The 71,530-nt window shown below is 47.3% G+C and overlaps 9 protein-coding genes across 9 annotated transcripts; 5 read left to right on the top strand and 4 right to left on the bottom strand.

The window, feature by feature from the left end:
- The first annotated feature begins 9,255 nt into the window (after positions 1 to 9,255).
- On the top strand, positions 9,256 to 10,308 carry LOC145389459 (uncharacterized). The gene has a single exon (XM_080264755.1). It carries the CDS (start codon positions 9,256 to 9,258, stop codon positions 10,306 to 10,308), a length of 1,053 nt encoding a protein of 350 aa, XP_080120881.1.
- Positions 10,309 to 24,691: 14,383 nt separating this feature from the next.
- LOC145418998 (histone H2A) lies at positions 24,692 to 25,063 on the top strand. The gene has a single exon (XM_080287249.1). It carries the CDS (start codon positions 24,692 to 24,694, stop codon positions 25,061 to 25,063), a length of 372 nt encoding a protein of 123 aa, XP_080143375.1.
- Positions 25,064 to 26,965: 1,902 nt separating this feature from the next.
- On the bottom strand, positions 26,966 to 27,277 carry LOC145418991 (histone H4). The gene has a single exon (XM_080287241.1). It carries the CDS (start codon positions 27,275 to 27,277, stop codon positions 26,966 to 26,968), a length of 312 nt encoding a protein of 103 aa, XP_080143367.1.
- A 4,282-nt stretch (positions 27,278 to 31,559) lies between these two features.
- LOC145419105 (histone H3) lies at positions 31,560 to 31,970 on the top strand. Its single transcript, XM_080287346.1, has one exon. It carries the CDS (start codon positions 31,560 to 31,562, stop codon positions 31,968 to 31,970), a length of 411 nt encoding a protein of 136 aa, XP_080143472.1.
- A 3,403-nt stretch (positions 31,971 to 35,373) lies between these two features.
- Positions 35,374 to 35,745, bottom strand: LOC145418900 (histone H2B). The gene has a single exon (XM_080287158.1). The coding sequence runs from the start codon at positions 35,743 to 35,745 to the stop codon at positions 35,374 to 35,376; it is 372 nt and encodes a 123-aa protein (XP_080143284.1).
- Positions 35,746 to 54,201: 18,456 nt separating this feature from the next.
- On the top strand, positions 54,202 to 54,573 carry LOC145418967 (histone H2A). The gene has a single exon (XM_080287218.1). The coding sequence runs from the start codon at positions 54,202 to 54,204 to the stop codon at positions 54,571 to 54,573; it is 372 nt and encodes a 123-aa protein (XP_080143344.1).
- Positions 54,574 to 56,439: 1,866 nt separating this feature from the next.
- LOC145418997 (histone H4) lies at positions 56,440 to 56,751 on the bottom strand. Its single transcript, XM_080287248.1, has one exon. It carries the CDS (start codon positions 56,749 to 56,751, stop codon positions 56,440 to 56,442), a length of 312 nt encoding a protein of 103 aa, XP_080143374.1.
- A 4,286-nt stretch (positions 56,752 to 61,037) lies between these two features.
- On the top strand, positions 61,038 to 61,448 carry LOC145419104 (histone H3). Its single transcript, XM_080287345.1, has one exon. It carries the CDS (start codon positions 61,038 to 61,040, stop codon positions 61,446 to 61,448), a length of 411 nt encoding a protein of 136 aa, XP_080143471.1.
- Positions 61,449 to 64,877: 3,429 nt separating this feature from the next.
- LOC145389491 (histone H2B) lies at positions 64,878 to 65,249 on the bottom strand. The gene has a single exon (XM_080264784.1). It carries the CDS (start codon positions 65,247 to 65,249, stop codon positions 64,878 to 64,880), a length of 372 nt encoding a protein of 123 aa, XP_080120910.1.
- Between the last annotated feature and the right edge of the window lie 6,281 nt (positions 65,250 to 71,530).

Genomic DNA, 71,530 nt, shown 5'->3' with positions numbered 1-71,530 from the left:
TTTCCTCACAGACAACACACACACACACAAGCACTCCACATTTTACAGTGGAACGTCTATGGGATTACTCCCAAACGCCTCCTACTAGAAGAGGCAGCCCATAGAGACCATTTAGACGTCCTCCTCCTCCAAGAAACACTCCTAAAACCAAACAGGCAACTCCGATTGCGAGGCTTCACCACCTTCCTCCTCCCCAGCACTCCAGGCGGCCCCAGAGGCTGTGCCATACTCGTTCGGAGCCATATTCCTGCCACAGCTATTGATCCGCCACCAGACTGTGGCGAAGGTGTTGAGGTACAAGGAGTTGACATAACCCTGGCAGATGGTCACCTACAATTATACAATATTTACCGTCACCCTACAGCTGACATTAACCTTGGGGAGGTTGCCACTCTCTCCACCACCAACCAGCTCTTCATTGGTGGCGATCTAAATGCCCATCATCCCAGCTTAGGCTCTAGATCCCCCACGAATGCTGCTGGATGCCATGTCTCTGCACTACTGGAGGAGGTGCCAGAGCTCATACTCCTTAATGACCCAGCCACCCCAACACACGTCCGTGGAGGCAGACTAGACCTCTCTTTGTGTCTTCCGGCCTAGCCCCCTCACTACCTGGAGGCTCCATCCCACCCTTACGTCAGACCACCATGCTATCCTAACCACCATCAAGGTTGCCCCACTCCCCACGCCTACTGGGCCGCCACCACGATGGAATACTAAGAGGGCAGACTGGCCTAAATTCACTACCACACTGGAAGAGACAGCAGCATTTAACGCTCCAGTTAATCTGGAGGAACATGCCACCCTCCTCACAGATGCCTTCAGTGCAGCAGCAGGCTCCACCATCCCAAAAACCGCTCCCCCAAAGGCTTACCATACCGACCATTGGTTTTACTGTGATAGGGTAAAGGAACTAAACAGACGCCTTAATAGAGCTAAAAAGATCCATCGAGCCAACCCCACAGCTAACAGCCTCGCCTACCTCCAGGCTGTCATCAGGCATTCTACAGGGGAAAAATCCGACATTAAGGAGCGAAAGTGGCTGGAGTGGTGTCAGTCCCTTGGGGCTCAATCACGACTGGGGAGTATTTGGAAAAAATTAAGAGCCATTTCCAATCCTCAGCCACCTCGTCCCCCGTCTCACCCCGACCCACAGGGAGAGGCTGAAAGGCTGGCAGCAACATTCGCCCAGAGGACCTCACCCACACAGCTTCCCGAAGACACCAGAAGCAAACAAGAAGCCCTACACCAAACCAGGACGGATCTGATCAACATCTGCAAGGCCACCCCATCTGACTCTGATCATATATTCACTACACACGAGCTTGATCAAGCCTTGAAAACAAGCACCGACACTGCCCCGGGCCCAGATGGTATCACCTATTCCATGCTCAACCATGCTGGGCCCACAGCAAGATCCGCCTTTCTTGATCTACTAAACCACTCCTGGTCCATGGGGAAACTCCCTGAGCAATGGAAGACTGCCACCATTCACCCCATCCCCAAACCGCCTGTTCCCAGATCCTTTAGACCTATCTCCCTTCTCAGTTGCTTGAGTAAAACTGCCGAGAGGATGGTGCTCAGGCGCCTCAGCTGGATTCTGCCCTCACCCCACAGCCACATCTTTGCTTACACCAGAGGTAGGGGGACGGCTGAGTGCCTGAGCTCCTTCCTCTCGGAGTTACGTGGAGGAAAAGGCCTGGCCATTTTCATTGACTTAGAAAAGGCTTTCGAGCTGGCATGCCCGGAGGCCATCCTGGCAACCCTGGCAAGCAGGGGAGTCAAGGGACGCCTCCTGTGCTGGCTCGAGAATTTCTTTCAGGGCCGACGGGCAGCGGTACAATTTCAGGGACACACCTCATCAGAGCACTGTCACATAAACGGAACCCCGCAGGGCAGCATTCTCAGCCCCACGCTTTTCAACGCCCTCATCAACTGCCTCCTACAGGTGGACCTAGGCCCTGGAGCCCGCCTCCTTTGTTATGCTGATGATATAACACTGGTTGTCCATGGAGGCCCATACCATGCAAAGGCCCAAAGGGCTCTAACAAAACTCCACCTCAAGTGTACTGAGCTGGGACTCAAAATCAACCCGACTAAGACCAAGGCTCTTCCCTTCCTCATAAACCCCCCTAAAGATACTCTTCACCTCGGCCACACAGCCATTGACTATGTTACCACCCACAAGTACTTGGGAGTCATCTTCGACTCCAAACTTTCATTCCGGTCGGAGGTTAACCACCTCCGAGAACGAACTAAACTCCGCCTTAATGCCCTGCGATCCTTGGCAGGAAAGGGAAAGGGAGCCTCGTACAGAGTCCTCCGTTTATTTTACATCCAAGCCATACGAGCAATAGTGGACTATGCGGCGCCAGTACTTCCATCCCTCAATGAACCTCAATTAGCCAAACTGGAAGTTATCCAGAACAATGCCATGCGTATCATGACTGGTTCACCCATGTGGACTAGACTGTGCAATCTCCGCATAGAATGCGATCTTGAATCCCTACACCTTCGCATACAAGCAAGGGTGGCGGGCCTGGCAGCCAAACTAATTCACAATGCTTCCTCCCTCCCCCTCCTGCCACGGCTTACAGCGGCAGCCAGCCTTCATCCAGACCTCCTAACAGACAGCTGGGTTCATAATATAGCTCAAGCAATCCACACCTATGAGCTAGATGACTTCATGTCACAGGCCCACGACACGACTGTCATCAATTACAGCCCGCAGCCTCCATGGAGTCCGCCTCTACTCAAGCTCATTCTCAGACATACACTACCCAAAAGTCAAACACCAACCTCATTGTTGCGCCAAGAGGGCCTCCAACAAATTGCTGCCCTCACAGCCCCAGAGTCCATCACCTACTACACTGACGGTTCGGTTGCATCAATCAAAGCCGGAGCAGCCTTCGTGTGCGGGAGCCGATCAGTCGGCTTTCGAGTCACAGACGGTGCCTCCACCCTTCAGGCTGAACTGGCAGCTATCTCAGCTGCCCTCTATGACGCACTGGAACACAGTCCACCAGCTCCCACTATCATCCATACAGACTCGGCTTCGGCCATTCACACCCTTCGCCAAAACGATCATAAAGACAACATTCACCTATTAAACAACATTCTCTCCACCACCCAAGCTATCCGCAATGCTGGGGGATCTGTTACCATCAATTGGATCCCTAGTCATGTAGGCATTGCAGGCAACGAAAAGGCGGACCGCATAGCAAATCAAGCCCTAGAAAACCCCAACATTGACTTTGCAATCTCAACGAGCCTACGCCAAGTCAAGCATGCCATTAAGACCAGGGCAGCCATATTAAATAAAGTAGACCACCGCCTATACGTTGAACTGGGTTCCCCCTCGGCTAGATGGTACTCACTTGCCACTCGCTATAAATCACTGCCCATCACCGCTAGATCCAACCTTACAATGCTTAATCGTATACGCCGCCTTCGTCTGGGCTATAAGTGTTACAGTGAAATGGTTCAAGATGTCAACGCCCCCGAATCTGAATGTGAACACTGCCACGAGGCTCCACTCTACCCCCTCCTGCACTATCTGCTCAGATGCCCAGCCACATCCCACATCAGGAAACGACCTCTTCCTAATCCAGACACTCCCAGAAATCACGAAGCAGCCAGACCCATCAACTCTCTACGTCATGCTGCAGCATACGTTGTAGCCACGGCCCCACTCTCAGCCCTGACTGAGGCGGTGCGCTCTGCACCTCCTCCCACCTAACGAGCATATCGATGATATGCAAGAGTGTCTGTGTGTGTGTGTGTCCCTGTACGAGTGTGTTGTGAGTGCGTGTGCATATGCATATATATATATACACATGTGTGTATATATGTGCATATATAGTTTTTTTATAGTCAAGAGACTGCTCCCGCAGTCTTCATCACTTCCTTATCTATGCTTACATCACTGACTGGGCTAACATATGGCCCGGCCCCTTCCATTTAAACGAAGGGGAAATCTTAAACAACAACAACAACAAGCGGGTGACCCATCCTGCTCTTCAGTTCTGGCCCAGCTCTCGTAGCGTGAACATCTCTTCCCCAGATCCTGAACAGTGGCTAGAACTCTCCCTAGACTTTTACAGTCTGTTTTTCTCTCTCGTTTACGAGATCCGGTGCTTTTCACCAGTCTTGTGTGCTCTTGTGTTTTTTGTGTTATCAGCTGTTTTTCCGGCTGCCACTTAGAGTCCCTGCCGTAGTACGACGCCGAACCCTGAAGGGATACCGTAGGGTATTTCCATGAAGGGGGGCCTTAGAGGCCTGGTTATAGGAGGCGGCAAGGGTAGGCTTTCTGTTAGGGCTAGGGTTAGGTAAGTCCCTCACGGGGCAGTGTTGGGGTACTCTCGCGGCGCCCTTTAGAGGGCGGGGAGTTTAGGCCCCCGGCACTGTAGGGAACCGCCGGATTAGCAGCTGATAATTTATTTATTTTCTTGTTTCTTTCGTTGCTCTTTTAAGGTATATACATTGGTTCATGCTCATATATTCGTGTATATTTTAGGTATACATGTGTGTATGAGTATGTACATGTGTGTATGCTAGGAAGAGGAATGGAATAACATTTAAATAAATAAATACTCCAGTACATATATATATATATCTTACAGATACATATATATATATAAGAGCCTTTTTTTTTTTTTTTTTTTTTTTTACCATGAGTGCGCCGGATCCTGCACTTGATCCTGACCCAAGTGGTGACTCGAGTTCACCTCCAGCACCTACAGGCACCAAGCCTAAGTCCCACTGCAAAAGGCCACGACTAACAGGGCCAGAATATGGTGCTGACGATCTCTTCCTGCATATGGATACTGAAGATGACTCTCCCACTGACTCAGACCTCTCCAGCAAGGACGCCAAGTCAACTCCTCCTGACACCTTAACTTCCAAAACAGATGCTACCCAGGCCCCTGCCACCACGACCACAGATACGATGACTGATGATGACGGCTTCACAGTGGTACAGAGAAAGAAAAATAGTAAAAGACTTACCAACCTTGCTGATGAGCCAGCCACATCCTCCTGCAATACAGACCGCCACTCCACACCCACGAACACACGTTCATCTTCCCAGCACATTCCTCAGCCTCCTAACACTACCAGTACACCCCCTCTTCCCCCCTCCAAGCCTCCTGCGTTCCTAATCACCAACAATGATGCCTTCCCCACCCCTTATGACACTGTGATCGCCTTGGAGACAGAGATGCCTCATCTCAAATTTAAATTGGAGGCAACACGGAACCAAAACACGATTCTGGTTCCTCTCGATAAAGACACCTTTTGTGCCTTAGACTCTCTCACCTCTGTGGCAGGCAAACCCATCAGCCTGAAAAAACTTGACCCTAACCTGTCCACCAGAAAAGTTATCCTCCAAAATTACCCGACAAATTTTCCCCTGCAAGCCATAAAAAACAATATCCAAGTGGAGGAAGCCACGAGATGCGAGGTAGGGGGAGCCCCCACCAGGCAGGTGCTAGTCACCCTCAGAGGCCCCATCCCAACAGCACTCGACCTACAGTCATGGGGCACCTACACTATCCGCCCATACACCCCAGAACCTCTCAGGTGCTTCAATTGCCAGCGCTACGGGCACCACCAGTCACGATGCACTCGCCCCCCAACATGCGCTGTGTGCAGCGGTCGTCATGCCACAGAGGAGTGCATCACCAAGTTAAAGGCCAAGCAGCCGGTTCAGCCAAAATGCCCCAACTGCCAGCTCCCTCACCATGCCTGGAACAAACTATGCCCAGCTCGCAAAGACCTAGTGCAGAAGGGCATAGTGAGAGAGCACCGTTGGCTCCAGGCAAGGACCACAGTGACACCAGCACCACCAGGGACCTTCACATGGGGACAACAACGCACACCACAGTCCACAATACGGCAACCACCGGCCCCAGAAGAGTTCCCCCCTCTACCTCCAAGCAAACAGACACCTCCAGCAGTTCCACCACCTCCATCCAGACCCACTCCCACTGCCACATCACACACCACAGCACAACCGCCTCCACCAACACGTCCGACAGTCAACACCATCTCGACTCAAACAGTGCCAGATGCCGCCACGCAAACTCCACCAGCTCCCATACTACCTCCAGGATATGTCATTCTGAACAGGGACCAACTGGCCTGCTTTGCTCAGCAAATAGCCGACCATATCACCACATGGATGGGAAAGGAGCTAGGCATGCCTATCCCCAGCCCAGAGGGAATTCACTCGTTCGTACACAAATCCCTGGACCGGTTTGCACACAGCCCACAGCCAACACAAACAGAGATGCCACCGCCACCCACAACCCCTCCCACAGCTCCTACTCACACACAACACAGCAAACAGAAGGGAAAAGAGGAACGTCAGAGCCGCTCACGTTCACGCAAACAGTCTCAAGACCGCCTACGAACCCCTCACCAACAGTCACGCAGCCATGCCAACACCACAGACATACAGCAAGACACAGCACACCAGCTGTCACCAGCACCACCACACACGGACACCAACACACACAGGAGGAGATCACGATCCCCCATCCCAACGCACACAGACATGGACGACTAACACACACATTTCCTCACAGACAACACACACACACACAAGCACTCCACATTTTACAGTGGAACGTCTATGGGATTACTCCCAAACGCCTCCCTACTAGAAGAGGCAGCCCATAGAGACCATTTAGACGTCCTCCTCCTCCAAGAAACACTCCTAAAACCAAACAGGCAACTCCAATTGCGAGGCTTCACCACCTTCCTCCTCCCCAGCACTCCAGGCGGCCCCAGAGGCTGTGCCATACTCGTTCGGAGCCATATTCCTGCCACAGCTATTGATCCGCCACCAGACTGTGGCGAAGGTGTTGAGGTACAAGGAGTTGACATAACCCTGGCAGATGGTCACCTACAATTATACAATATTTACCGTCACCCTACAGCTGACATTAACCTTGGGGAGGTTGCCACTCTCTCCACCACCAACCAGCTCTTCATTGGTGGCGATCTAAATGCCCATCATCCCAGCTTAGGCTCTAGATCCCCCACGAATGCTGCTGGATGCCATGTCTCTGCACTACTGGAGGAGGTGCCAGAGCTCATACTCCTTAATGACCCAGCCACCCCAACACACGTCCGTGGAGGCAGACTAGACCTCTCTTTTGTGTCTTCCGGCCTAGCCCCCCTCACTACCTGGAGGCTCCATCCCACCCTTACGTCAGACCACCATGCTATCCTAACCACCATCAAGGTTGCCCCACTCCCCACGCCTACTGGGCCGCCACCACGATGGAATACTAAGAGGGCAGACTGGCCTAAATTCACTACCACACTGGAAGAGACAGCAGCATTTAACGCTCCAGTTAATCTGGAGGAACATGCCACCCTCCTCACAGATGCCTTCAGTGCAGCAGCAGGCTCCACCATCCCAAAAACCGCTCCCCCAAAGGCTTACCATACCGACCATTGGTTTTACTGTGATAGGGTAAAGGAACTAAACAGACGCCTTAATAGAGCTAAAAAGATCCATCGAGCCAACCCCACAGCTAACAGCCTCGCCTACCTCCAGGCTGTCATCAGGCATTCTACAGGGGAAAAATCCGACATTAAGGAGCGAAAGTGGCTGGAGTGGTGTCAGTCCCTTGGGGCTCAATCACGACTGGGGAGTATTTGGACAAAATTAAGAGCCATTTCCAATCCTCAGCCACCTCGTCCCCCGTCTCACCCCGACCCACAGGGAGAGGCTGAAAGGCTGGCAGCAACATTCGCCCAGAGGACCTCACCCACACAGCTTCCCGAAGACACCAGAAGCAAACAAGAAGCCCTACACCAAACCAGGACGGATCTGATCAACATCTGCAAGGCCACCCCATCTGCCTCTGATCATATATTCACTACACACGAGCTTGATCAAGCCTTGAAAACAAGCACCGACACTGCCCCGGGCCCAGATGGTATCACCTATTCCATGCTCAACCATGCTGGGCCCACAGCAAGATCCGCCTTTCTTGATCTACTAAACCACTCCTGGTCCATGGGGAAACTCCCTGAGCAATGGAAGACTGCCACCATTCACCCCATCCCCAAACCGCCTGTTCCCAGATCCTTTAGACCTATCTCCCTTCTCAGTTGCTTGAGTAAAACTGCCGAGAGGATGGTGCTCAGGCGCCTCAGCTGGATTCTGCCCTCACCCCACAGCCACATCTTTGCTTACACCAGAGGTAGGGGGACGGCTGAGTGCCTGAGCTCCTTCCTCTCGGAGTTACGTGGAGGAAAAGGCCTGGCCATTTTCATTGACTTAGAAAAGGCTTTCGAGCTGGCATGCCCGGAGGCCATCCTGGCAAGCAGGGGAGTCAAGGGACGCCTCCTGTGCTGGCTCGAGAATTTCTTTCAGGGCCGACGGGCAGCGGTACAATTTCAGGGACACACCTCATCAGAGCACTGTCACATAAACGGAACCCCGCAGGGCAGCATTCTCAGCCCCACGCTTTTCAACGCCCTCATCAACTGCCTCCTACAGGTGGACCTCGGCCCTGGAGCCCGCCTCCTCTGTTATGCTGATGATATAACACTGGTTGTCCATGGAGGCCCATACCATGCAAAAGCCCAAAGGGCTCTAACAAAACTCCACCTCAAGTGTACTGAGCTGGGACTCAAAATCAACCCGACTAAGACCAAGGCTCTTCCCTTCCTCATAAACCCCCCTAAAGATACTCTTCACCTCGGCCACACAGCCATTGACTATGTTACCACCCACAAGTACTTGGGAGTCATCTTCGACTCCAAACTTTCATTCCGGTCGGAGGTTAACCACCTCCGAGAACGAACTAAACTCCGCCTTAATGCCCTGCGATCCTTGGCAGGAAAGGGAAAGGGAGCCTCGTACAGAGTCCTCCGTTTATTTTACATCCAAGCCATACGAGCAATAGTGGACTATGCGGCGCCAGTACTTCCATCCCTCAATGAACCTCAATTAGCCAAACTGGAAGTTATCCAGAACAATGCCATGCGTATCATGACTGGTTCACCCATGTGGACTAGACTGTGCAATCTCCGCATAGAATGCGATCTTGAATCCCTACACCTTCGCATACAAGCAAGGGTGGCGGGCCTGGCAGCCAAACTAATTCACAATGCTTCCTCCCTCCCCTCCTGCCACGGCTTACAGCGGCAGCCAGCCTTCATCCAGACCTCCTAACAGACAGCTGGGTTCATAATATAGCTCAAGCAATCCACACCTATGAGCTAGATGACTTCATGTCACAGGCCCACGACACGACTGTCATCAATTACAGCCCGCAGCCTCCATGGAGTCCGCCTCTACTCAAGCTCATTCTCAGACATACACTACCCAAAAGTCAAACACCAACCTCATTGTTGCGCCAAGAGGGCCTCCAACAAATTGCTGCCCTCACAGCCCCAGAGTCCATCACCTACTACACTGACGGTTCGGTTGCATCAATCAAAGCCGGAGCAGCCTTCGTGTGCGGGAGCCGATCAGTCGGCTTTCGAGTCACAGACGGTGCCTCCACCCTTCAGGCTGAACTGGCAGCTATCTCAGCTGCCCTCTATGACGCACTGGAACACAGTCCAACAGCTCCCACTATCATCCATACAGACTCGGCTTCGGCCATTCACACCCTTCGCCAAAACGATCATAAAGACAACATTCACCTATTAAACAACATTCTCTCCACCACCCAAGCTATCCGCAATGCTGGGGGATCTGTTACCATCAATTGGATCCCTAGTCATGTAGGCATTGCAGGCAACGAAAAGGCGGACCGCATAGCAAATCAAGCCCTAGAAAACCCCAACATTGACTTTGCAATCTCAACGAGCCTACGCCAAGTCAAGCATGCCATTAAGACCAGGGCAGCCATATTAAATAAAGCAGACCACCGCCTATACGTTGAACTGGGTTCCCCCTCGGCTAGATGGTACTCACTTGCCACTCGCTATAAATCACTGCCCATCACTGCTAGATCCAACCTTACAATGCTTAATCGTATACACCGCCTTCGTCTGGGCTATAAGTGTTACAGTGAAATGGTTCAAGATGTCAACGCCCCCGAATCTGAATGTGAACACTGCCACGAGGCTCCACTCTACCCCCTCCTGCACTATCTGCTCAGATGCCCAGCCACATCCCACATCAGGAAACGACCTCTTCCTAATCCAGACACTCCCAGAAATCACGAAGCAGCCAGACCCATCAACTCTCTACGTCATGCTGCAGCATACGTTGTAGCCACGGCCCCACTCTCAGCCCTGACTGAGGCGGTGCGCTCTGCACCTCCTCCCACCTAACGAGCATATCGATGATATGCAAGAGTGTCTGTGTGTGTGAGTGTCCCTGTACGAGTGTGTTGTGAGTGCGTGTGCATATGCATATATATATATACACATGTGTGTATATATGTGCATATATAGTTTTTTTTATAGTCAAGAGACTGCTCCCGCAGTCTTCATCACTTCCTTATCTATGCTTACATCACTGACTGGGCTAACATATGGCCCGGCCCCTTCCATTTAAACGAAGGGGAAATCTTAAACAACAACAACAACAGCGGGTGACCCATCCTGCTCTTCAGTTCTGGCCCAGCTCTCGTAGCGTGAACATCTCTTCCCCAGATCCTGAACAGTGGCTAGAACTCTCCCTAGACTTTTACAGTCTGTTTTTCTCTCTCGTTTACGAGATCCGGTGCTTTTCACCAGTCTTGTGTGCTCTTGTGTTTTTTTTGTGTTATCAGCTGTTTTTCCGGCTGCCACTTAGAGTCCCTGCCGTAGTACGACGCCGAACCCTGAAGGGATACCGTAGGGTATTTCCATGAAGGGGGGCCTTAGAGGCCTGGTTATAGGAGGCGGCAAGGGTAGGCTTTCTGTTAGGGCTAGGGTTAGGTAAGTCCCTCACGGGGCAGTGTTGGGGTACTCTCGCGGCGCCCTTTAGAGGGCGGGGAGTTTAGGCCCCCGGCACTGTAGGGAACCGCCGGATTAGCAGCTGATAATTTATTTATTTTCTTGTTTCTTTCGTTGCTCTTTTAAGGTATATACATTGGTTCATGCTCATATATTCGTGTATATTTTAGGTATACATGTGTGTATGAGTATGTACATGTGTGTATGCTAGGAAGAGGAATGGAATAACATTTAAATAAATAAATACTCCAGTACATATATATATATATCTTACAGATACATATATATATATGAGCCATTTTTTTTTTTTTTTTTTTTTTTTTTTTTTTTTTTTTTTTACCATGAGTGCGCCGGATCCTGCACTTGATCCTGACCCAAGTGGTGACTCGAGTTCACCTCCAGCACCTACAGGCACCAAGCCTAAGTCCCACTGCAAAAGGCCACGACTAACAGGGCCAGAATATGGTGCTGACGATCTCTTCCTGCATATGGATACTGAAGATGACTCTCCCACTGACTCAGACCTCTCCAGCAAGGACGCCAAGTCAACTCCTCCTGACACCTTAACTTCCAAAACAGATGCTACCCAGGCCCCTGCCACCACGACCACAGATACGATGACTGATGATGACGGCTTCACAGTGGTACAGAGAAAGAAAAATAGTAAAAGACTTACCAACCTTGCTGATGAGCCAGCCACATCCTCCTGCAATACAGACCGCCACTCCACACCCACGAACACACGTTCATCTTCCCAGCACATTCCTCAGCCTCCTAACACTACCAGTACACCCCCTCTTCCCCCCTCCAAGCCTCCTGCGTTCCTAATCACCAACAATGATGCCTTCCCCACCCCTTATGACACTGTGATCGCCTTGGAGACAGAGATGCCTCATCTCAAATTTAAATTGGAGGCAACACGGAACCAAAACACGATTCTGGTTCCTCTCGATAAAGACACCTTTTGTGCCTTAGACTCTCTCACCTCTGTGGCAGGCAAACCCATCAGCCTGAAAAAACTTGACCCTAACCTGTCCACCAGAAAAGTTATCCTCCAAAATTACCCGACAAATTTTCCCCTGCAAGCCATAAAAAACAATATCCAAGTGGAGGAAGCCACGAGATGCGAGGTAGGGGGAGCCCCCACCAGGCAGGTGCTAGTCACCCTCAGAGGCCCCATCCCAACAGCACTCGACCTACAGTCATGGGGCACCTACACTATCCGCCCATACACCCCAGAACCTCTCAGGTGCTTCAATTGCCAGCGCTACGGGCACCACCAGTCACGATGCACTCGCCCCCAACCTGCGCTGTGTGCAGCGGTCGTCATGCCACAGAGGAGTGCATCACCAAGTTAAAGGCCAAGCAGCCGGTTCAGCCAAAATGCCCCAACTGCCAGCTCCCTCACCATGCCTGGAACAAACTATGCCCAGCTCGCAAAGACCTAGTGCAGAAGGGCATAGTGAGAGAGCACCGTTGGCTCCAGGCAAGGACCACAGTGACACCAGCACCACCAGGGACCTTCACATGGGGACAACAACGCACACCACAGTCCACAATACGGCAACCACCGGCCCCAGAAGAGTTCCCCCTCTACCTCCAAGCAAACAGACACCTCCAGCAGTTCCACCACCTCCATCCAGACCCACTCCCACTGCCACATCACACACCACAGCACAACCGCCTCCACCAACACGTCCGACAGTCAACACCATCTCGACTCAAACAGTGCCAGATGCCGCCACGCAAACTCCACCAGCTCCCATACTACCTCCAGGATATGTCATTCTGAACAGGGACCAACTGGCCTGCTTTGCTCAGCAAATAGCCGACCATATCACCACATGGATGGGAAAGGAGCTAGGCATGCCTATCCCCAGCCCAGAGGGAATTCACTCGTTCGTACACAAATCCCTGGACCGGTTTGCACACAGCCCACAGCCAACACAAACAGAGATGCCACCGCCACCCACAACCCCTCCCACAGCTCCTACTCACACACAACACAGCAAACAGAAGGGAAAAGAGGAACGTCAGAGCCGCTCACGTTCACGCAAACAGTCTCAAGACCGCCTACGAACCCCTCACCAACAGTCACGCAGCCATGCCAACACCACAGACATACAGCAAGACACAGCACACCAGCTGTCACCAGCACCACCACACACGGACACCAACACACACAGGAGGAGATCACGATCCCCCATCCCAACGCACACAGACATGGACGACTAACACACACATTTCCTCACAGACAACACACACACACACAAGCACTCCACATTTTACAGTGGAACGTCTATGGGATTACTCCCAAACGCCTCCTACTAGAAGAGGCAGCCCATAGAGACCATTTAGACGTCCTCCTCCTCCAAGAAACACTCCTAAAACCAAACAGGCAACTCCAATTGCGAGGCTTCACCACCTTCCTCCTCCCCAGCACTCCAGGCGGCCCCAGAGGCTGTGCCATACTCGTTCGGAGCCATATTCCTGCCACAGCTATTGATCCGCCACCAGACTGTGGCGAAGGTGTTGAGGTACAAGGAGTTGACATAACCCTGGCAGATGGTCACCTACAATTATACAATATTTACCGTCACCCTACAGCTGACATTAACCTTGGGGAGGTTGCCACTCTCTCCACCACCAACCAGCTCTTCATTGGTGGTGATCTAAATGCCCATCATCCCAGCTTAGGCTCTAGATCCCCCACGAATGCTGCTGGATGCCATGTCTCTGCACTACTGGAGGAGGTGCCAGAGCTCATACTCCTTAATGACCCAGCCACCCCAACACACGTCCGTGGAGGCAGACTAGACCTCTCTTTTGTGTCTTCCGGCCTAGCCCCCCTCACTACCTGGAGGCTCCATCCCACCCTTACGTCAGACCACCATGCTATCCTAACCACCATCAAGGTTGCCCCACTCCCCACGCCTACTGGGCCGCCACCACGATGGAATACTAAGAGGGCAGACTGGCCTAAATTCACTACCACACTGGAAGAGACAGCAGCATTTAACGCTCCAGTTAATCTGGAGGAACATGCCACCCTCCTCACAGATGCCTTCAGTGCAGCAGCAGGCTCCACCATCCCAAAAACCGCTCCCCCAAAGGCTTACCATACCGACCATTGGTTTTACTGTGATAGGGTAAAGGAACTAAACAGACGCCTTAATAGAGCTAAAAAGATCCATCGAGCCAACCCCACAGCTAACAGCCTCGCCTACCTCCAGGCTGTCATCAGGCATTCTACAGGGGAAAAATCCGACATTAAGGAGCGAAAGTGGCTGGAGTGGTGTCAGTCCCTTGGGGCTCAATCACGACTGGGGAGTATTTGGAAAAAATTAAGAGCCATTTCCAATCCTCAGCCACCTCGTCCCCCGTCTCACCCCGACCCACAGGGAGAGGCTGAAAGGCTGGCAGCAACATTCGCCCAGAGGACCTCACCCACACAGCTTCCCGAAGACACCAGAAGCAAACAAGAAGCCCTACACCAAACCAGGACGGATCTGATCAACATCTGCAAGGCCACCCCATCTGCCTCTGATCATATATTCACTACACACGAGCTTGATCAAGCCTTGAAAACAAGCACCGACACTGCCCCGGGCCCAGATGGTATCACCTATTCCATGCTCAACCATGCTGGGCCCACAGCAAGATCCGCCTTTCTTGATCTACTAAACCACTCCTGGTCCATGGGGAAACTCCCTGAGCAATGGAAGACTGCCACCATTCACCCCATCCCCAAACCGCCTGTTCCCAGATCCTTTAGACCTATCTCCCTTCTCAGTTGCTTGAGTAAAACTGCCGAGAGGATGGTGCTCAGGCGCCTCAGCTGGATTCTGCCCTCACCCCACAGCCACATCTTTGCTTACACCAGAGGTAGGGGGACGGCTGAGTGCCTGAGCTCCTTCCTCTCGGAGTTACGTGGAGGAAAAGGCCTGGCCATTTTCATTGACTTAGAAAAGGCTTTCGAGCTGGCATGCCCGGAGGCCATCCTGGCAAGCAGGGGAGTCAAGGGACGCCTCCTGTGCTGGCTCGAGAATTTCTTTCAGGGCCGACGGGCAGCGGTACAATTTCAGGGACACACCTCATCAGAGCACTGTCACATAAACGGAACCCGCAGGGCAGCATTCTCAGCCCCACGCTTTTCAACGCCCTCATCAACTGCCTCCTACAGGTGGACCTCGGCCCTGGAGCCCGCCTCCTCTGTTATGCTGATGATATAACACTGGTTGTCCATGGAGGCCCATACCATGCAAAAGCCCAAAGGGCTCTAACAAAACTCCACCTCAAGTGTACTGAGCTGGGACTCAAAATCAACCCGACTAAGACCAAGGCTCTTCCCTTCCTCATAAACCCCCCTAAAGATACTCTTCACCTCGGCCACACAGCCATTGACTATGTTACCACCCACAAGTACTTGGGAGTCATCTTCGACTCCAAACTTTCATTCCGGTCGGAGGTTAACCACCTCCGAGAACGAACTAAACTCCGCCTTAATGCCCTGCGATCCTTGGCAGGAAAGGGAAAGGGAGCCTCGTACAGAGTCCTCCGTTTATTTTACATCCAAGCCATACGAGCAATAGTGGACTATGCGGCGCCAGTACTTCCATCCCTCAATGAACCTCAATTAGCCAAACTGGAAGTTATCCAGAACAATGCCATGCGTATCATGACTGGTTCACCCATGTGGACTAGACTGTGCAATCTCCGCATAGAATGCGATCTTGAATCCCTACACCTTCGCATACAAGCAAGGGTGGCGGGCCTGGCAGCCAAACTAATTCACAATGCTTCCTCCCTCCCCCTCCTGCCACGGCTTACAGCGGCAGCCAGCCTTCATCCAGACCTCCTAACAGACAGCTGGGTTCATAATATAGCTCAAGCAATCCACACCTATGAGCTAGATGACTTCATGTCACAGGCCCACGACACGACTGTCATCAATTACAGCCCGCAGCCTCCATGGAGTCCGCCTCTACTCAAGCTCATTCTCAGACATACACTACCCAAAAGTCAAACACCAACCTCATTGTTGCGCCAAGAGGGCCTCCAACAAATTGCTGCCCTCACAGCCCCAGAGTCCATCACCTACTACACTGACGGTTCGGTTGCATCAATCAAAGCCGGAGCAGCCTTCGTGTGCGGGAGCCGATCAGTCGGCTTTCGAGTCACAGACGGTGCCTCCACCCTTCAGGGCTGAACTGGCAGCTATCTCAGCTGCCCTCTATGACGCACTGGAACACAGTCCAACAGCTCCCACTATCATCCATACAGACTCGGCTTCGGCCATTCACACCCTTCGCCAAAACGATCATAAAGACAACATTCACCTATTAAACAACATTCTCTCCACCACCCAAGCTATCCGCAATGCTGGGGGATCTGTTACCATCAATTGGATCCCTAGTCATGTAGGCATTGCAGGCAACGAAAAGGCGGACCGCATAGCAAATCAAGCCCTAGAAAACCCCAACATTGACTTTGCAATCTCAACGAGCCTACGCCAAGTCAAGCATGCCATTAAGACCAGGGCAGCCATATTAAATAAAGCAGACCACCGCCTATACGTTGAACTGGGTTCCCCCTCGGCTAGATGGTACTCACTTGCCACTCGCTATAAATCACTGCCCATCACTGCTAGATCCAACCTTACAATGCTTAATCGTATACACCGCCTTCGTCTGGGCTATAAGTGTTACAGTGAAATGGTTCAAGATGTCAACGCCCGAATCTGAATGTGAACACTGCCACGAGGCTCCACTCTACCCCCTCCTGCACTATCTGCTCAGATGCCCAGCCACATCCCACATCAGGAAACGACCTCTTCCTAATCCAGACACTCCCAGAAATCACGAAGCAGCCAGACCCATCAACTCTCTACGTCATGCTGCAGCATACGTTGTAGCCACGGCCCCACTCTCAGCCCTGACTGAGGCGGTGCGCTCTGCACCTCCTCCCACCTAACGAGCATATCGATGATATGCAAGAGTGTCTGTGTGTGTGAGTGTCCCTGTACGAGTGTGTTGTGAGTGCGTGTGCATATGCATATATATATATACACATGTGTGTATATATGTGCATATATAGTTTTTTTTATAGTCAAGAGACTGCTCCCGCAGTCTTCATCACTTCCTTATCTATGCTTACATCACTGACTGGGCTAACATATGGCCCGGCCCCTTCCATTTAAACGAAGGGGAAATCTTAAACAACAACAACAACAACAGCGGGTGACCCATCCTGCTCTTCAGTTCTGGCCCAGTTCTCGTAGCGTGAACATCTCTTCCCCAGATCCTGAACAGTGGCTAGAAATCTCCCTAGACTTTTACAGTCTGTTTTTCTCTCGTTTACGAGATCCGGTGCTTTTCACCAGTCTTGTGTGCTCTTGTGTTTTTTTTGTGTTATCAGCTGTTTTTCCGGCTGCCACTTAGAGTCCCTGCCGTAGTACGACGCCGAACCCTGAAGGGATACCGTAGGGTATTTCCATGAAGGGGGGCCTTAGAGGCCTGGTTATAGGAGGCGGCAAGGGTAGGCTTTCTGTTAGGGCTAGGGTTAGGTAAGTCCCTCACGGGGCAGTGTTGGGGTACTCTCGCGGCGCCCTTTAGAGGGCGGGGAGTTTAGGCCCCCGGCACTGTAGGGAACCGCCGGATTAGCAGCTGATAATTTATTTATTTTCTTGTTTCTTTCGTTGCTCTTTTAAGGTATATACATTGGTTCATGCTCATATATTCGTGTATATTTTAGGTATACATGTGTGTATGAGTATGTACATGTGTGTATGCTAGGAAGAGGAATGGAATAACATTTAAATAAATAAATACTCCAGTACATATATATATATATCTTACAGATACATATATATATATGAGCCTTTTTTTTTTTTTTTTTTTTTTTTTTTTTTTTTTACCATGAGTGCGCCGGATCCTGCACTTGATCCTGACCCAAGTGGTGACTCGAGTTCACCTCCAGCACCTACAGGCACCAAGCCTAAGTCCCACTGCAAAAGGCCACGACTAACAGGGCCAGAATATGGTGCTGACGATCTCTTCCTGCATATGGATACTGAAGATGACTCTCCCACTGACTCAGACCTCTCCAGCAAGGACGCCAAGTCAACTCCTCCTGACACCTTAACTTCCAAAACAGATGCTACCCAGGCCCCTGCCACCACGACCACAGATACGATGACTGATGATGACGGCTTCACAGTGGTACAGAGAAAGAAAAATAGTAAAAGACTTACCAACCTTGCTGATGAGCCAGCCACATCCTCCTGCAATACAGACCGCCACTCCACACCCACGAACACACGTTCATCTTCCCAGCACATTCCTCAGCCTCCTAACACTACCAGTACACCCCCTCTTCCCCCTCCAAGCCTCCTGCGTTCCTAATCACCAACAATGATGCCTTCCCCACCCCTTATGACACTGTGATCGCCTTGGAGACAGAGATGCCTCATCTCAAATTTAAATTGGAGGCAACACGGAACCAAAACACGATTCTGGTTCCTCTCGATAAAGACACCTTTTGTGCCTTAGACTCTCTCACCTCTGTGGCAGGCAAACCCATCAGCCTGAAAAACTTGACCCTAACCTGTCCACCAGAAAAGTTATCCTCCAAAATTACCCGACAAATTTTCCCCTGCAAGCCATAAAAAACAATATCCAAGTGGAGGAAGCCACGAGATGCGAGGTAGGGGAGCCCCCACCAGGCAGGTGCTAGTCACCCTCAGAGGCCCCATCCCAACAGCACTCGACCTACAGTCATGGGGCACCTACACTATCCGCCCATACACCCCAGAACCTCTCAGGTGCTTCAATTGCCAGCGCTACGGGCACCACCAGTCACGATGCACTCGCCCCCCAACATGCGCTGTGTGCAGCGGTCGTCATGCCACAGAGGAGTGCATCACCAAGTTAAAGGCCAAGCAGCCGGTTCAGCCAAAATGCCCCAACTGCCAGCTCCCTCACCATGCCTGGAACAAACTATGCCCAGCTCGCAAAGACCTAGTGCAGAAGGGCATAGTGAGAGAGCACCGTTGGCTCCAGGCAAGGACCACAGTGACACCAGCACCACCAGGGACCTTCACATGGGGACAACAACGCACACCACAGTCCACAATACGGCAACCACCGGCCCCAGAAGAGTTCCCCCCTCTACCTCCAAGCAAACAGACACCTCCAGCAGTTCCACCACCTCCATCCAGACCCACTCCCACTGCCACATCACACACCACAGCACAACCGCCTCCACCAACACGTCCGACAGTCAACACCATCTCGACTCAAACAGTGCCAGATGCCGCCACGCAAACTCCACCAGCTCCCATACTACCTCCAGGATATGTCATTCTGAACAGGGACCAACTGGCCTGCTTTGCTCAGCAAATAGCCGACCATATCACCACATGGATGGGAAAGGAGCTAGGCATGCCTATCCCCAGCCCAGAGGGAATTCACTCGTTCGTACACAAATCCCTGGACCGGTTTGCACACAGCCCACAGCCAACACAAACAGAGATGCCACCGCCACCCACAACCCCTCCCACAGCTCCTACTCACACACAACACAGCAAACAGAAGGGAAAAGAGGAACGTCAGAGCCGCTCACGTTCACGCAAACAGTCTCAAGACCGCCTACGAACCCCTCACCAACAGTCACGCAGCCATGCCAACACCACAGACATACAGCAAGACACAGCACACCAGCTGTCACCAGCACCACCACACACGGACACCAACACACACAGGAGGAGATCACGATCCCCCATCCCAACGCACACAGACATGGACGACTAACACACACATTTCCTCACAGACAACACACACACACACAAGCACTCCACATTTTACAGTGGAACGTCTATGGGATTACTCCCAAACGCCTCCTACTAGAAGAGGCAGCCCATAGAGACCATTTAGACGTCCTCCTCCTCCAAGAAACACTCCTAAAACCAAACAGGCAACTCCAATTGCGAGGCTTCACCACCTTCCTCCTCCCCAGCACTCCAGGCGGCCCCAGAGGCTGTGCCATACTCGTTCGGAGCCATATTCCTGCCACAGCTATTGATCCGCCACCAGACTGTGGCGAAGGTGTTGAGGTACAAGGAGTTGACATAACCCTGGCAGATGGTCACCTACAATTATACAATATTTACCGTCACCCTACAGCTGACATTAACCTTGGGGAGGTTGCCACTCTCTCCACCACCAACCAGCTCTTCATTGGTGGCGATCTAAATGCCCATCATCCCAGCTTAGGCTCTAGATCCCCCACGAATGCTGCTGGATGCCATGTCTCTGCACTACTGGAGGAGGTGCCAGAGCTCATACTCCTTAATGACCCAGCCACCCCAACACACGTCCGTGGAGGCAGACTAGACCTCTCTTTTGTGTCTTCCGGCCTAGCCCCCTCACTACCTGGAGGCTCCATCCCACCCTTACGTCAGACCACCATGCTATCCTAACCACCATCAAGGTTGCCCCACTCCCCACGCCTACTGGGCCGCCACCACGATGGAATACTAAGAGGGCAGACTGGCCTAAATTCACTACCACACTGGAAGAGACAGCAGCATTTAACGCTCCAGTTAATCTGGAGGAACATGCCACCCTCCTCACAGATGCCTTCAGTGCAGCAGCAGGCTCCACCATCCCAAAAACCGCTCCCCCAAAGGCTTACCATACCGACCATTGGTTTTACTGTGATAGGGTAAAGGAACTAAACAGACGCCTTAATAGAGCTAAAAAGATCCATCGAGCCAACCCCACAGCTAACAGCCTCGCCTACCTCCAGGCTGTCATCAGGCATTCTACAGGGGAAAAATCCGACATTAAGGAGCGAAAGTGGCTGGAGTGGTGTCAGTCCCTTGGGGCTCAATCACGACTGGGGAGTATTTGGAAAAAATTAAGAGCCATTTCCAATCCTCAGCCACCTCGTCCCCCGTCTCACCCCGACCCACAGGGAGAGGCTGAAAGGCTGGCAGCAACATTCGCCCAGAGGACCTCACCCACACAGCTTCCCGAAGACACCAGAAGCAAACAAGAAGCCCTACACCAAACCAGGACGGATCTGATCAACATCTGCAAGGCCACCCCATCTGCCTCTGATCATATATTCACTACACACGAGCTTGATCAAGCCTTGAAAACAAGCACCGACACTGCCCCGGGCCCAGATGGTATCACCTATTCCATGCTCAACCATGCTGGGCCCACAGCAAGATCCGCCTTTCTTGATCTACTAAACCACTCCTGGTCCATGGGGAAACTCCCTGAGCAATGGAAGACTGCCACCATTCACCCCATCCCCAAACCGCCTGTTCCCAGATCCTTTAGACCTATCTCCCTTCTCAGTTGCTTGAGTAAAACTGCCGAGAGGATGGTGCTCAGGCGCCTCAGCTGGATTCTGCCCTCACCCCACAGCCACATCTTTGCTTACACCAGAGGTAGGGGGACGGCTGAGTGCCTGAGCTCCTTCCTCTCGGAGTTACGTGGAGGAAAAGGCCTGGCCATTTTCATTGACTTAGAAAAGGCTTTCGAGCTGGCATGCCCGGAGGCCATCCTGGCAACCCTGGCAAGCAGGGGAGTCAAGGGACGCCTCCTGTGCTGGCTCGAGAATTTCTTTCAGGGCCGACGGGCAGCGGTACAATTTCAGGGACACACCTCATCAGAGCACTGTCACATAAACGGAACCCCGCAGGGCAGCATTCTCAGCCCCACGCTTTTCAACGCCCTCATCAACTGCCTCCTACAGGTGGACCTCGGCCCTGGAGCCCGCCTCCTCTGTTATGCTGATGATATAACACTGGTTGTCCATGGAGGCCCATACCATGCAAAAGCCCAAAGGGCTCTAACAAAACTCCACCTCAAGTGTACTGAGCTGGGACTCAAAATCAACCCGACTAAGACCAAGGCTCTTCCCTTCCTCATAAACCCCCCTAAAGATACTCTTCACCTCGGCCACACAGCCATTGACTATGTTACCACCCACAAGTACTTGGGAGTCATCTTCGACTCCAAACTTTCATTCCGGTCGGAGGTTAACCACCTCCGAGAACGAACTAAACTCCGCCTTAATGCCCTGCGATCCTTGGCAGGAAAGGGAAAGGGAGCCTCGTACAGAGTCCTCCGTTTATTTTACATCCAAGCCATACGAGCAATAGTGGACTATGCGGCGCCAGTACTTCCATCCCTCAATGAACCTCAATTAGCCAAACTGGAAGTTATCCAGAACAATGCCATGCGTATCATGACTGGTTCACCCATGTGGACTAGACTGTGCAATCTCCGCATAGAATGCGATCTTGAATCCCTACACCTTCGCATACAAGCAAGGGTGGCGGGCCTGGCAGCCAAACTAATTCACAATGCTTCCTCCCTCCCCCTCCTGCCACGGCTTACAGCGGCAGCCAGCCTTCATCCAGACCTCCTAACAGACAGCTGGGTTCATAATATAGCTCAAGCAATCCACACCTATGAGCTAGATGACTTCATGTCACAGGCCCACGACACGACTGTCATCAATTACAGCCCGCAGCCTCCATGGAGTCCGCCTCTACTCAAGCTCATTCTCAGACATACACTACCCAAAAGTCAAACACCAACCTCATTGTTGCGCCAAGAGGGCCTCCAACAAATTGCTGCCCTCACAGCCCCAGAGTCCATCACCTACTACACTGACGGTTCGGTTGCATCAATCAAAGCCGGAGCAGCCTTCGTGTGCGGGAGCCGATCAGTCGGCTTTCGAGTCACAGACGGTGCCTCCACCCTTCAGGCTGAACTGGCAGCTATCTCAGCTGCCCTCTATGACGCACTGGAACACAGTCCAACAGCTCCCACTATCATCCATACAGACTCGGCTTCGGCCATTCACACCCTTCGCCAAAACGATCATAAAGACAACATTCACCTATTAAACAACATTCTCTCCACCACCCAAGCTATCCGCAATGCTGGGGGATCTGTTACCATCAATTGGATCCCTAGTCATGTAGGCATTGCAGGCAACGAAAAGGCGGACCGCATAGCAAATCAAGCCCTAGAAAACCCCAACATTGACTTTGCAATCTCAACGAGCCTACGCCAAGTCAAGCATGCCATTAAGACCAGGGCAGCCATATTAAATAAAGCAGACCACCGCCTATACGTTGAACTGGGTTCCCCCTCGGCTAGATGGTACTCACTTGCCACTCGCTATAAATCACTGCCCATCACTGCTAGATCCAACCTTACAATGCTTAATCGTATACACCGCCTTCGTCTGGGCTATAAGTGTTACAGTGAAATGGTTCAAGATGTCAACGCCCCCGAATCTGAATGTGAACACTGCCACGAGGCTCCACTCTACCCCCTCCTGCACTATCTGCTCAGATGCCCAGCCACATCCCACATCAGGAAACGACCTCTTCCTAATCCAGACACTCCCAGAAATCACAGAAGCAGCCAGACCCATCAACTCTCTACGTCATGCTGCAGCATACGTTGTAGCCACGGCCCCACTCTCAGCCCTGACTGAGGCGGTGCGCTCTGCACCTCCTCCCACCTAACGAGCATATCGATGATATGCAAGAGTGTCTGTGTGTGTGAGTGTCCCTGTACGAGTGTGTTGTGAGTGCGTGTGCATATGCATATATATATATACACATGTGTGTATATATGTGCATATATAGTTTTTTTTATAGTCAAGAGACTGCTCCCGCAGTCTTCATCACTTCCTTATCTATGCTTACATCACTGACTGGGCTAACATATGGCCCGGCCCCTTCCATTTAAACGAAGGGGAAATCTTAAACAACAACAACAGCGGGTGACCGACCACACACACCACAAAGCCAGTCAGGAGACAGGACGTGTGTGCTGGGCATTCCCCAGGTCCTGTCCTCCCCACTTACTGTTTTTTAATCAGTCCATACACCACTGACCGGGCTAATGTATGGCCCGGCCTGCACTATATGTGCAGGGAAACTTTAAACGAACGAACGAACGGCGGGTGACCAGTCCACCTCTCGCCGAGGCAACACCTCCACCGCTGTTCCCGGCGGGACCAGCTCTCCACAGCAGCCGCACCAGCCGAGGGAGGGGCCTGTCCTTTCCATCATGAGGAGTGCCCTGGTCGGTCCATCAGGAGATCGAGGCTCCTCCGCCCATTTATACCTGGCCGACGACCCTCTCTCCGTTACCTCCAAGACCGGGGTTGTGCCTCGTTGACCACCAGGACCGGGCCTACCCACCACGCTTCCACCTGCTGCTGTGGAGAGCTGGAGCGAGTCCGATGGGGGTTGAGGGCAGAGTTCGGGACTTCGACCTGAGCTTCGGCGCCCTACCATCGGCGCCGGTTTGTCTATCAAGCTCTCGTCCCTCTCTGCCCTCCGTTTAACATCGAAGCAGCCGGCCGCGAAACACCACCGAGTCGTATGGGGTCATCCACCTGAGCCTGCCGGCGCCCTCTCTATCGGCGCCGCCTTGTCTACCGCTCACGCCCCGTTGTCTCCTCCATCATCGGGCTGTTTTTTCACCATCGCCTCGTTCCCTTCCTCTGCCGCTCTTGCCCTGTCTGCACGTCGTCGTCCCTGCTATGCTCCATTTTTGGAGCTTTATTTCGCCTCTTCTGCGACGGGCTCTTTTGTTTGCCCGTTCCCCACCACGTCGTGGGGAGAATATCCACAACAACAACAACAAAGGCGGGTGACGCATTAGTCTTCTCCTGAAGGTCTTCCTACTCCTCCAGCGACGACGAAGAAGACGATACTACTACTACTACCATGTCCGGACGTGGCAAGGGAGGCAAGGTGAAGGGAAAGTCCAAGTCCCGATCTAGCAGGGCTGGGCTCCAGTTCCCCGTCGGCAGGATCCACCGTCTCCTTCGTAAAGGCAATTACGCCGAGCGTGTGGGTGCTGGTGCCCCCGTCTACTTGGCTGCAGTCATGGAGTACCTAGCAGCTGAAGTGCTTGAGCTGGCTGGCAACGCAGCCCGTGACAACAAGAAGACTCGTATCATTCCCCGTCACCTGCAGTTGGCTATCCGCAATGACGAGGAGCTCAACAAGCTCCTCTCTGGCGTCACCATCGCCCAGGGAGGTGTCCTGCCTAACATCCAGGCTGTGTTGCTCCCCAAGAAGACGGAGAAGAAGTAAACACTTCCAAGAAATCCTTCTTCTTCTTCACCTCCATCGGCTCCTTTAGGAGCCACATTCGTTTCTTGAGAGAGAATAGACTTTGCTCAACATCATCATCATCATCATCATCTTTGTGTATGGATGAATGTGTTGGTAGACTGTAATGTATGTGTCTGTCTGTCTGTATGTATGTGCGTAGAATGTGGTATGTGTTGAATGCTGGCATGTGTCTGTGGCTATATATTTACGTTCGGTTGCATGTAAGAAGCTACTGACATCAGTGAAGGTCGATTAATAATAATAATAATAATAATAATAATAATAATAATAATATTCCCACTACTACATAGCGTCTTGTCCCGTTCCCAACTGCACCTACATAATACTGTACTGTATAATTATGCCTCCTAAATAACTGCCTGGCCTGGTGGATGAATGAAGACATAGGTGGTGATGATGGCTGTTCTCCCACCATCGAAGGAATGGACAAAGTCGTTCAGTGACAGAGGATATGGTGATGTATTCCACAGTATATATATAGATATAAGATATATATATATATATATATATATATATATATATATATATATATATATATATATATATATATATATATATATATATATATATATATATATTATATTATCCCTGTGGTGACGACCATGGTGGATTTAACACCCCCAGATAAGAGGAATAATTAAGAAAATACTATTCATTCATTTCTCTCGTCATTAGGAGTAGTATTACAACAACTAGTTCCTATAAAAAAAAAAAAAAAAAAAAAACATCATCATCTATCTATTCATCCATCCATCCATTCATTCATTCATCATCATCATCATCATCATCATCATCATCATCAAGATTAATAATAATAATAATCATCATCATCATCATCATCAGCAGCAGCAGCAGCAGCAGCCATCGAACTGCGAGCTCCGGTGTAGGCCTGCTTAGTGAAGCTGTTGGGAGGCGAGTGTCAGCCACCTTGTCGACCACCTCTTCTATATAATGCACTAGCGGTCGTGCAAGTACCAACCGGATCCATTTAAATTTGATTTCAGGCCTCAGTGGTTGTATGGCGGTTGATGCAATGCTTGTACGATGGGTGATTGGTGGGTTTTGGCACTTAGAGAAAACGGCCGTGACAGCGACAAATTCAAGGGATAACTTGTTCATATGCAGACATTCTGTCTGTCTAACACTTAGGCATTCATATCATGCACTGTGTGGGTGGTGCCTCACTGACGTGACTGACTGTGTCTTCTATTCTCTAGGTGCATCCTTCAAGTTTGCTGCTCGTGCATATGAAGGCAGAAATACCTTGGAATAGTGGGATTTGCCTTCACGATTTATGGAGGCGACTCCCGGAGCACAGCAGAGGAGATGCTCTCGCAACAGGATGGAAATTGCCCTGATAGGTATGGAGAAAGCTTTCCTGAAATAGGGGGGGGGGGAGGGGTTAGATGAGAGGGACAGAGAAAGCAATGGCCCAGCACGATAAGTGATAATGTATGTGTATGTATGCATACGTCCATAAAAATTAGAAGATGTAGAAGCCAAATTGACAGTTGCCTAACCCCCCCCCCCTTTTTTTTATAACTGCCAGAGAGAGAGAGAGAGAGAGAGAGAGAGAGAGGGAGGTTTGGTATGGTTCAGGTAGGTTATGTTAGGTGTGGTAAAGAGTTGGTTGGGTTGCATTACATGTCTTCATTTCCGTTACATTATAAAAAAAAAAAAAAAAAATTTGGTGCTAGCTAACCAGCTCAACGTCTGCATTTACCTAGACTACTATGCCTTCATTCATTCTCTTTCACAGAAATTAGGTGTGGACCTCTAAAAGAGGTCCGGGGGTTGTTGTTGCTGTGTGCTTTGCCGTGGCCAGGTGGAATAGTGCCATGCAGTTAGGCACGCACCCTCTTAACCGCCGAAGCCGTAAAGGGTGCGCCCTTGTCGCTTCAGGGCGTACACCACGTCCATCGCGGTCACGGTCTTGCGCTTGGCGTGCTCAGTGTAGGTGACAGCATCGCGAATCACGTTCTCGAGGAACACCTTGAGAACACCGCGGGTCTCCTCGTAGATCAGGCCCGAGATACGCTTCACGCCACCACGACGAGCCAGACGACGGATGGCAGGCTTGGTGATGCCCTGGATGTTGTCACGAAGCACCTTGCGGTGTCGCTTGGCGCCTCCCTTGCCCAGACCCTTGCCGCCTTTGCCTCGACCAGTCATGGTGTCTACAGCTGCTGCTCAGACCCAGTAGTAGTAGTAGTAGTAGTAGTAGTAGTAGTGGTGAGTGTCCGCTCCGCTCCCAGCACCAACAGTGATGACGACCCCGCTCGCCAACCACCCTTATATAACCCAGTCTCGGTCGTGCAAGTACGAACCTTATCCATCTAACCTTGATTTCAGGCCTAGGCCTCACCCCAGCTCCCAGGAGGCCAATCCTAGAGAGGTGTCGTAGCCAGGTCACGCCACAGGGCATGCCAAATTTTGCAAGCAAACCAGGAATTGCATCGAAAAAGCATGAACAGTAAATCACCGCCATGTACATCACACCCCGACCACTCACACGCCGCCAGTCCTGAGACAGGCAACATAAAAGGCCGCTGCCAGGCTTGCAATGAGATGCAAGATTAGGAAAGAGGCAATAAAAGGAAAGGAAGAAGAAATCAAGAAGACAAACAAAACTAAGCAAAACAAAGTCTATGCTGACATTGCAAAGACAGCAGCTACACAAGCCACCAGCAACATCTCTGCCAACCCACTATTCAGCAACAACCACACTTTGGCTAAGTACATGATGTGCCTGTTCAATGCTCATCTGCAGAACGCCGTAGCACCTGGCACATTTAACCAAAAACTAAACTTATACCTCACTGCTAACAACCTGCCAACTATGAACTTCCCAGACGAACAGCCATCGGCAGCAATCATCAAAACTATTATGCCAGTCAGTGAAATTATGCAGGAAGCTGCGACCCAACAACCAGACAACGAGGAGCTAAATACCTCTACTGAATCTGAGGAATCAGACTCATCATCCAATGCAGATGACGGCTCAGACACAGAAATCCCAGAAACAACCACAGGTGAAGATGTTGCAGAACACCAGCAAGAACCAATCTCAGAGCCACTTACACGATACACCAGATCCACAAATCCCACCCACCAACCAGAAAAGCGTCACGACCAGCAGCACTCAGACTCTAGACAACTTGCCAATGCCATCAAAGAAAAAGCCAGTGAAGTGCTCAACCCCCCACAGCAACAAATCAAGCAACCAAAAATAAACACCTCTCTCAACCCCGAACAAAACGGCCCAAACACTAAGAATAATACAACATAATGTCCTCAACTGGAGGGGAAGGAAACACACCCTAAACAACACTTACACACACATAGACCCCCACATAATCCTTCTCAATAGCCATGGGGTTAAATCTGACGAACAGCTAAAAATTCCAGGGTATAGAGTATACAAATCTAACAGACACGAAAGAATCACGGATGGGACAGCAATCGCAGTCAAGCACAATATACAACACAGAATACTTGACGACTTCCTCACCAACACACTTGCAGTAGAAATACAAACGCAAACAGGAATCATCTTACTTGCCACAGATTACATCCCACCTAGCAGACCTTTCATTCCCACGCCAGACTATATCACACTCTTTAGAAGAAACACACCAGTCTATCTCTTTGGGGATCTAAACGCACATCACAGAACATTTGGATACAGAGACACAAATGTAGTAGGATCTCAGTTACACCAACTAATTCTTGACAGAACAATACAACACATAGGACCACACTTCCCCACATTCCTCTCACCCAACTCAGCCACAACACCAGACATAATATTATCTAACTATAACACCTACCACAACATACATATCAAACAAGGACCCCTAACAACTAGCGATCATATTCCCATAATCGCAGACATCTCAACCTATCCACTCTATTCGCCTTGCAGGCCAAGACCTAACTTCACTGCTGCTGACTGGGAAAATTTTCAAAGACACATAGATACACACCTCCCGGAAATAACACACCTACAATACGCTACGTCCACTGAGCTGGACAACATAATACACTCATGGTACACCGTCATCAAGCAAGCCATAACACTACACATCCCAATAACACGAAATAAACCGTTAGCAGGATACACACCTAGCCAAGAAACACAAAACATCATAGCACAATTCAATGCACTCAGACAACACGCACAGACAAACGGATGGACCAGACAACACTACACAACATACAAAGCACTGCAGCTCCAACTACACAGGACATTACATACAGAACACACAGAGACATGGGCAAACATAATGCAAAACCTCTCACACATATACAAGAAGCCAGAAATTTTTTGGAGGAAAATTAGGTCTCTATCTGGAAATAACAACAACGAACCCCCTTACATGTTCAACTCCCAAAATGAAAAAGTATACTCTAACCCTAGCAAAGAAGCCCTGCTAAAAGACATCTGGGAAGAGATATTTACAGAGGAACAACCTAGGAGAGGCCCCCTCCCCCAGACAGAGCATACAGTAAACCAGTACCTCACAGTACACAAGGACAGAACCACACCATACAACACAGCAGACCCAACACGTCTAAATCAAACCTCATTCCTTACACGCCCAATCACAAACACAGAAATCACAAACATTATCAGCAAAATGAAGAAGACATGCCCAGGCGAAAGTGGGCTCAATAAAACTATCTTAAAAAACCTCCCAGATTCAGCCATTCACCTGCTAACCCACATACTAAATGCAACACTCTCAGCAGGATATTTCCCTACCAAATTTAAACACTCTACACTGAAATTCATCCCCAAAGCTGATAAAGATCCTCGCCACCCACAAAATCACAGACCAATATCTCTCCTAGAAGTGCCTGGAAAAATCTTAGAGAGAGTAATTAACAACAGATTAAGAATACACACAGAAACAGAAGACATAAACAATCCCTATCAATACGGTTTCCGTATCGGTAGGAGCACAACACAAGCCCTGGCAATCATGAATGAACAAATTGCCATCAACAAAGCAGACGGAGGACAATGCCATGTAGTACTAAGAGACATAACCAAAGCTTTTGACAAGGTCTGGCACCCGGGAATGAAGTACAGAATCTTGCACTTGGGACTCCCTGTCGTACTGGAGAAGATGCTCTGCAATTTCCTAGACGACAGGGGTGCAAGTGTGAGGGTCGGTTCTTTCTTGGGTGACAGATTCAGTCTCAGCTGTGGAGTCCCTCAGGGCAGTGTCCTATCCCCAACACTCTTTACTTTATACACAAAAGATATTCCCCCTCCAGACAAAGGACTGAACATAAGCTATGCTGATGATATAACACAAATCATCCCCTATAGGGGCAAATCAAAAAATATGATCAGCAGGCAAACTAAGAGAGAAATAGAACTAATCAATAACTTCGAAGAACAATGGAAAATAAAAACAAACACGAATAAATTCACGGTGATAGCATTAGGCTCAAGACTAAACATCCCAATCAACATCAATAACGAACCCATAGAATTCAAAAACTCAGGGAAAATGTTGGGACTGAAAATCACCAAGAATGGATACACAGACAACATCAAAGACAGAAAGGGCAAGGCCATCCACGCCCTATCTAAACTCTTTTAGATTTAGGAGTTACCAATAAGAACAAAAATACACTTGATAAAAGCGCTTGTTCTCCCAGTATTAGACTACCCTCCAATTCCTACTCATACACTGAGTAAAACACAAGTACTACAACTTCAAAGAGTACAAAATAAAGCCATAAGATTTGCTACAAACACTAGATATCCCTACACACACAATACTCAAGAGCTACATGAAATGACCAACATAGAACCGATAAACGTACGCCTCCACAAACAAGCCAAGAAAATCTGGCGAAAAATAGAGGACAGAGACAGAGAAACTTTTAATAAACTGCAACAACAGCTTGCAAACACTATAAACATTAACAGAAACTTTCCCAGTAGCCTAAGCCTACTACACCTAGAGCCGCAACCCATTTACACTTAGCTAGCTAGCTTCCAACACAATACACACCAAAATAATAAATAAATAAATAAAACAAATAAATGAAATAAAATAAATAAATAAATAAAATAATAATAATAATAATCAATAAAAATAAAATGAAAAGAATAAAAATAAATAAATACACCAAACAAAAACAAAAATAATAAATAAATAAATAAACAAACAAATTACACAAAAATATAAATAAATAAATAAATAAACACAAATTCATAATCAAACAAAACATAGAGACAATGAACAAAAACACAAAAGATAGCAAGGTGGTCAGCCCACCAACTGTTATTCTCGGACTTTCCTTCTGTTTTTCTCACTATTTCCTTACCCCTCCCCTCCTTATGTCCCCTCTATCTAAAAAAAAAAAAAAAAAAAAAAAAAAAAAAGGTGCGCCAACACTCTCGCTCTTCTCGCTCCCTCAGTCACGCTCAGCCATGGCTCGTACCAAGCAGACTGCACGTAAGTCCACTGGGGGCAAGGCCCCTCGCAAGCAGCTGGCCACCAAGGCCGCTCGCAAGTCCGCCCCTGCCACCGGCGGCGTCAAGAAACCCCATCGTTACAGGCCTGGCACTGTGGCCCTGCGTGAGATCCGTCGCTACCAGAAGAGCACTGAGCTGCTTATAAGGAAGCTGCCATTCCAGCGTCTCGTCCGTGAGATTGCCCAGGACTTCAAGACTGACCTGCGCTTCCAGTCCTCTGCCGTCATGGCTCTGCAGGAGGCGTCTGAGGCCTATTTGGTCGGTCTCTTTGAGGACACCAACCTGTGTGCCATCCACGCCAAGCGTGTAACAATCATGCCTAAGGACATCCAGCTGGCCCGCCGCATCCGTGGCGAGCGCGCCTAAGGCGAGAGACCCCTCACCTCGATCGAAAGAAATCTCGGCCCTTTTCAGGGCCAAAACCCTTTTTCAAAGAGAGATGATGACAGACCCTCAGTTTAGGTTTCCATATATCAGCTCTTGCTTTTCCGCAGCGAAGCATGCTCACACACACACACACACACACACACAGACAAATGAACTCCATTACTTACCTACATGCATTCATTCAATTTTTTTTTTTTTAATCATTTACTTTTTTTTTTTTTGAAGGGGGGGGGAAATACTTGCCTATTCGTTTGTTTCTTTTATTGATCTGTTGGTCACGTCGCAGTTTTTGTTTTCGTTATTTGCCTGTTTCTTTTACTTACTCATTGATTCACTCACGCCCTCATAAAGGTACACAGGTTCGCACAACGAGAAAGTCATTCCCGCTGCATATTAGATGCTCTCTATATCCGTCATGAACGCACGGTGAATCCTTCAGTTACTATGCTGGAAAAAAAAAAAAAAAAAAAAAAAAAAAAGGTTAACCTGAACCCATCGATTTTCGCCTGCTGCAGTTGTGCTCGTGTATGTATGTTTCTACTGTACCTATGTATTTGTGTGTCTTTGTGAGCATGTATGTCTGTGTGTACGGACGTATGAGGACACACACACACACACACACAAACGGACGAATGAACTGTACTTATATAGATACATTCATGCATTCATTCATTCATCCTTTTTTCAATCATTCATTTCCTTTTGTTTGGGGGGTGGGGGGGAGGAGGGGCAACTTGCCTATTCGTTTATTTCTTTTGTTGATCTGTTGTTAACGTCGCAGTTTTTGTTGTCGTTATTTGCCTGTTTCGTTGACTTCCTGATCGATTCAGTCACGCCCTCATAAACGTACACAGGTTTGAACAAGGAGAAAGGCATTCCCGCTGCATATTAGGAGAGTCTCTGTACCCGTTATGAAGGTTTGACAGTGGCCACGAACGCACGGTAAATCCTTCAGTTAATATACTGAGAGAGAGAGAGAGAGAGAGAGAGAGAGAGAGAGAGAGAGAAAGTGAACCTGAACCCATCGATTTTTACCTGCAGTTGAGCGTGTGTATGTATGTATGTAGGTTGTATGTTTATACTGTACGTATGTGTGTGTCTCTGTGAGCATGTATGTCTGTGTGTATGGACGTATGAGGACACACACACACACACACACACACACACACACACACAAACGGACGAATGAACTGTACTTATATAGTTACATACATGCATTCATTCATTCATCCTTTTTTCATTCATTTCCTTTTGTTTGGGGGGGAGGAGGGGCAACTTGCCTATTCGTTTATTTCTTTTGTTGATCTGTTGTTAACGTCGCAGTTTTTGTTGTCGTTATTTGCCTGTTTCGTTGACTTCCTGATCGATTCAGTCACGCCCTCATAAACGTACACAGGTTTGAACAAGGAGAAAGGCATTCCCGCTGCATATTAGGAGAGTCTCTGTACCCGTTATGAAGGTTTGACAGTGGCCACGAACGCACGGTAAATCCTTCAGTTAATATACTGAGAGAGAGAGAGAGAGAGAGAGAGAGAGAGAACGAACCTGAACCCATCGATTTTTACCTGCAGTTGAGCGTGTGTATGTATGTATGTATGTAGGTTGTATGTTTATACTGTACGTATGTGTGTGTCTCTGTGAGCATGTATGTCTGTGTGTATGGACGTATGAGGGCTTGTGTGTATGTGAGCATGACAGTGTGTACGTACATGTGTAGGTCACTGCGTATACAGTATAAATGTATTTGTGCACATGTGTTGGTGTATGTACGTACAGATTGTAGACTGACATGAATATGCATGATACGATGTCATGTCCGTATTTACTGTACGCCTGTTGAGTGAGTTTGGTTGGTACGGTCGGCCTAAGAAGTGCCGGCGGAGTATCCAGAAGTTTTCGGTCAGCGATAGTGTCCATACTCTTCCTTATATCTGAACGAGGTGAAACCTAATATGTAAAAAAAAAAAAAAAAAAAAAAATCCATGTCCAGTTATCTGTATATTTCCAAATTATTGTAGGAAGCAGTTGGTTAGTTACGATAATAGGAATTCGTAAACGGAACTAATTGATATTTCACAATTGTCGCTCAGGGAGAGTCGGGAATAATTATGTTGTGGAGTTCAAATCTAGCATGGTAACAGGCAGTGATTTTTGGGTAGCGTAAGACTGAACAAAAGGGAGCTTTAATGAACATGGGGAATGATTAATTATTAGTTATAAAATAATTTTCCCTGACAATACTAGGGAATAATTTCAAGTCATTTAGGTCCGTTTCCAATGTCTCCATGGACGACGACAGAAAGAGGGAAGGAGGCGTAAGCCAGTAAGCTATTTTAAATGTTTCGATCAACACGCACGAAAGGAGATAACATTCACTCAAGGACATGCAGTTATTACACTGCCTTTGGCCAGTTTCCCATGAAGAAAAATCTCCGGATTATTTCATATAAGACAGAGGGCTATCGGTGGAAAAAAAAAAAAAAAAAAAAAAAAAAAAAAAAACTACCGTACATTAGAGTCGGAGCTCCTTGGAGAATGCTACCTTCTGTCAGTGTCTGATATCCTCAGTGGATAATCGATTCGCAAGAGTAATAAAATGGAGAGGTTCATAAACAAATCATTGAGTTCAAAACTTCCAACTAAGCATTTTCTGTTGAGCAGGAGATTAGAGTTTATTAAAAACACACACACACACACACACACACACACACACACACACACACACACAGTGACCGGGAGTTATAGGCGTACTGGCCACCGCGCGCGAAGTTAATACATTTCACATTCATTCAAATCGGGAAAGATAACTAAGTGTTACCATCTAATATATCACTGCCTCCTGTTATTCATCTTACATCCTTATTTTCACGATATAATAAATACGTTATTTGGCATGACGTGATGAAGGCATTGAATGTTTACCTTATATTCACTGTTTTCATAGAACGTATGGGAGTGGAGCGTGACCGAAGCAATCTGAAACTGTGCCGTCACTTCTTGGGGCGACGGTGCGTTGTTGTTGTTGGTTCTCCAGATGAAGAAGGCGCGCACGCCCATGTTTACTCTTTTGTTTTGACTCTATTGTTTTAACCCCCAACCCTAGTTGAAAACATTTCGATTGTGCCCATCCCAAACCACCGTTGCGGAAAAGAAAGAAAGACATGAAGGGAAAAAAAGGAAGAAAGAAAGACATGAAGGGATAAAAGAAAGAGAGAGAGAGAGAGAGAGAGAGAGAGAGAGAGAGAGAGAGAGAGAAGAAAAAGGTCGGTAAACCAGAGTTCCTGAGAGGATAATTTGTAAGTCTGTCTTTCCCCTTTTTATCGAAAATCTTGTGGCTCCGATTGGAGCCGGAAATGTTGAAATGGCCAAGAGTGTAACCTCTCTACTTTGAGGAGGTGTACTTGGTGACAGCCTTGGTGCCTTCAGACACGGCGTGCTTGGCCAGCTCGCCAGGGAGGAGCAGCCTGACGGCCGTCTGGATCTCCCGGCTGGTGATGGTTGAACGCTTGTTGTAGTGTGCCAGGCGTGAGGCCTCTGCAGCAATGCGCTCGAAGATGTCATTCACGAAAGAGTTCATGATAGACATCGCCTTGGAGGAAACGCCGGTGTCAGGGTGGACCTGCTTGAGCACTTTGTAGATGTAGATGCTGTAGCTCTCCTTCCTCCTACGCTTCTTCTTCTTGTCTCCCTTGGCAATGGCCTTCTGGGCCTTGCCAGCCTTCTTAGCAGCCTTTCCGGAGGTCTTGGGTGGCATGGCGTCGCTGACGAGTCAGACGGTATTACTACTACTATGTGCACGGTGCGGGAGCGAGCGAGAGACTGAGTCGACATGGGGGATGTTATTTTTTTTTTTTTTTTTTTTTTTTAAGGAAGGTGGGGAAAGAAGAGAGAATAGGGGAAGGGATAGTAAGAAAGAGGAAGGAAGAGGGAGTAGACAGTCGGTGGGCTGGCCACCATGCTTGGTTTTGTTTATAGTATTTGTTAGATAACTGCTTTAATTTTGTTTGTTGAGTTAGGTAAGTGCTTTGTTTTGTATATTGTGTTAGTTGGGTAAGTATATGTAGTGGTAATGGCTGTGTATGTTTGTGTGCGCGTGCGTGCACGTACGCATGTGCGCGTGGATGTGGGCGTGTGCGTGGGTGCGTGTTCATATGTTTTGTATGTGTGAATTGCGCTAGCGAGCTAGCTTTTGAGGGTTTGGTTGGGTTGTTTGGGTTTATGTCGTAATTGGGTTATGTCGAAAATAGGTGGGGTTTTTGTATTCGTTGGTGCGATACTTATAGTTTGGGTTGAGTTTAGTAAATTGGTAAAGGGTCTTGGTTGTTTAATATGGTTTTTAGACTACTAGGGAACCATTTGTGGAAGGAGCGATTCTCATCGTTGATATTGTAAGTTAATGCGTTGTATGTTTCAGGGTTTATTTCCTCGATTTTACTCCAGATTTTTTCGCTTGGTTATGTAATCTTATGTTTAACGGTTTGGTTTTAGTTATGGCGTGAATTTGTTCCGTGTTAAGTGTGTAAGGGTACTGCTGATTAGTTGCAAATCTGAGGGCTTTGTTTTGTAAGACTTGTAGTTTTTTAAGTTGGGTATAGCTGAAGGTGTGTGTGGGAATGGGTGGGTAATCTAGTATGGGGAGGATCAGTGCTTTGACAAGGTGGGATTTGACTTTTATAGGCATGTCCTTGAATCTGAGTAAGCGGGATAATGCTCCAGTGGCTTTTTGTTTTCTATCCTGTACACTGGGAAGATAGCCTCTAGAGTTAAGTTTAAACCCAAGTATTTTACCCTCTTCTTTGAAGTCTGTTATTTCTTCGTTAATTATTAAAGGTTCTTTTTTGGTGTTGGCAAGTTGGATGACGGAGAATTTATTTATGTTAGTTTGTATTTTCCATTTTGATTCATATTCGTTAATTTTCTCGACTTCGCTTTGAGTTCTTGAGTTCATGATCCTTCTAGATGGTCCAGGATAGTTAATAATTTGGGAAATATCGTCAGCGTAACTTATATTGATGCCATGGGTTGCTTGTGGGAGTCACTGGTGAAAATAGAGTAAAGAGTTGGTGAGAGTACGCTCCCTTGAGGAACCCCGCTTTCCAGAGCAAAGCTAGCCCCTGTGTAATTATTTATTTTGATTTTAGCCTTTCTGTCGTCAAGAAAATCACAGAGAATTTTTTCAGTTATAGTTGGGAGGTTGAGATTAAGTAATTTATATTTAAGTCCTAAATGCCACACCTTGTCAAAGGCTTTTGTTACATCTCTAAGGATGGTGTGGCATTGTCCTTTGTTAGATTTACTTATTGCTATATGTTCTGATGCTATTGCAATTGCTTGAGTGGTGCCCCTTAGTAGTCGAAAACCGTATTGATTTTTATTGTATAGATTCTCAGATTCAAGGTGTAGTCTGAGCCTTTTATTAATTATTCTCTCTAGTACCTTTCCAGGGACTTCTAAAAGAGAGATGGGTCTGTAATTCTCTACGAGATGTGGGTTCTTGTTCTTTTTTGGGATTAATTTTATAATGGCTTCTTTAAATTTGTCGGGGAAATATCCTGCAGAGATGGTTGCATTAAATATGTTTTTTAAATTTTCAATGGCTATATTGGGGAGATTGGATAGTATAGTTTTATTATATCCACTTTCTCCCGGGCAAGTCTTTTTTAAGTTCTTAATAATAGCGGTAATTTCCTCTGTCGCAATAGGAGTGGTAAATATTGTGTCTGAGTCTAATCTATCGGGGTTACCTGAATGGTACGGTGTTAATCTATCTGCGTTGATGGTAAGGAACTCTTTTACTAAATTGTCGTGTCTGTTGTTGTTCTGTTCTTCTTCGATCTCTTGAAAGATGGACTCCCAGTGTCGCCTGTGTGTTCTTTCTTTTTCAGAGGCTGAGTGTTGTCTGTTTCCCAGATGATCTAATATGTAATGAGGCTCAGGGGTTGAAGTTCCTGAGAGGGTTTTTATTTTACGCCAAAATGTGGAGGGATCGTTGTAAAGATTGGCAGTGTTTGTAATAGTGTTTGCCCAATGAGTGTTGTGTTCTGTTAGGAGGGATGTATGTAGTTGAGTTTGGAGTAGTTTGTACCGTCTATAGTGATCTCGTGTCCAACCATGTCTTTGGGAGTGAGTTCTTAATGCGTTGTACTGATTGATGAGTATCTGTGTGTCTCTGCTGTGTTTAGGAGTAGTGATTGTTCTATGTGTGGTTGTAGGGATGTTATTGTTGATTGCAATATTTATGTTGGAGTACCATCTTTCAAGAGATCGATCGATTTCCTCTAGTGTACCATCATCGGGGATATGAAAGTTAGTAAATGTTGTGATTAAATCTTGTTTAAAGTTATTCCAATTGGCCATGGCAAAGTTAGGTCGGGGAGGAATGGGGACGGTTATTGGGGCTGTGGAGATAGTGGCAATTATGGGGGTGTGATCACTAGTGGTGAGAGGGCCTGGAGAAAAAAGGGTGTTGTGGTAAGCTATTAGGTTGCAAAGGGCTATGTCTGGAGTGGAGATGGAGTTGTGTGAGAGGAATGTAGGAAAGTTGGGGCCAATATGTCTTACTGTAGTGTCTTGGATGAGACTAGCGAGTTGTCTTCCTACGACATTTGAATTTCTGTTGCCCAGGAGGCGGTGTTTAGCATTAAGATCACCAATGAGGTAGACAGGGATATTTCTTCTGAATAAGTTAATAAAATCGGGGGTTGGGAGGTAAGGGCGGCTGGGTGGAAGATAAACAGTGGCTATTATGACTTTACCGGTGTGTGTTGAAATTTCTACGCCAATCATGTCTGAAATGAAATGGTCTAGTAATTTATAAGTTAAGTTGTTCTTTATGGCTATAGCTGAGCCATCCATTGGTCGGTTATATGAGTTTCTTTTGTGGGAGGTATATCCTGGGATTTTTAGTGTAGAATGTGATGATATACCATGGCTGTTTAATAGTATAATGTCAGGATCAATGGTTCTATAGATGTTTATAAGACCTAGGTTTCTGCCTGACCAGTTTAATACATTATGTTGCAGGATTTTCATTTCTGGATCTTTGTGATCTATTGTTATGGAGTAGAGTGGATTTGTTACGGTTTTCTAGGCTGTGCAGTAGGAATTTCTCTTCCTCGTTATCGGCCATTCTGATGGAGTCTTGGATGTTGTTGTATTTTTCAGAGATGGCTCTGATCTCATCTAGTGCTGCATCTTGTTGAAGTGTTTTATGTTGCTTTTTAACCATGGCTTTGTTCTCTTTGCAAGCTCTAGTTATTTCTCTGATGTTGTATATTTTGTTGGGTTTCCATATAGATGGCAGTAGTATCACCTCTGTTTGTCTGTTTCTTTTTTCTTTTTCTAGGAAGTCAAGATCTTCATCCGATGAGTCGTTTTCCTGGATGTCTACAGCGGTAGCACCTTCGAAGATGTTGGTGTTTGAGGTAAGGAATTCTGTTGTGTGGAGTGATGGGGGTTCTGCTGGGTGTAGAGTGGATGTGGTGACTTTAGTGTGTTCTTTGTTTGCTGTAGAGATGGTTTCTGATTCTATGAGTGGTGCTTGTTGTTGAGGGGGAGGTGAAGGTGGGTTACTGCCAGGAGGGTTTGCAGAAGGGAGAGTAAGGTGGTTATTAGTTATTGTTGGTAGGAGTGCTTGCAAGATTTTATCTGAGGGAGGGTTAGAGGGCAAATGTATGATGGGGAGGTTGTTGAGTTTGCAGCTTTCTTCAAAGGTTGAATTAAAGCTGCCTGGATTGGCAAGTTCATTCAGATGAGCATTGATAATGAGCACCATGTATTCAGAAATTTTGGTGTTCTGATGTAGAATAGTAGAGAAACTGCAATTTTGGTTCTGGGGGGCTGTTAGGATTAGGTCGTTGCGTAGCGTGAGCTTTGGTGACGCCCAGGCGGGTTGTAGAGTTCTGGGGTGATCAATTTGTTTTTAACTATTTCCTTCCTCTTCTGACACTTCATGGCCAAAGTGCGGTGATGATCTCCACAATTTATGCATTTTTTGGTTAGAGAAGAGCAGTTTTTCCAAGTATGGTCTGTGGATGAGCATTCTGAGCATATTTTGAAGTCTTTAGGTTTGGGGCAGTTCTTGGTGCTGTGGGATTCCAAAGCATAACATTTAAAACAGGTGGAGATGTTAACGAACTTTTCTGCCTCAATTTGTTGTTTGCTAATGCACAGGTGAAATAGTTTGATGCCCTCCAGAGCCTTCTGAGCCATTTTTATGTCTAGAAATTGTATTTTCAGGAGGTTGGACTTGCCAAATTTGGAAACATTTATGACCTTTGCCCAGGTGTTGTTTCTCATGATTTCCGTGGCTATTTCGTCTTCAGAATGGCAGTAGATGATGTCATCGATTTTGGAGCAGATGATGCTTCTGTTGGCCTTGACTTCAGGGGGAAGAACTGTTGAAAAACCGTACTGCTCTAGAGGCGTCTTCAGTTTATCTGAAAGCAGTTCATCAGAATCAAAATCAGAGGATGTAGACACAATAATGGCTTCCTTGGAAGAGTGAAGAGCATTGATCTTTATGTTGAAGGGAGCAACTAACTCGAGGAGTTTAAGTTTGGTTGAGTTGTCCTGAGGGGACTGGTGCAAAATTTTTACTCTTCCCATGGTGAGAATGATCAAGGGAGGACTTAAAGGTGGTCAATCATACCAATTACTTGGCTTCTGGTCTCCTCTCTGTGCAGGGAGCTGCCACTTGCAGGGCCGAAAAAGACCTAAGGGAAAATAAGCCGAGTGACGGTGGTTTGTCGAAAAAGGCTTGAGGGAAAATGTCGGTGGTGGTATTTAGTTTAGAAAAACTATGTCGGGGTTGCCACAGAACCAATTTGCCATGCAAATTGATTTCTCAGACTGGCCCGACAAGTTAAAAGAAACTAAATGTGCGAAAAAAAAAAAAAAAAAAAAAAAAAAAAGGTGGGAAGAGGGGTGGAGGATTTAAAGGTGGTCCATCCAACCTATAACTTCTTACTTCATCTCGTTCCCTCTTGAAGGGAGTGATCACGTGCGAGGCTGAAGGAGCCTAAAAGGTAAGTATGAAGATTTAGGCACGCAATCTGAAGTGGAATTTAGTTTAGAAAAACTAGGTTAGGGCTGCCACAGAACTAATTTGCTATGCAAATTAATTCCTACAGCAGACCTAACAAGTTAAACTAAACTAAATATCGGTCGGAAAAAAAAAAAAAAAAAAAAAAAAAAAAAAAAAAAAAAAAGGGGGAAAGCTCGGCCAACACAAACCTACCTACAGTAACGGGGATGGGTTTCCCCGCCCTCTAAAGGGCGCCGAGGGAAGCCCCGTCACTGCCCCGTGAGGGACATGCCTACTCCTAGCCCTATCAGAAATGCCGCCCTCACCGCCTCCTTTAACCAGGCCCTAAAGGCCCCCCTTCATGGAAGTGCCCTGCGGCACCCCTTCAGGGTTCGGCGTCGTACTACGGTGAGGGACACTACACGGCAGGCCGAGAAACAAAAAAACAATTACAAAAACAAAACAAAAACAAAGACAAAGGAGAGAGGCTCTCCAAAAGCTAGACGAAAAGTTGTGCAGTCGGAAATAAAGTAGTCCGGCAGTGGCGAGAAACTCTAGGGAGAGTGAAACCTGGTTTCACTAACACCCAGATACAGGCAAAGAGCTGTTGCTGGGAGAGCTGGGGGAAGACGTGTTGTCGCCGCGGCTGCCAGACAGAGAATGACATGGGGGACGCAACAACAACAACAATGACGTATAGAAAAGGGGGGGAAAGGAAGGAAGGTAAAGAATGATTGTGTATATGTGTGATGAGTGTAATGCAACCAGGACGACGACAACACGTGGTGGCAGGAACTAGGCCTTAGTTTTTTCTCCCGGCCTTACTGAGAGATCAAGTTCCTGGTTGCATTGTGTAATGTGCATGTTTTTTTTTTTTTTTTTTTTTTTTTTTTTTTTTAGTAGGAGAGGAAGAATTTAGACGAAGAGAAAGAGTGTCGGGGCTTAACCCAACGTGCGTGTGTTTGGTGTTGGGGAGGGGGGGTGGGGTCTCGCACGTGCACAGTGTTGTTACTTAAGGGAGGGAGGAGTGAGTCGCTACGGCTTTCTCGGCCAAGCATTGGCTTATTGGCTGCCTCTCAGGTTCATCTGATTTTTCCGGCTCCGGAGCCTGGGATAGGATGGTAGGATAGGGGTGTTGGGGTAAGGTGTTGTAGCCCTAGGGGGCTTGGGTAGGGGATTAAGGAAAGGGGAGGGGTGGAGGAAGGTGGTTATCTTGATGGGGTGGTCAAGGTCGGGGTCGGGGGTGCTGGATATGAGGATGGCGTGTGAATGCGTGGCTGCCGTGATTTGATAATGGGTGTAGGGGTGGTTTAAGTTTAAAAATGAGTTGCTGGGTGTGAATTAATTAATGACAGGATCAATAATAAATAATTAGTGTTAATTAAGTAAACAATGGGGTGGGTGGAGGTCTTGCGTCAGGGTGGAAGAGGTTGGCTAGAGGTCGTGTGGGGGGTGTGATCCGGGTGAAAAAGTCGATGAAGTCAGTGTGAACGTCGGTGAGTTTGGTGATTTGTTTTTGTTGTAGGTGGTGAAGGTAAGTGTTGATGGGTGGAATGTTGGCGCGTTCATGAGAGTGTATGTTGGTGATAAAATCATCCCACCGTATGCTCAGTGCCCAACGTATGGCTTTATTTTGAACTTTCTGTAAATTTAGAATGTTGCTTTTGGCCGAAAGAGATAGACTTAATGGTGAATACGTGAGCAGTGGTCTGATCAGTGCTTTATACAAATGAAATTTAGTTGAAGGTGTTGCACTACGAAAGCGGTATATCTGTGTGAGTGCAGTGCCAGCCACGCCTGCCTTACCTCGTATGTGATGATGAAATTTGAAGTTTTTATCGTATGTAAGACCAAGTACGGTGCAAGTATTCCTAATGGGAATGGGAACGCGATCGGGATCACGCGAATTTAGAAAAAGTTGGCGGGGGTTGGCTGATTTAATACGAAAATATGTTACTGTGCATTTCAAGGGATTCGCTTGAATCCGCCACTTCTGCTCCCATCGTGCAATTCGATCAAGCTCTACGCTCGCTTTGTTCGTAATTCCGTCAACTGTCGTTGATCGTACAAGTTGAGTAATGTCGTCTGCGTACTGAATGGTGAGTGAATCGTCATGTAGTGGGGTGGGGATGTCATTTGTGTAGAGTGTGTAGAGGGTGGGTGCAAGGACGGAGCCCTGAGGTACACCTGCGTGAAGCTGGAAAAAGTCTGAGTAATTATTTTTAAATTTAATGCGCATTGTGCGGTTGTCTAGAAAATTGCAAAGTAGTTTTTTAATGAGTGAAGGAAAGTTGAATTGTTCGCAGATTTTGTACTTCAGGCCTGCGTGCCAAACAGAGTCAAATGCACGTTTTACGTCACGAGTAATAAGGGCTGTCTTGTATGCATTGCGGATGTTTTGGTTGATATGTAAGTAATTGGTGATGATGTTTAGGGCGTCCTGTGTGGATCGTCTAGGTCTGAAACCAAACTGTCTGGGGGAAAGAAGGTTTTCGTCTTCTAAGTATTGCCGTAATCTAATGTTGATGATTCGTTCGAAAGTTTTTCCTAACACTTCTAGTAAACTAATGGGCCTGAAGTTTAAAGGGTCTGTTGTTGTCTTGTCTTTTTTAGGGATTAGAGTAGCTGTCGCGGTCTTAAACGAGTCCGGAAAGTAGCCGGATGCCAAGGCAGCGTTGTATAAGTGTGTAAGTGCATTTATGAATGTGTCTGGGAGGTGTTTGAGTATGTGATGTCCGATGCCTGTGGCACCCGGCGCCTTCTTTGGAGTTCTAGCGAGCATAGACTTGACTTCTTCGACTAGTATGGGAGCAGTGAGGGGTATATGTATGTCTAGATTATTTATGTGTATGTTTGCGTCTGGTGTGATATGTTCGTGGATAGTGTGAAGGTGTTGTTCTATATGTCTTATGTGACGTGTTGCGGCAGGATGAGGAGGGTTAGGGTGGTATACTTGTTGCCATGCGTTTTTAAATGTGTTTGTGATTTCCCTGGGATCTGTGATTTCTCTGTTGTTAGCAATTAATTTTCTTACTGTAGGTAAGTTACAGCCCTTGAGTCGGCGAATGTGTTTCCAGAATTCCCAGGGTTTAGTTTTCCTGTGTTGTTGAGCAGTTTGTATGAGGCGTCGCCAGTGTGCATTGTGGTCGGATTCAAGGCTATTGATTACATGTGTCCGAAGGTGTGATAGGTCGAACCGTACTTGGCCTAAGTTGTTTTTGTTTAGTTCAAACAGACGACGGTAACACACTAGGAGTCGTTGTGTTCGTATGGATGGTATGAATGTGTGTATAGGTATGTGTGTGGTTGTGGGTATGGTAATGTTGGCAGTGTTAAGTATGCAGGTGTGTAGATATTTACATTGTTCTTCTATGTCAGTGTGGTGTTTTCCCTCATAGTCAGTGGTGTATTCTTGTTCTGAAAGGGTTTGTGTAAAGGCATCCCAGTCTGCATGTAGGTAGTCATAGTGTGGTGTACTGGGGATCAGGATCGGGTTGGTGGAGATGGACATTATGATGGGGATGTGATCAGACCCAGACATGGGGCCTGGGGTGATGTGGTGATGAAAAATGTTAAATGATCTGTTGGTGAAGATGAGATCTGGCTTACCTGATCCCCTAGGTGTAAATGTTGTGAGAAAATCAGGTCCTAGGAAATTTAATCTTTTGTGTTGGTATATGTTGAACATTTGTCTTCCATGATTGTTGGTTGTGCTGTGTTGGAATGTCCCGTGTTGTGCATTTAGATCTGAAATGAATAGTGTTGGTGCAGTGTTGTTAAAGAGTCTGTTTATGTCTGTGAAGGGATGCCAGTGTTGGGTCTGGTGTATGTGGTGGAGACTATGAGGGGGCCAAGAGTAGTGTGTGTTTTAACTGCAAGGAAATGTCTGTGTGTCCATGTTGTGATGAAGTCGTGTTTAATTGTGCCTTTAATCATGATAGCAACTCCGTCGTGGGGACCCTCGTCGGTTTGAAGTGTAGTGTAGCCATAGTGTTTGATTTTTCTGGTGTTGTTGGTGCAAGTGCTGTTGAGTAATATTATGTCTGGGTCGTGTTCGTGAATGAGTTGAGTAAGTAGGTGCCTGTTTGCGTAATAGTGTCTAATGTTAAACTGGATGATTTTAAGCATGATGGTGATCGTGTTGAACTGAATCTGAATGGGCTATGTATGTGGTATTTGTGGGTGAGGCAGGGGAGAAGGATGGGGTTCTCTTTTTGGGAGAGGGGGCACTGCGTTTTCTGGAGCGTGATTGATGTGTGTGAACTGAAGGGGGGAGGGAGGAGGGGATTCGGGAGAGTCAGCCGCCTTGCGTTTGCAAGAGACACTGCGATCTCGATCGCAGGTGAGGGGGGTGGTTGGGGTAGGTGGAGGGGGCATGGGGTTAGGTTGGTTAGGGGTTGTGCTGGTGGAGGGAGATGGGGTTGGGGGCTGGGTGGTTTGGTTAGGATGACGTGAATCAGCAGGAGGGGAGGGATGGTGAGGGGGGGAAGATGGGAGTTGTTTTGAGGATGTAGGAGTGGGATGAGGTTTAGGGTGAGTGGGTGTGGTGGGTGGGTTGGAAGTGCAGGGAAATGACGAATGAGAGGTGGAGGGGATGGGAGGGGGTGAGGTAGGAGGGACTGAGGTGTTGCCAGTTTGCTGTGAATGGGGGGTGAAGATGTGGGGCGATTTCTTGGCTGTGTGCCATGAAGGGGGGATGATAATGGTGGACATATTGTTGGCGGCTAGAGCATCATTGATAAGGGATGCAAAGGGCACATCAGAGTACAGAGCTTGGGCTAGGGCGGACATGACAACTGCGGTAACGTTGGGGGGGAAGGGTGAAATGGAAGATGGATTGGGAGGGGTGGTGTTGGGGGGTGTTGGATGAGTGGTGGATGCTTGGGTTGGGGGCTGTGAGTTCTGAGTGGCTTGGGCATATGACATGGTGGATGAAGTTTGTTGGGGTGCTGTGTATGATTGAGGCGTGTTGATATGCTGTGCAGGCTGGCAGTTAGCCCTTAAGTCTTTTAGCAGAGTTTTTCTAATAGGACAGTTTCCGGCGATTGCAATGTGTCCTTCGCCACAATTGATACATTTAGTAGTAGTGCTAGTGCAGTTTGTATGAAAATGACCTTGGGCAGAGCACTTTGAGCATATTTGAGTTTTTTTGCATGATTTAGTTGGATGCCCATATTGGTAACATTTAAAGCATTGAGCAAGATCAAACCACTGTTCGAGTCTAAGGTTGCTGGGTGGGATGATTGTATTGAACGCTTTGACACCGTGTGAATGAAGTTTCTGTACCTCTTGAGGTGAAGCACAGAGAATCTTGATGTTATTTGAATTGTCAAAGCGAACAATGTGGGTGGCGTGAATGTCGTTTTTCAGGGACAGTTCAGTCATGAGGTCATCATCGGTGTGTCTGAGAACATATTTGGTGACATTACGGGCAATTATTGTACAGGCAGCTTTTAGCTCAGGGGTTGAGATCAGTTCATATCCAGCCTGGGAGTATTTGGGCAGGTTACTGGGGGAGAGGTATGAATCTAGATGAGTCTGAGAGGCCAAGGTGATCTTAATGATTTTATCTTTTGCACTAGAAAAAAGGTTAACAAAGGGAGTTTCAGTGATGCAAAAAAAGGTCTGACCAGGGTCTGAAGGCAGGGAGGGGAGGGTACATTTAAACTTAACTGAGAAAGCCATCATTAATCAAGGGGGAGGGAGGGGGAGAGTGTAGCGCATGACGTTAATAAAAGAGGGGGAAGAAACCAATCACCACACTTTTGCACAGATCCCGGGGTGCAATGGGTGTGCAGGATGAGGTGTTGGCGCCGTTACCCTGATCACTAAACTTGTTGTGAGAGCAGGGTGGTTCCAGATTGTTAGGACCGAAGTCCTAACCAATCTATCACCAGCAAGATGGGAAGGAAGTAGGAGAACAAAAGGCCGAGTCTCTCAGGTGCACGGCTATATCTCCTGGACCCCCGACTACTGTTATGGCCGTGGCCCCAACAAGGTAGTGGGGGGGTCCCGGAAGTATCTCCGAATTCACAAAAGAGCAGGGGTTAGTAATAAAAGAGAAATTAGAAGAAGACAGGAAAAGAGGTAGGAGGAATGATGGGTAAATTTTATTATGAGGTGATGAATGGGTGAAGTTATGAAATGAGGTGATAAGTGGGCGGGTAGCACATGCCGACAAAGTCGTTAGCAGCTGATAAGGCAGGGAGTCACAGAGTGAGAGCTGAGCGAGCGAGCGGTCGAGACACGCGTGCTTCTGGCTGGGCGTCGTCACCAAGTGATGGGGGACGCGCTCGCTGAAATCCTTATATGTGATTGCTGCCCGATCGCAGCCCGGCTTCTGCCTCGTTCCCATTCGCGGGTGGGATGGGGCCGGATCGGGAAGACGGGTATTTAAGGGAAGGTCGCGGGCGGGTGACCAGAGTTCTGGCCTAGGAGTCGTTGTGACAACACCTCTTCCCGTGTCTCCCAGATACTGAAACGCGGATAGCTCTTTCCGTAGACTTTCGCAGTCTTTCTATCGTAGCCAGATCAAGCTTTCCTCACCTTAGTGTTGAGTGATCTCGTGTTTTTCTTTTTCTTTTTCTTTTGTTCCGATATCAGCTGCTTTTCCGGCTGCCATCTTAGAGTCCCTGCCGTAGTACGACGCCGAACCCTGAAGGAATACCGTTAGGGTATCTCCATGAGGGGGGGCCTTAGAGGCCTGGTTATAGGAGGCGGCAAGGGTTGGCTCTGTTAGGGCTAGGTTAGGCAAGACCCTCACGGGGCAGTGACGGGGTCTCCTGCGTCGCCCTTTAGAGGGCGGGGAGTTAGGCCCCCCGTTACTGTAGGGAACCGCCGGATTGCAGTTGATAATTTGTTTATTTTCTTGTTTCTCTCGTCGCTCTGTTAAAGTATACACATAGGTTCACGCACATACATTCATGTATATTCGAAATATACATGGGTGTATGAGTATGCACATGTTTGTATACTAGAAATGAGCCATGGATAAACAACTGAATAAATAAATACCTAAGTATATATATATATATATATATATCATAGATACATATATATATAATTTTTTTTTTTTTTTTTTTTTTTTTTTTTTTTGATCACTCTTTCGCCATGAGCTCCGACGTTCAGCGAGCCACACCCACTTCGGAAGCAGAGTCAGCAGAGGCTCCACCCACATCTCCCAGAAAGCGCTCCTCTGCTAAGAAACCAAGACTCACTGGCCCAGAATACGACTGTGACGACTTCTTTTCCTCCACTCCTGCCATGGAAACCGAGGATCTCCCTGCCGACCAACCTGGACCTGATCCAGACCTTACTGACAATGCCGCCTTGCCCTCAGTTCCTAAGCACGCACCCCGATCCGCCGCCACCCTGGCGCCCTCAGACACTGACGACGGTTTCACCCTTGTCACAAAAAGAAGAAGGCAGGAAAAAAGACTCAACCACCTGTCTGATGCCAACACCTCACACCCTGCAACCCACCACCCCCGTACCCACCCACAAGCATCCCACCCCGTTACAGACACTACCAGAGCTCCACCCCAACCACACTCCAAACTCCCAGCATTCCTCATTGCTCCTAACGATGCCTTCCCCACGACCTACGACATAGTCACCGCCATCGAGACTGAGCACCCCACCTCAAATTCAAACTTGAAGCCACTAAAAACCTGAATACCATCATTATTCCCCTTGACGAAGCCACCTTCCATGCCCTTAACGACTTGAACACTGTAGCAGGCAAAACTATCGATCTCAAGAAATTAGACCCAAATCTCGCAACACGCAAATTTGTCGTACAGCGCTATCCCCTAAATTTTCCCCTACAACCCGTCCTCAACCACATCCAGGTGGAGACAGCCCAGCGGTGCGAAGTCAGGGGGGAACCCACCAGACAGGTACTCATCACACTGAGAGGCCCTATCCCACCAAACCTCAATTTAAACTCATGGGGCACTTTCGACCTTCGCCCCTACACCCCAGAACCACTTCGGTGTTTCAACTGCCAAAGGTTTGGACACCACCAAACAAGGTGCACCCGCCCTCCAACATGCGCCATATGCAGCAGGCGCCACCCCACGCAACAGTGCCTCGACAAAATCAAGGCAAAGCAACCCGTCGTAGCCAAGTGCCCAAACTGCCAAGGGAACCACCATGCGTGGAACAAGATCTGCCCTGCCCGGAAAGAACAAGTTCAGAGGGGCATCGACAGGGAGCAACGCTGGGTCCAAGAAAGGGTAATAACATCACCTGCACCACCTGGAAACTTCACATGGGGTCAGCAAACCACCACAGCCCCTCAAGTCCTCACACATGCAGACTTTCCACCCCTACCATCAGACAAGCACATTCCCCCAGAGACCCATCACCGCCGGCTGAGCCCACCAACCCATCAAACTGCAACACCAGCTCTGTCCTCCCAACAGCCACCCATCACACATCCAAAGCTGGACACTGGCACTCAGACCGAATCCGAGGTCTCCACCCAAAACCCCCTCCTGCCCCCACACCGACAACAGACCACATGATAATCACCAAAGACGACCTCCGAGTCCTAGGTCAGCAGTTAGGCGAAGCCATTGCAATCGGGATCGCCCTACAGATAGGCCGCCCCATCAACCCAGAACCAATCCTCCTGATTGCCGACAGAACAGTCAGCGACTGGATGGAAAATCCCCTACCCCACGACACCTCCAGCTCAGATCTACTGTCCACCACCACCCCGACACAGACAACAGAACAACCCACCACGACCCCCACCACTACCGAACATACAACCCCCCACAGCACACTCCGTACACACAAACACAAGCAGCCAGCACCACAACCCTCTACACGTCCAGCCCCCGAAAACCCAAGGAGCCGATCTTCATCCAAAAACAGATCCCGCAAACACGCACACAGTGCCCCCACAGACACAAGCAAACCAACACACACTACGAACAAGTCACCACACAGACAGCGCTCACGATCCCCCATACTGACACCCACAGACACAGAGAAATAACAAGTTCCCTCCCCCCTACTCACAGTCAATCACGCCCCCCCTCCACCTCAAAGCTTCGTATTCTACAGTGGAACATCCTCGGTGCATCAGGCAAGCGCTCCTTGCTGGAAGAAGCAGCACACCAAGACCATATCGACATCTTCCTCCTCCAGGAGACGCTTCTTACCGAACACCGCCCACTACGACTACGAGGCTTTAACACCTTCCTCCTGCCACGAGCCCACGGAGGCCCTCGGGGATGTGCCATCCTGGTGCGCAACCACATCCCCACCTCTGCCATCGACCCCCTTCCAACCTGCGGCGGCTCCATCGAACTCCAGGGAATCACCATCACCCTCGCAAACGGCCATCTCAACATTTACAACATCTACCGTTCCCCCACAGCCGAAGCAAACCTCGGGGAGCTCTTCACGCTCCCCACCACCGAACAGATTTTCATCGGTGGCGACCTAAACGCTCACCACCCCTGTCTCGGCTCAAGCAGAATAGCAAATGCCACCGGACGTCACATCGCTGAGCTGCTGGAAGACATACCTAACATCCACCTCCTCAATAACCCTCAAATTCCAACCCACTTACATGGCGGCAGGCTGGACCTCTCCTTTGTCTCCTCAGATCTTGCCACCCTCACAAAATGGGAGGTACACCCCACCCTCACCTCCGACCACCATGCCATCATATGTACCATTGACGTGGCTGTAATTCCCAAACCCCCCGGGCCCCCACCCAGATGGAACACCAAGCAAGCCAACTGGGCCCTCTTCTCCTCCTCACTAGAGGAACTAACTTCCTATACTCCCCCTCTCGACCTCGATGAACATGCTGCCTGTCTAACAGATGCCTTCCGTGCCGCTGCTGAAACATCCATCCCGAAAACCACTGTCCCTCGAGTCCACCACAAAGACCATTGGTTCTTTTGCGACAGAGTGCGCGAACTCAATCACCGGCTTAACAGGGCAAAAAAGCTGTACAGAGCCCACCCCACACCTGAAGCACTCCAGTACCTGCAAGCAGTCATCAGTCATTCAATAGCAGAGAAAAATGACATAAAGGAGAAGAAGTGGTTGGAGTGGTGCCAGTCGCTCGGGGCTTATTCTAAACTTGGGGACATATGGAAAAAATTACGAGCTGTCTCGAACCCCCGCCCTGCTCGGCCTCCCTCACACCCTGATCCACAAGGCGAAGCCGAAAGGCTGGCTGTAACCTTTGCCCACAGAACCTGTCCCACTCAACTCCCAGAAGGCACTAGACTCCGGCAGGAAGCGTTACACGAGACAAGATCAGAACTCATCCTGGCGAACAAGACCAGCCCAGCTGACACTGACCACCTCTTCACCATTCACGAGCTTAATCAGGCCCTCAAGTCCAGTTCAGACACCGCCCCAGGCCCCGACGGAATTACCTATTCTATGATTGACAATGCTGGACCTACAGCCAAGTCAGCCTTTCTAGACCTTATTAACCACTCGTGGTCTCTGGGCAAGCTCCCCACACAATGGAAACAGGCCATTATACACCCCATCCCAAAACCACACGACCCTACGACTTTCAGGCCCATCTCCCTCCTTAGTTGCCTAAGCAAAACTGCCGAGAGGATGGTCCTAGGGCGACTTGGCTGGCACCTCCCTGCCCCTCACAGCCATATCTTTGCCTATACCAAGGGCAGAGGGACAGCAGAGTGCCTGAGTTCCTTCCTCTCGGAGTTACGCGGTGGCAAAGGACTGGCCGTCTTCATCGATCTAGAAAAGGCTTTCGAGCTGGCATGCCCTGAGGCTATCCTGGCAACCCTGGCAAGCAGGGGTGTTGGGGGCCGCCTCCTTGGCTGGATCGAAAACTTTTTCAACGACCGAGAAGCGGCAGTCCGCTTCCAGGGTCATACATCTTCAGCACACCACCATACAAATGGTACTCCTCAGGGCAGTGTAATCAGCCCCACCCTATTCAACACTCTCGTAGAACGCCTCCTGCAAATCGACCTCGGTCCTGGGACACGGCTGCTATGTTACGCTGATGATATCACACTAGTTATTCACGGCGGCCCCTATCACACCAAAGCTCAAAGAGCCATATCCAAGCTCTATCAGGGATGCGTCGAACTAGGGTTGAAAATCAATGCCACAAAAACAAAAGCCCTACCCATCGGCATCTACCCCCCTAAAGACAAATTATACCTCGGTACAACACCAGTAGAATACGTCACCACCCATCGATACCTGGGGGTGATATTTGACCACAAACTCTCCTTCCAAGCAGAAGTCCAGCTCCTCAGGGAGAGAACCAGGCTGCGCCTCAGTGCTCTTCGAGCCCTAGCAGGAAAGGGAGGGGGTGCCTCCTACAAAGTTCTCCGTCTGTTTTATGTTCAGGCCATCAGGTCCATAGTGGATTACTCTGCCCCAGCCTTACCAACCATTGGCCCTCCATTAATCAAGAAACTGGAAGTAATCCAGAATGAGGCCCTGCGCACCATGACTGGCTCCCCAATGTGGACCCGACTTTGCAATCTCCGTATGGAGTGCAACATTGAATCCCTACACCTCCGCATACAAGCAAAAGTCGCAGGCCTCACCGCCAAACTTGCCTACATCTTATCCCCTCTTCCTCTCCTGCCACGGCTCAGAGCCGCATCCAACCTTCACCCCGAGGTATTATCCAACAACTGGGTACACTCTGCTGCACGTGCCATTCACACCTTTGAACTCAACCCATTCATCACACAAGCCTCCGACACACCCAGCTCGTCCTACCATCCACAACCACCGTGGAACACACCACTGTTAAATCTCCTTCTCTCTCACTCACCAACCAAAGCCCAAACTCCCACCCAACAGCTCCGTCAGGAGGGCCTCCAGCGTATAGCCCTCCTCACTCCACTGAACTCCACCACCTACTACACTGACGGCTCCGTTGCTGCATCGAGAGCCGGTGCTGCCTTCGTCTGCGGAGACAGAACATGCGGCTTTCGCATCACCGACGGAGCCTCCACCCTACAGGCTGAACTGACTGCCATCTCAGCTGCCCTTTCAGATGCCCTTGCCAACGCCCCTGCATCCACAGTCATCATCCACACAGACTCTGCAACTGCTATACACACGCTACGACGATCCCACCATACCGACAACATCCAATTAACCTCTGACATCCTAGCCACCGCCCAAAAAATCCACGACACTGGAGGATCAATCACCATTCACTGGGTCCCCAGCCATGTTGGCATAGCTGGAAATGAAAAAGCGGACAAAATCGCAAAGAGCGCCATTGAACACCCTCACATCGACATCAACATTTCACCTAGCCTAAGCCACATCAAGAGCACCATAAAACAGAAGGCGCTCATTCTCAACCGCGAAGATCACCAAGTACACGTACAACTGGGCTCACCTTCTGCCACGTGGTTTGCCATGGCCACACAATATAAGCCACTTAAAATTACCAAATCCATTGACAACAAAACACTTACGCACCTACACCGTCTTCGCCTGGGATACATGTGCCGGAGTAACCTTATCACCACAGATAACGACCCCACCACTGAATGCTCACACTGCAAAATGATCACGCCCTACCCACTCCTACATTACCTCCTCCGCTGTCCAGCCACTTCCCGCATCAGAACAAGCTCCCGATACCCAAACCCCGACATCCCTCGGTCCCACACTGCAGCAAAACCTGAAAGAACACTTAGAAACACTGCCGCCACAGTTGTTGCCACCTCCCAACTTCCCACTCTTATTGAAGTAGTGCGCAGCACTCCCCCTCCAACTTAATATTTATAAAAAAAAAAAAAAAAAAAAAAAAAAAAAAAAAAAAAAAATAAGACTGAACAATTACTCTCAGCCCATAACCCACCAACTGGGCTAATATATGGCCCGGTCCCCTCTACAGGGGGGGAAAATCTTTGAACGAACGAACGAACGGCGGGTGACCACACACACCACAAAGCCAGTCAGGAGACAGGACGTGTGTGCTGGGCATTCCCCAGGTCCTGTCCTCCCCACTTACTGTTTTTTAATCAGCCCATACACCACTGACCGGGCTAATGTATGGCCCGGCCTGCACTATATGTGCAGGGAAACTTTAAACGAACGAACGAACGAACGGCGGGTGACGCATTAGTCTTCTCCTGAAGGTCTTCCTACTCCTCCAGCGACGACGAAGAAGACGATACTACTACTACTACCATGTCCGGACGTGGCAAGGGAGGCAAGGTGAAGGGAAAGTCCAAGTCCCGATCTAGCAGGGCTGGGCTCCAGTTCCCCGTCGGCAGGATCCACCGTCTCCTTCGTAAAGGCAATTACGCCGAGCGTGTGGGTGCTGGTGCCCCCGTCTACTTGGCTGCAGTCATGGAGTACCTAGCAGCTGAAGTGCTTGAGCTGGCTGGCAACGCAGCCCGTGACAACAAGAAGACTCGTATCATTCCCCGTCACCTGCAGTTGGCTATCCGCAATGACGAGGAGCTCAACAAGCTCCTCTCTGGCGTCACCATCGCCCAGGGAGGTGTCCTGCCTAACATCCAGGCTGTGTTGCTCCCCAAGAAGACGGAGAAGAAGTAAACACTTCCAAGAAATCCTTCTTCTTCTTCACCTCCATCGGCTCCTTTAGGAGCCACATTCATTTCTTGAGAGAGAATAGACTTTGCTCAACATCATCATCATCATCATCATCTTTGTGTATGGATGAATGTGTTGGTAGACTGTAATGTATGTGTCTGTCTGTCTGTATGTATGTGCGTAGAATGTGGTATGTGTTGAATGCTGGCATGTGTCTGTGGCTATATATTTACGTTCGGTTGCATGTAAGAAGCTACTGACATCAGTGAAGGTCGATTAATAATAATAATAATAATAATAATAATAATAATATTCCCACTACTACATAGCGTCTTGTCCCGTTCCCAACTGCACCTACATAATACTGTACTGTATAATTATGCCTCCTAAATAACTGCCTGGCCTGGTGGATGAATGAAGACATAGGTGGTGATGATGGCTGTTCTCCCACCATCGAAGGAATGGACAAAGTCGTTCAGTGACAGAGGATATGGTGATGTATTCCACAGTATATATATAGATATAAGATATATATATATATATATATATATATATATATATATAATAGATATATATATATATATATATATATATATATATATATATATATTATATTATCCCTGTGGTGACGACCATGGTGGATTTAACACCCCCAGATAAGAGGAATAATTAAGAAAATACTATTCATTCATTTCTCTCGTCATTAGGAGTAGTATTACAACAACTAGTTCCTATAAAAAAAAAAAAAAAAACCATCATCATCTATCTATTCATCCATCCATCCATTCATTCATTCATCATCATCATCATCATCATCATCATCATCATCAAGATTAATAATAATAATAATCATCATCATCATCAGCAGCAGCAGCAGCCATCGAACTGCGAGCTCCGGTGTAGGCCTGCTTAGTGAAGCTGTTGGGAGGCGAGTGTCAGCCACCTTGTCGACCACCTCTTCTATATAATGCACTAGCGGTCGTGCAAGTACCAACCGGATCCATTTAAATTTGATTTCAGGCCTCAGTGGTTGTATGGCGGTTGATGCAATGCTTGTACGATGGGTGATTGGTGGGTTTTGGCACTTAGAGAAAACGGCCGTGACAGCGACAAATTCAAGGGATAACTTGTTCATATGCAGACATTCTGTCTGTCTAACACTTAGGCATTCATATCATGCACTGTGTGGGTGGTGCCTCACTGACGTGACTGACTGTGTCTTCTATTCTCTAGGTGCATCCTTCAAGTTTGCTGCTCGTGCATATGAAGGCAGAAATACCTTGGAATAGTGGGATTTGCCTTCACGATTTATGGAGGCGACTCCCGGAGCACAGCAGAGGAGATGCTCTCGCAACAGGATGGAAATTGCCCTGATAGGTATGGAGAAAGCTTTCCTGAAATAGGGGGGGGGGGAGGGGTTAGATGAGAGGGACAGAGAAAGCAATGGCCCAGCACGATAAGTGATAATGTATGTGTATGTATGCATACGTCCATAAAAATTAGAAGATGTAGAAGCCAAATTGACAGTTGCCTAACCCCCCCCCTTTTTTTATAACTGCCAGAGAGAGAGAGAGAGAGAGAGAGAGAGAGGGAGGTTTGGTATGGTTCAGGTAGGTTATGTTAGGTGTGGTAAAGAGTTGGTTGGGTTGCATTACATGTCTTCATTTCCGTTACATTATAAAAAAAAAAAAAAAATTTGGTGCTAGCTAACCAGCTCAACGTCTGCATTTACCTAGACTACTATGCCTTCATTCATTCTCTTTCACAGAAATTAGGTGTGGACCTCTAAAAGAGGTCCGGGGGTTGTTGTTGCTGTGTGCTTTGCCGTGGCCAGGTGGAATAGTGCCATGCAGTTAGGCACGCACCCTCTTAACCGCCGAAGCCGTAAAGGGTGCGCCCTTGTCGCTTCAGGGCGTACACCACGTCCATCGCGGTCACGGTCTTGCGCTTGGCGTGCTCAGTGTAGGTGACAGCATCGCGAATCACGTTCTCGAGGAACACCTTGAGAACACCGCGGGTCTCCTCGTAGATCAGGCCCGAGATACGCTTCACGCCACCACGACGAGCCAGACGACGGATGGCAGGCTTGGTGATGCCCTGGATGTTGTCACGAAGCACCTTGCGGTGTCGCTTGGCGCCTCCCTTGCCCAGACCCTTGCCGCCTTTGCCTCGACCAGTCATGGTGTCTACAGCTGCTGCTCAGACCCAGTAGTAGTAGTAGTAGTAGTAGTAGTAGTAGTGGTGAGTGTCCGCTCCGCTCCCAGCACCAACAGTGATGACGACCCCGCTCGCCAACCACCCTTATATAACCCAGTCTCGGTCGTGCAAGTACGAACCTTATCCATCTAACCTTGATTTCAGGCCTAGGCCTCACCCCAGCTCCCAGGAGGCCAATCCTAGAGAGGTGTCGTAGCCAGGTCACGCCACAGGGCATGCCAAATTTTGCAAGCAAACCAGGAATTGCATCGAAAAAGCATGAACAGTAAATCACCGCCATGTACATCACACCCCGACCACTCACACGCCGCCAGTCCTGAGACAGGCAACATAAAAGGCCGCTGCCAGGCTTGCAATGAGATGCAAGATTAGGAAAGAGGCAATAAAAGGAAAGGAAGAAGAAATCAAGAAGACAAACAAAACTAAGCAAAACAAAGTCTATGCTGACATTGCAAAGACAGCAGCTACACAAGCCACCAGCAACATCTCTGCCAACCCACTATTCAGCAACAACCACACTTTGGCTAAGTACATGATGTGCCTGTTCAATGCTCATCTGCAGAACGCCGTAGCACCTGGCACATTTAACCAAAAACTAAACTTATACCTCACTGCTAACAACCTGCCAACTATGAACTTCCCAGACGAACAGCCATCGGCAGCAATCATCAAAACTATTATGCCAGTCAGTGAAATTATGCAGGAAGCTGCGACCCAACAACCAGACAACGAGGAGCTAAATACCTCTACTGAATCTGAGGAATCAGACTCATCATCCAATGCAGATGACGGCTCAGACACAGAAATCCCAGAAACAACCACAGGTGAAGATGTTGCAGAACACCAGCAAGAACCAATCTCAGAGCCACTTACACGATACACCAGATCCACAAATCCCACCCACCAACCAGAAAAGCGTCACGACCAGCAGCACTCAGACTCTAGACAACTTGCCAATGCCATCAAAGAAAAAGCCAGTGAAGTGCTCAACCCCCACAGCAACAAATCAAGCAACCAAAAATAAACACCTCTCTCAACCCCGAACAAAACGGCCCAAACACTAAGAATAATACAACATAATGTCCTCAACTGGAGGGGAAGGAAACACACCCTAAACAACACTTACACACACATAGACCCCCACATAATCCTTCTCAATAGCCATGGGGTTAAATCTGACGAACAGCTAAAAATTCCAGGGTATAGAGTATACAAATCTAACAGACACGAAAGAATCACGGATGGGACAGCAATCGCAGTCAAGCACAATATACAACACAGAATACTTGACGACTTCCTCACCAACACACTTGCAGTAGAAATACAAACGCAAACAGGAATCATCTTACTTGCCACAGATTACATCCCACCTAGCAGACCTTTCATTCCCACGCCAGACTATATCACACTCTTTAGAAGAAACACACCAGTCTATCTCTTTGGGGATCTAAACGCACATCACAGAACATTTGGATACAGAGACACAAATGTAGTAGGATCTCAGTTACACCAACTAATTCTTGACAGAACAATACAACACATAGGACCACACTTCCCCACATTCCTCTCACCCAACTCAGCCACAACACCAGACATAATATTATCTAACTATAACACCTACCACAACATACATATCAAACAAGGACCCCTAACAACTAGCGATCATATTCCCATAATCGCAGACATCTCAACCTATCCACTCTATTCGCCTTGCAGGCCAAGACCTAACTTCACTGCTGCTGACTGGGAAAATTTTCAAAGACACATAGATACACACCTCCCGGAAATAACACACCTACAATACGCTACGTCCACTGAGCTGGACAACATAATACACTCATGGTACACCGTCATCAAGCAAGCCATAACACTACACATCCCAATAACACGAAATAAACCGTTAGCAGGATACACACCTAGCCAAGAAACACAAAACATCATAGCACAATTCAATGCACTCAGACAACACGCACAGACAAACGGATGGACCAGACAACACTACACAACATACAAAGCACTGCAGCTCCAACTACACAGGACATTACATACAGAACACACAGAGACATGGGCAAACATAATGCAAAACCTCTCACACATATACAAGAAGCCAGAAATTTTTTGGAGGAAAATTAGGTCTCTATCTGGAAATAACAACAACGAACCCCCTTACATGTTCAACTCCCAAAATGAAAAAGTATACTCTAACCCTAGCAAAGAAGCCCTGCTAAAAGACATCTGGGAAGAGATATTTACAGAGGAACAACCTAGGAGAGGCCCCCTCCCCCAGACAGAGCATACAGTAAACCAGTACCTCACAGTACACAAGGACAGAACCACACCATACAACACAGCAGACCCAACACGTCTAAATCAAACCTCATTCCTTACACGCCCAATCACAAACACAGAAATCACAAACATTATCAGCAAAATGAAGAAGACATGCCCAGGCGAAAGTGGGCTCAATAAAACTATCTTAAAAAACCTCCCAGATTCAGCCATTCACCTGCTAACCCACATACTAAATGCAACACTCTCAGCAGGATATTTCCCTACCAAATTTAAACACTCTACACTGAAATTCATCCCCAAAGCTGATAAAGATCCTCGCCACCCACAAAATCACAGACCAATATCTCTCCTAGAAGTGCCTGGAAAAATCTTAGAGAGAGTAATTAACAACAGATTAAGAATACACACAGAAACAGAAGACATAAACAATCCCTATCAATACGGTTTCCGTATCGGTAGGAGCACAACACAAGCCCTGGCAATCATGAATGAACAAATTGCCATCAACAAAGCAGACGGAGGACAATGCCATGTAGTACTAAGAGACATAACCAAAGCTTTTGACAAGGTCTGGCACCCGGGAATGAAGTACAGAATCTTGCACTTGGGACTCCCTGTCGTACTGGAGAAGATGCTCTGCAATTTCCTAGACGACAGGGGTGCAAGTGTGAGGGTCGGTTCTTTCTTGGGTGACAGATTCAGTCTCAGCTGTGGAGTCCCTCAGGGCAGTGTCCTATCCCCAACACTCTTTACTTTATACACAAAAGATATTCCCCCTCCAGACAAAGGACTGAACATAAGCTATGCTGATGATATAACACAAATCATCCCCTATAGGGGCAAATCAAAAAATATGATCAGCAGGCAAACTAAGAGAGAAATAGAACTAATCAATAACTTCGAAGAACAATGGAAAATAAAAACAAACACGAATAAATTCACGGTGATAGCATTAGGCTCAAGACTAAACATCCCAATCAACATCAATAACGAACCCATAGAATTCAAAAACTCAGGGAAAATGTTGGGACTGAAAATCACCAAGAATGGATACACAGACAACATCAAAGACAGAAAGGGCAAGGCCATCCACGCCCTATCTAAACTTTTTAGATTTAGGGAGTTACCAATAAGAACAAAAATACACTTGATAAAAGCGCTTGTTCTCCCAGTATTAGACTACCCTCCAATTCCTACTCATACACTGAGTAAAACACAAGTACTACAACTTCAAAGAGTACAAAATAAAGCCATAAGATTTGCTACAAACACTAGATATCCCTACACACACAATACTCAAGAGCTACATGAAATGACCAACATAGAACCGATAAACGTACGCCTCCACAAACAAGCCAAGAAAATCTGGCGAAAAATAGAGGACAGAGACAGAGAAACTTTTAATAAACTGCAACAACAGCTTGCAAACACTATAAACATTAACAGAAACTTTCCCAGTAGCCTAAGCCTACTACACCTAGAGCCGCAACCCATTTACACTTAGCTAGCTAGCTTCCAACACAATACACACCAAAATAATAAATAAATAAATAAAACAAATAAATGAAATAAAATAAATAAATAAATAAAATAATAATAATAATAATCAATAAAAATAAAATGAAAAGAATAAAAATAAATAAATACACCAAACAAAAACAAAAATAATAAATAAATAAATAAACAAACAAATTACACAAAAATATAAATAAATAAATAAATAAACACAAATTCATAATCAAACAAAACATAGAGACAATGAACAAAAACACAAAAGATAGCAAGGTGGTCAGCCCACCAACTGTTATTCTCGGACTTTCCTTCTGTTTTTCTCACTATTTCCTTACCCCTCCCCTCCTTATTTCCCCCTCTATCTAAAAAAAAAAAAAAAAAACAAAAAAAAAAAAAAAGGTGCGCCAACACTCTCGCTCTTCTCGCTCCCTCAGTCACGCTCAGCCATGGCTCGTACCAAGCAGACTGCACGTAAGTCCACTGGGGGCAAGGCCCCTCGCAAGCAGCTGGCCACCAAGGCCGCTCGCAAGTCCGCCCCTGCCACCGGCGGCGTCAAGAAACCCCATCGTTACAGGCCTGGCACTGTGGCCCTGCGTGAGATCCGTCGCTACCAGAAGAGCACTGAGCTGCTTATAAGGAAGCTGCCATTCCAGCGTCTCGTCCGTGAGATTGCCCAGGACTTCAAGACTGACCTGCGCTTCCAGTCCTCTGCCGTCATGGCTCTGCAGGAGGCGTCTGAGGCCTATTTGGTCGGTCTCTTTGAGGACACCAACCTGTGTGCCATCCACGCCAAGCGTGTAACAATCATGCCTAAGGACATCCAGCTGGCCCGCCGCATCCGTGGCGAGCGCGCCTAAGGCGAGAGACCCCTCACCTCGATCGAAAGAAATCTCGGCCCTTTTCAGGGCCAAAACCCTTTTTCAAAGAGAGATGATGACAGACCCTCAGTTTAGGTTTCCATATATCAGCTCTTGCTTTTCCGCAGCGAAGCATGCTCACACACACACACACACACACACACAGACAAATGAACTCCATTACTTACCTACATGCATTCATTCAATTTTTTTTTTTTTTTAAATCATTTACTTTTTTTTTTTTTTTTTTTTTTGAAGGGGGGGGGAATACTTGCCTATTCGTTTGTTTCTTTTATTGATCTGTTGGTCACGTCGCAGTTTTTGTTTTCGTTATTTGCCTGTTTCTTTTACTTACTCATTGATTCACTCACGCCCTCATAAAGGTACACAGGTTCGCACAACGAGAAAGTCATTCCCGCTGCATATTAGATGCTCTCTATATCCGTCATGAACGCACGGTGAATCCTTCAGTTACTATGCTGGAAAAAAAAAAAAAAAAAAAAAAAAAAAAAAAAAGGTTAACCTGAACCCATCGATTTTCGCCTGCTGCAGTTGTGCTCGTGTATGTATGTTTCTACTGTACCTATGTATTTGTGTGTCTTTGTGAGCATGTATGTCTGTGTGTACGGACGTATGAGGACACACACACACACACACACAAACGGACGAATGAACTGTACTTATATAGATACATTCATGCATTCATTCATTCATCCTTTTTTCAATCATTCATTTCCTTTTTTTGGGGGGGTGGGGGGGGAGGAGGGGCAACTTGCCTATTCGTTTATTTCTTTTGTTGATCTGTTGTTAACGTCGCAGTTTTTGTTGTCGTTATTTGCCTGTTTCGTTGACTTCCTGATCGATTCAGTCACGCCCTCATAAACGTACACAGGTTTGAACAAGGAGAAAGGCATTCCCGCTGCATATTAGGAGAGTCTCTGTACCCGTTATGAAGGTTTGACAGTGGCCACGAACGCACGGTAAATCCTTCAGTTAATATACTGAGAGAGAGAGAGAGAGAGAGAGAGAGAGAGAGAGAGAGAGAAAGTGAACCTGAACCCATCGATTTTTACCTGCAGTTGAGCGTGTGTATGTATGTATGTAGGTTGTATGTTTATACTGTACGTATGTGTGTGTCTCTGTGAGCATGTATGTCTGTGTGTATGGACGTATGAGGACACACACACACACACACACACACACACACACACAAACGGACGAATGAACTGTACTTATATAGTTACATACATGCATTCATTCATTCATCCTTTTTTCATTCATTTCCTTTTGTTTGGGGGGTGGGGGGGAGGAGGGGCAACTTGCCTATTCGTTTATTTCTTTTGTTGATCTGTTGTTAACGTCGCAGTTTTTGTTGTCGTTATTTGCCTGTTTCGTTGACTTCCTGATCGATTCAGTCACGCCCTCATAAACGTACACAGGTTTGAACAAGGAGAAAGGCATTCCCGCTGCATATTAGGAGAGTCTCTGTACCCGTTATGAAGGTTTGACAGTGGCCACGAACGCACGGTAAATCCTTCAGTTAATATACTGAGAGAGAGAGAGAGAGAGAGAGAGAGAGAGAGAACGAACCTGAACCCATCGATTTTTACCTGCAGTTGAGCGTGTGTATGTATGTATGTATGTAGGTTGTATGTTTATACTGTACGTATGTGTGTGTCTCTGTGAGCATGTATGTCTGTGTGTATGGACGTATGAGGGCTTGTGTGTATGTGAGCATGACAGTGTGTACGTACATGTGTAGGTCACTGCGTATACAGTATAAATGTATTTGTGCACATGTGTTGGTGTATGTACGTACAGATTGTAGACTGACATGAATATGCATGATACGATGTCATGCCCGTATTTACTGTACGCCTGTTGAGTGAGTTTGGTTGGTACGGTCGGCCTAAGAAGTGCCGGCGGAGTATCCAGAAGTTTTCGGTCAGCGATAGTGTCCATACTCTTCCTTATATCTGAACGAGGTGAAACCTAATATGTAAAAAAAAAAAAAAAAAAAAATCCATGTCCAGTTATCTGTATATTTCCAAATTATTGTAGGAAGCAGTTGGTTAGTTACGATAATAGGAATTCGTAAACGGAACTAATTGATATTTCACAATTGTCGCTCAGGGAGAGTCGGGAATAATTATGTTGTGGAGTTCAAATCTAGCATGGTAACAGGCAGTGATTTTTGGGTAGCGTAAGACTGAACAAAAGGGAGCTTTAATGAACATGGGGAATGATTAATTATTAGTTATAAAATAATTTTCCCTGACAATACTAGGGAATAATTTCAAGTCATTTAGGTCCGTTTCCAATGTCTCCATGGACGACGACAGAAAGAGGGAAGGAGGCGTAAGCCAGTAAGCTATTTTAAATGTTTCGATCAACACGCACGAAAGGAGATAACATTCACTCAAGGACATGCAGTTATTACACTGCCTTTGGCCAGTTTCCCATGAAGAAAAATCTCCGGATTATTTCATATAAGACAGAGGGCTATCGGTGGGGGGGAAAAAAAAAAAAAAAAAAAAAAAAAAAAAAATACCGTACATTAGAGTCGGAGCTCCTTGGAGAATGCTACCTTCTGTCAGTGTCTGATATCCTCAGTGGATAATCGATTCGCAAGAGTAATAAAATGGAGAGGTTCATAAACAAATCATTGAGTTCAAAACTTCCAACTAAGCATTTTCTGTTGAGCAGGAGATTAGAGTTTATTAAAAACACACACACACACACACACACACACACACACACACACACAGTGACCGGGAGTTATAGGCGTACTGGCCACCGCGCGCGAAGTTAATACATTTCACATTCATTCAAATCGGGAAAGATAACTAAGTGTTACCATCTAATATATCACTGCCTCCTGTTATTCATCTTACATCCTTATTTTCACGATATAATAAATACGTTATTTGGCATGACGTGATGAAGGCATTGAATGTTTACCTTATATTCACTGTTTTCATAGAACGTATGGGAGTGGAGCGTGACCGAAGCAATCTGAAACTGTGCCGTCACTTCTTGGGGCGACGGTGCGTTGTTGTTGTTGGTTCTCCAGATGAAGAAGGCGCGCACGCCCATGTTTACTCTTTTGTTTTGACTCTATTGTTTTAACCCCCAACCCTAGTTGAAAACATTTCGATTGTGCCCATCCCAAACCACCGTTGCGGAAAAGAAAGAAAGAAAGACATGAAGGGAAAAAAAGGAAGAAAGAAAGAAAGAAAGACATGAAGGGATAAAAGAAAGAAAGAGAGAGAGAGAGAGAGAGAGAGAGAGAGAGAGAGAGAAGAAAAAGGTCGGTAAACCAGAGTTCCTGAGAGGATAATTTGTAAGTCTGTCTTTCCCCTTTTTATCGAAAATCTTGTGGCTCCGATTGGAGCCGGAAATGTTGAAATGGCCAAGAGTGTAACCTCTCTACTTTGAGGAGGTGTACTTGGTGACAGCCTTGGTGCCTTCAGACACGGCGTGCTTGGCCAGCTCGCCAGGGAGGAGCAGCCTGACGGCCGTCTGGATCTCCCGGCTGGTGATGGTTGAACGCTTGTTGTAGTGTGCCAGGCGTGAGGCCTCTGCAGCAATGCGCTCGAAGATGTCATTCACGAAAGAGTTCATGATAGACATCGCCTTGGAGGAAACGCCGGTGTCAGGGTGGACCTGCTTGAGCACTTTGTAGATGTAGATGCTGTAGCTCTCCTTCCTCCTACGCTTCTTCTTCTTGTCTCCCTTGGCAATGGCCTTCTGGGCCTTGCCAGCCTTCTTAGCAGCCTTTCCGGAGGTCTTGGGTGGCATGGCGTCGCTGACGAGTCAGACGGTATTACTACTACTATGTGCACGGTGCGGGAGCGAGCGAGAGACTGAGTCGACATGGGGGACTTTTTTTTTTTTTTTTTTTTTTTTTTTTTTAAGGAAGGTGGGGAAAGAAGAGAGAATAGAGGAAGGGATAGTAAGAAAGAGGAAGGAAGAGGGAGTAGACAGTCGGTGGGCTGGCCACCATGCTTGGTTTTGTTTATAGTATTTGTTAGATAACTGCTTTAATTTTGTTTGTTGAGTTAGGTAAGTGCTTTGTTTTGTATATTGTGTTAGTTGGGTAAGTATATGTAGTGGTAATGGCTGTGTATGTTTGTGTGCGCGTGCGTGCACGTACGCATGTGCGCGTGGATGTGGGCGTGTGCGTGGGTGCGTGTTCATATGTTTTGTATGTGTGAATTGCGCTAGCGAGCTAGCTTTTGAGGGTTTGGTTGGGTTGTTTGGGTTTATGTCGTAATTGGGTTATGTCGAAAATAGGTGGGGTTTTTGTATTCGTTGGTGCGATACTTATAGTTTGGGTTGAGTTTAGTAAATTGGTAAAGGGTCTTGGTTGTTTAATATGGTTTTTAGACTACTAGGGAACCATTTGTGGAAGGAGCGATTCTCATCGTTGATATTGTAAGTTAATGCGTTGTATGTTTCAGGGTTTATTTCCTCGATTTTACTCCAGATTTTTTTCGCTTGGTTATGTAATCTTATGTTTAACGGTTTGGTTTTAGTTATGGCGTGAATTTGTTCCGTGTTAAGTGTGTAAGGGTACTGCTGATTAGTTGCAAATCTGAGGGCTTTGTTTTGTAAGACTTGTAGTTTTTAAGTTGGGTATAGCTGAAGGTGTGTGTGGGAATGGGTGGGTAATCTAGTATGGGGAGGATCAGTGCTTTGACAAGGTGGGATTTGACTTTTATAGGCATGTCCTTGAATCTGAGTAAGCGGGATAATGCTCCAGTGGCTTTTTGTTTTCTATCCTGTACACTGGGAAGATAGCCTCTAGAGTTAAGTTTAAACCCAAGTATTTTACCCTCTTCTTTGAAGTCTGTTATTTCTTCGTTAATTATTAAAGGTTCTTTTTTGGTGTTGGCAAGTTGGATGACGGAGAATTTATTTATGTTAGTTTGTATTTTCCATTTTGATTCATATTCGTTAATTTTCTCGACTTCGCTTTGAGTTCTTGAGTTCATGATCCTTCTAGATGGTCCAGGATAGTTAATAATTTGGGAAATATCGTCAGCGTAACTTATATTGATGCCATGGGTTGCTTGTGGGGAGTCACTGGTGAAAATAGAGTAAAGAGTTGGTGAGAGTACGCTCCCTTGAGGAACCCCGCTTTCCAGAGCAAAGCTAGCCCCTGTGTAATTATTTATTTTGATTTTAGCCTTTCTGTCGTCAAGAAAATCACAGAGAATTTTTTCAGTTATAGTTGGGAGGTTGAGATTAAGTAATTTATATTTAAGTCCTAAATGCCACACCTTGTCAAAGGCTTTTGTTACATCTCTAAGGATGGTGTGGCATTGTCCTTTGTTAGATTTACTTATTGCTATATGTTCTGATGCTATTGCAATTGCTTGAGTGGTGCCCCTTAGTAGTCGAAAACCGTATTGATTTTTATTGTATAGATTCTCAGATTCAAGGTGTAGTCTGAGCCTTTTATTAATTATTCTCTCTAGTACCTTTCCAGGGACTTCTAAAAGAGAGATGGGTCTGTAATTCTCTACGAGATGTGGGTTCTTGTTCTTTTTTGGGATTAATTTTATAATGGCTTCTTTAAATTTGTCGGGGAAATATCCTGCAGAGATGGTTGCATTAAATATGTTTTTTAAATTTTCAATGGCTATATTGGGGAGATTGGATAGTATAGTTTTATTATATCCACTTTCTCCCGGGCAAGTCTTTTTAAGTTCTTAATAATAGCGGTAATTTCCTCTGTCGCAATAGGAGTGGTAAATATTGTGTCTGAGTCTAATCTATCGGGGTTACCTGAATGGTACGGTGTTAATCTATCTGCGTTGATGGTAAGGAACTCTTTTACTAAATTGTCGTGTCTGTTGTTGTTCTGTTCTTCTTCGATCTCTTGAAAGATGGACTCCCAGTGTCGCCTGTGTGTTCTTTCTTTTTCAGAGGCTGAGTGTTGTCTGTTTCCCAGATGATCTAATATGTAATGAGGCTCAGGGGTTGAAGTTCCTGAGAGGGTTTTTATTTTACGCCAAAATGTGGAGGGATCGTTGTAAAGATTGGCAGTGTTTGTAATAGTGTTTGCCCAATGAGTGTTGTGTTCTGTTAGGAGGGATGTATGTAGTTGAGTTTGGAGTAGTTTGTACCGTCTATAGTGATCTCGTGTCCAACCATGTCTTTGGGAGTGAGTTCTTAATGCGTTGTACTGATTGATGAGTATCTGTGTGTCTCTGCTGTGTTTAGGAGTAGTGATTGTTCTATGTGTGGTTGTAGGGATGTTATTGTTGATTGCAATATTTATGTTGGAGTACCATCTTTCAAGAGATCGATCGATTTCCTCTAGTGTACCATCATCGGGGATATGAAAGTTAGTAAATGTTGTGATTAAATCTTGTTTAAAGTTATTCCAATTGGCCATGGCAAAGTTAGGTCGGGGAGGAATGGGGACGGTTATTGGGGCTGTGGAGATAGTGGCAATTATGGGGGTGTGATCACTAGTGGTGAGAGGGCCTGGAGAAAAAAGGGTGTTGTGGTAAGCTATTAGGTTGCAAAGGGCTATGTCTGGAGTGGAGATGGAGTTGTGTGAGAGGAATGTAGGAAAGTTGGGGCCAATATGTCTTACTGTAGTGTCTTGGATGAGACTAGCGAGTTGTCTTCCTACGACATTTGAATTTCTGTTGCCCAGGAGGCGGTGTTTAGCATTAAGATCACCAATGAGGTAGACAGGGATATTTCTTCTGAATAAGTTAATAAAATCGGGGGTTGGGAGGTAAGGGCGGCTGGGTGGAAGATAAACAGTGGCTATTATGACTTTACCGGTGTGTGTTGAAATTTCTACGCCAATCATGTCTGAAATGAAATGGTCTAGTAATTTATAAGTTAAGTTGTTCTTTATGGCTATAGCTGAGCCATCCATTGGTCGGTTATATGAGTTTCTTTTGTGGGAGGTATATCCTGGGATTTTTAGTGTAGAATGTGATGATATACCATGGCTGTTTAATAGTATAATGTCAGGATCAATGGTTCTATAGATGTTTATAAGACCTAGGTTTCTGCCTGACCAGTTTAATACATTATGTTGCAGGATTTTCATTTCTGGATCTTTGTGATCTATTGTTATGGAGTAGAGTGGATTTGTTACGGTTTTCTAGGCTGTGCAGTAGGAATTTCTCTTCCTCGTTATCGGCCATTCTGATGGAGTCTTGGATGTTGTTGTATTTTTCAGAGATGGCTCTGATCTCATCTAGTGCTGCATCTTGTTGAAGTGTTTTATGTTGCTTTTTAACCATGGCTTTGTTCTCTTTGCAAGCTCTAGTTATTTCTCTGATGTTGTATATTTTGTTGGGTTTCCATATAGATGGCAGTAGTATCACCTCTGTTTGTCTGTTTCTTTTTCTTTTTCTAGGAAGTCAAGATCTTCATCCGATGAGTCGTTTTCCTGGATGTCTACAGCGGTAGCACCTTCGAAGATGTTGGTGTTTGAGGTAAGGAATTCTGTTGTGTGGAGTGATGGGGGTTCTGCTGGGTGTAGAGTGGATGTGGTGACTTTAGTGTGTTCTTTGTTTGCTGTAGAGATGGTTTCTGATTCTATGAGTGGTGCTTGTTGTTGAGGGGGAGGTGAAGGTGGGTTACTGCCAGGAGGGTTTGCAGAAGGGAGAGTAAGGTGGTTATTAGTTATTGTTGGTAGGAGTGCTTGCAAGATTTTATCTGAGGGAGGGTTAGAGGGCAAATGTATGATGGGGAGGTTGTTGAGTTTGCAGCTTTCTTCAAAGGTTGAATTAAAGCTGCCTGGATTGGCAAGTTCATTCAGATGAGCATTGATAATGAGCACCATGTATTCAGAAATTTTGGTGTTCTGATGTAGAATAGTAGAGAAACTGCAATTTTGGTTCTGGGGGGGGCTGTTAGGATTAGGTAGTTGCGTAGCTTGAGCATAGGTGACGCCCAGGCGGGTTGTAGAGTTCTGGGGGGTGATCAATTTGTTTTTAACTATTTCCTTCCTCTTCTGACACTTCATGGCCAAAGTGCGGTGATGATCTCCACAATTTATGCATTTTTTGGTTAGAGAAGAGCAGTTTTTCCAAGTATGGTCTGTGGATGAGCATTCTGAGCATATTTTGAAGTCTTTAGGTTTGGGGCAGTTCTTGGTGCTGTGGGATTCCAAAGCATAACATTTAAAACAGGTGGAGATGTTAACGAACTTTTCTGCCTCAATTTGTTGTTTGCTAATGCACAGGTGAAATAGTTTGATGCCCTCCAGAGCCTTCTGAGCCATTTTTATGTCTAGAAATTGTATTTTCAGGAGGTTGGACTTGCCAAATTTGGAAACATTTATGACCTTTGCCCAGGTGTTGTTTCTCATGATTTCCGTGGCTATTTCGTCTTCAGAATGGCAGTAGATGATGTCATCGATTTTGGAGCAGATGATGCTTCTGTTGGCCTTGACTTCAGGGGGAAGAACTGTTGAAAAACCGTACTGCTCTAGAGGCGTCTTCAGTTTATCTGAAAGCAGTTCATCAGAATCAAAATCAGAGGATGTAGACACAATAATGGCTTCCTTGGAAGAGTGAAGAGCATTGATCTTTATGTTGAAGGGAGCAACTAACTCGAGGAGTTTAAGTTTGGTTGAGTTGTCCTGAGGGGACTGGTGCAAAATTTTTACTCTTCCCATGGTGAGAATGATCAAGGGAGGACTTAAAGGTGGTCAATCATACCAATTACTTGGCTTCTGGTCTCCTCTCTGTGCAGGGAGCTGCCACTTGCAGGGCCGAAAAAGACCTAAGGGAAAATAAGCCGAGTGACGGTGGTTTGTCGAAAAAGGCTTGAGGGAAAATGTCGGTGGTGGTATTTAGTTTAGAAAAACTATGTCGGGGTTGCCACAGAACCAATTTGCCATGCAAATTGATATCTCAGACTGGCCCGACAAGTTAAAAGAAACTAAATGTGCGGGAAAAAAAAAAAAAAAAAAAAAAAAAAAAAAAAAAAAAAAAAAAAAACGGTGGGAAGAGGGGTGGAGGATTTAAAGGTGGTCCATCCAACCTATAACTTCTTACTTCATCTCGTTCCCTCTTGAAGGGAGTGATCACGTGCGAGGCTGAAGGAGCCTAAAAGGTAAGTATGAAGATTTAGGCACGCAATCTGAAGTGGAATTTAGTTTAGAAAAACTAGGTTAGGGCTGCCACAGAACTAATTTGCTATGCAAATTAATTCCTACAGCAGACCTAACAAGTTAAACTAAACTAAATATCGGTCGGAAAAAAAAAAAAAAAAAAAAAAAAAAAAAAGGGGGAAAGCTCGGCCAACACAAACCTACCTACAGTAACGGGGATGGGTTTCCCCGCCCTCTAAAGGGCGCCGAGGGAAGCCCCGTCACTGCCACGTGAGGGACATGCCTACTCCTAGCCCTATCAGAAATGCCGCCCTCACCGCCTCCTTTAACCAGGCCCTAAAGGCCCCCCTTCATGGAAGTGCCCTGCGGCACCCCTTCAGGGTTCGGCGTCGTACTACGGTGAGGGACACTACACGGCAGGCCGAGAAACAAAAAAACAATTACAAAAACAAAACAAAAACAAAGACAAAGGAGAGAGGCTCTCCAAAAGCTAGACGAAAAGTTGTGCAGTCGGAAATAAAGTAGTCCGGCAGTGGCGAGAAACTCTAGGGAGAGTGAAACCTGGTTTCACTAACACCCAGATACAGGCAAAGAGCTGTTGCTGGGAGAGCTGGGGGAAGACGTGTTGTCGCCGCGGCTGCCAGACAGAGAATGACATGGGGGACGCAACAACAACAACAATGACGTATAGAAAAGGGGGGGAAAGGAAGGAAGGTAAAGAATGATTGTGTATATGTGTGATGAGTGTAATGCAACCAGGACGACGACAACACGTGGTGGCAGGAACTAGGCCTTAGTTTTTTCTCCCGGCCTTACTGAGAGATCAAGTTCCTGGTTGCATTGTGTAATGTGCATGTTTTTTTTTTTTTTTTTTTTTTTTTTTTTTTTATAGTAGGAGAGGAAGAATTTAGACGAAGAGAAAGAGTGTCGGGGCTTAACCCAACGTGCGTGTGTTTGGTGTTGGGGAGGGGGGGTGGGGTCTCGC

Source organism: Coenobita brevimanus, chromosome 117 (assembly GCF_032717465.1).
Source record: "Coenobita brevimanus isolate Jiangsu-jjx chromosome 117, ASM3271746v2, whole genome shotgun sequence".
NCBI lineage: Eukaryota > Metazoa > Arthropoda > Malacostraca > Decapoda > Coenobitidae > Coenobita > Coenobita brevimanus.
This window is presented reverse-complemented; position numbering and strand designations above follow the sequence as displayed.

What these genes read in the sequence shown, in the direction of transcription:
- LOC145389459 (XM_080264755.1), top strand. Translation starts at nt 9,256, where the DNA reads ATGTCACAGGCCCACGACACGACTGTCATCAATTACAGCCCGCAGCCT.
- LOC145418998 (XM_080287249.1), top strand. Translation starts at nt 24,692, where the DNA reads ATGTCCGGACGTGGCAAGGGAGGCAAGGTGAAGGGAAAGTCCAAGTCC.
- LOC145418991 (XM_080287241.1), bottom strand. Translation starts at nt 27,277, where the DNA reads ATGACTGGTCGAGGCAAAGGCGGCAAGGGTCTGGGCAAGGGAGGCGCC.
- LOC145419105 (XM_080287346.1), top strand. Translation starts at nt 31,560, where the DNA reads ATGGCTCGTACCAAGCAGACTGCACGTAAGTCCACTGGGGGCAAGGCC.
- LOC145418900 (XM_080287158.1), bottom strand. Translation starts at nt 35,745, where the DNA reads ATGCCACCCAAGACCTCCGGAAAGGCTGCTAAGAAGGCTGGCAAGGCC.
- LOC145418967 (XM_080287218.1), top strand. Translation starts at nt 54,202, where the DNA reads ATGTCCGGACGTGGCAAGGGAGGCAAGGTGAAGGGAAAGTCCAAGTCC.
- LOC145418997 (XM_080287248.1), bottom strand. Translation starts at nt 56,751, where the DNA reads ATGACTGGTCGAGGCAAAGGCGGCAAGGGTCTGGGCAAGGGAGGCGCC.
- LOC145419104 (XM_080287345.1), top strand. Translation starts at nt 61,038, where the DNA reads ATGGCTCGTACCAAGCAGACTGCACGTAAGTCCACTGGGGGCAAGGCC.
- LOC145389491 (XM_080264784.1), bottom strand. Translation starts at nt 65,249, where the DNA reads ATGCCACCCAAGACCTCCGGAAAGGCTGCTAAGAAGGCTGGCAAGGCC.